A 72,089-nucleotide genomic window follows, 5' to 3' on the forward strand; every position below is an offset into this window, starting at 1 on the left:
AAGGGGAAAAAAATCTAGGACGTTGCTCCTAGAAGAAAATCATCTATGGTACACATTTCTTTTAGTTTTTCTCTAACTACATTGTTCTTTATATTACACCAATCCCTTATCGTGAGTACTGATTAGCTTTTTAAATGTGATACGTAGAAGATATATTGATGCTACATTAAATACGCCATTAAGTTTGTATTTACAACGGTAATACCGAATCAAATCAACCCTTACAAAGTTGTGCATGCCCATCATATGTCTATGATGACATGACTGGATTTATACATCTATTCATTTATAAATTTTATACACATAAACTGATAAGACTAGTGCTAAGGAACATGGTAAAAACTGAGCACCAGCACACAGAGGATTCATTCTCACAGTTAGTTATAAAAATAACTACCTGGATCTCCAGCTCACGTGACAGGTTATCAAGATAGTCAATCAAATATAAATATAGAATAGAGAAAACAAGCCGAAGTTAGTTAGTCAAGATGTCTCTCTCAATCTCTCAGAAACTCTCGATCTCTCTCTGCTTTCTCTCTCACAGATAGTAGTCATCTCTTTCACGAGATCTAATGTTCTAAGATCTTGTAATTAGTAAGTAGTAAACAGTGATGTTTAAGTGTTTGTTTTCAGTATGTAAACAATTGAATCAGATGTTGAAATATGAAGTAAGTACTCTGGTGTTTATTCAAGTCAATTGAGTAATCAGAAAGCTTTGTTGATGGATTCTAAGATGGTATCAGAGCGCCGAGTTACGATTCTGTAACGAGTAAGTGTTCTTGTTTGTGATTCCGTTGCGATTGTGCTCATTTCTTGAAGTATTGATTACAGATTGTTATCTGCACATTTTTCGTTGATTTTGATTACAGAGTGTTATATCTGTATATTAGTTGTTTGTTATTGATAATTTCTTGTTGATGATATTTGAGATTGTTGATAATTTGATTGGACAATAGTTGGTCAATCTTTCTAAATTCTTGTTAATCTCAACAATTGTTCTTTATTGAGATTCTGATCGTTATAACGATAAAGCCGTGCTTGTCAAAAATCGAAGATCATTCTGGTTGTTTTTATCAAAATTACTAGTTAGAAATGTGCACAAAATACTGAATTAGAGTTAGATCCTTCTCAAAATTCTAGTTCTCCTTTTTATCTTCATCCTTCGGATAATCTTGGTATGAAGCTTGTTTCCATGAAGTTTGATGGAAATGGATTTGCTGATTGGAAACAATCAATGTTGATTAGTTTATCTGCTAAAAACAAAACAGGTTTTGTTGATGGTTCTATAACAAAACCTGTTACAACTGGTTCCACTTTGAGAGCCTGGGAAAGGTGCAATTCTATGATGATATCTTGGATGTTGGGAGTCTTAGATCAGAATATTGCTAGGAGTGTACTGTATTTCAAGACAGTAAGAGAAATATGGTTGAATTTAGAAGAGAGATATGGGCAAGCTTCAGGAACAATGTTGTTCTCTTTGCAACAATCTTTGTTTGAAATTAGGCAAGGCTCTGAGAACAGATCATGATACTATACTAAAATGAAGATGCTCTGGGATCAGTTGGATTCTCTGGATCCTCTACCAATCTGTGGATGTACAAATTGTACATGTGAAATCAACAAGAAGTTGGTGAAATCTCAAAAGGACAGGAGATTAGTGGAATTTCTGATGAAACTGAATGAAGGGTTTGAAATGATAAGAGGAAATATTTTAGTTATGAGTCCATTACCTTCAATTTCTCAAGAAGAAAGTCACAAGAGACTGTATCAGAATGCTAATAGTTCTCAAGCTAATTCTGAGGATACAATGGCTTTTGGTGCTAGAAGAAACTTTCAAGATAGGTTCAAGTCACAGAATACTCAGAATAGACATAACTTTGGAGACACAAGAAGAACAAATTCTTTTTTCTGTGATCATTGTAAAATGACAGGTCATACCATGCAGAGGTGTTACAAGCTACATGGATATCCACCTAATGGAAGAAATGATAAGAGACATGCAGCTGCTGTTCAACTTTCTGATGAAGAACCACATAAAGACTCACCTGATAATGTTTCATTCACAGCTGCACAATATCAGCAAATTCTTAAATTGATTGGAAAAAAAAAAATTCTGGATGATGACTCAGATGGAAGAAAATCAGCTAATATGGCAGGTAAATTTTGCTTTGTCTCATCTTCTGGAACTAATTGGATAGTAGACAGTGGAGCTACAGATCACATGTGTTGTGATCTCTCTCTTTTTAAATCTCATGAGAAAATGCATGGAGCAGATAGTTTTATTACCATTCCAAATGGTAAAAAAGTCAGAATTGATAAAAGTGGAGTTGTGGAATTGAATCATGATATAGTTTTAAAGGATGTACTCTATTTTCCAGAATTCAAATTTAATTTGGTTTCTATACCAAAAATTTGCAGATATATGAGTTGCACTGTTACATTCACTAACAATGATTGTTTCTTACAGGGCCCTTCAATGAGGCCACAACTTCTTGGTAGTTTCAAGAATGGACTTTATTATCTAGAAGATGACAAATGTCATGGCTCCAGCACTTCTGCAGTTCTCCCTTCAATCTCAGCTCCAATTTCAGCCTGCAAAGCTTCTTTTTCTTCTCATGACAGCATTGTTAATAAAACAAAACTATGGCACCTCAGACTTGGGCGCATGCTAATATCCTTGCTTCATCATGTTGGAAATATATTTTCTCAAGAATCATGTGGTCTGGATGGTACATGTCAAATTTGTCCATTGTCTAGACAAACTAGAAATTCCTTTCCTACTAGTGTTAGTAAAAGTACTGTTGCTTTTCAGCTGATTCATGTAGACACATGGGGTCCTAATAGATTTAGTGATCATAATGGATGTAAATACTTTATGACAGTTGTGGATGATTTTACAAGGATGACATGGGTATTCTTAATGAAGTTCAAATCTGAGATTGTGATTTTACTACAGAATTTCATTGCTTATATCAAGAAGCAGTTTAAGCAAGATGTTCAAATTATCAGAACTGATAATGCTATGGAACTATGTGAAGGGGAATTAAAATCCTTTTATCATAAACAGGGTATTGTACATCAGAGAACTTGTGTTTACACTCCACAACAGAATGGTGTTGTGGAGAGGAAACACAGACATTTATTAGAAACATCAAGAGCTTTATTTTTTCAATCAAAGCTACCACAACAGTTCTGGGGAGAGTGTGTACTTTGTGCAGCTCACCTGATCAATAGAATGCCACTAAAAGCACTTAACTTTGTCAGTCCTTATGAGAGATTGTTTAATGAACCACCAAATCTTTGATTACTTGAGGGTTTTTGGATGTTTGTGCTTTGTTTGTACACCAAAAGCTAGTAGGTCCAAATTTGATGCAAGGGCTCAGCCTCATGTTGTGGCCTCATCCAAATTTGATGCAAGGGCTCAGCCTCATGTTTTTATTGGCTATCCACCTAATCAGAAAGGGTACAAGGTACTTAACTTAGACACTCTAGTTATATCTGTATCTAGAGATGTTATTTTTCATGAGCAGCACATTCCTTTTCATTTAAAATCTACTGCACCACCACCTATAATTTTCTTGCCTGTGCAAACAAATTATTCTCCTTTTATTCATGATGAACTCCCATCTATTTTCATCCACACAAATTATTTTCATGATTCTTCTTCTCCATCTGATAACATTCCATCTTACTCCCCTAATCCATCTGATGACATATCTCAGTCTGATAGTACTTCTTCTACTTCTGCAACTCTACATACTGATAATGTGTTAAGAAGAAGTACTAGAATAGTTAAACCACCTGACATCTATAAAGATTATATTTGCAACATTAGTCATGTACCAGACACTTCTCCAGTTGATCATTGGTGCAATCTGGTTTTCTATCATCATTTACCAACTTCAATTTTTAGTTTTGTTGCACAAACTGATACTTTAGTTGAACCCAGAACTTATTTAGAAGCGTCCAACGACCCTAGATGGGTTGATGCCATGCACAAGGAACTTGATGCCTTGCATAAAAATCATACCTGGAACCTTGTTCCATTACTAGTTGGCAAGAAGGCCATAGGGTGTAAGTGGGTTTATAAAATTAAACTGAAGGCCAATGAGACTGTTGAAAGGTTTAAGGCACGTTTAGTAGCGAAAGGGTATAATCAAAAATGGAGTATAGACTTCTTAGAGACTTTTTCTCCAGTTGTGAAAATGGCCATAATTAGATGTCTCATTGTTGTTGCTGCACATAACAATTGGTCATTATCTCAGTTGGACGTCAATAACGCGTTTCTCCACGGTGACCTTTGTGAAGAAGTTTACATGCTGGTACCAGATGGATTGCCAAATCCTTTAAATCTAGTATGCAAACTTGTCAAATCCTTGTACGGTTTGAAACAGGCTTCCCGTCAATGGTTTGCCAAGTTGGTCGGGGCACTCAAGCATAAGGGATTTTTACAGTCTAAGAATGATTACTCTTTGTTCCTGAGATATAATGTTCTTGGTCAGGTTGTTATAGTCGCTGTCTACGTCGATGACATAATCATAACAGGTAGTGATGCTATTGGAATACAAGATTTAAAGCAACATTTAGATGATATTTTCAGCATCAAGGATCTGGGACAACTTAGTTTTTTTCTTGGCATTGAAGTCGGATACAGGAGCGATGGAATAACATTATCTCAAACAAAGTTTGCTAAGAAATTATTGTTAGAAGCTGGTATTGTTGAATACAAGACTGTAGTGACACCATTGCCTCTAAACTTGAAGTTACAGGCTGATGAAGGCGAATTATTTGCTGATCCAACTCTGTATAGATGTCTAGTTGGGAAGTTAAATTTTCTAATTCATACTCGTCCTGATTTAGCTTTTACAGTACAACACCTCAGTCAGTTTTTACAGACACCTAGAGAAGCACATTTTAAGGCTTTACAACATGTTTTAAAGTATGTGGCTTCTACTGTTCATCAAGGTATATTACTTAATGCTGGAGCTACTCTTACATTGCAAGGGTATTCAGACTCGGACTGGGGAGCGTGTGTCAACACAAGACGGTCAATTACGGGGTACATAATGTTACTTGGCAAATCGCTAATAAGCTGTAAATCTAAAAAGCAAAGCACTGTTTCTAGGAGTTCTTCCGAGGCTGAATATCGAGCCATGTCCAGTGCAGCAGCAGAAATCACTTGGCTAGTGCGTTTATTAGAAGAGCTGGGAATCAAGAATCTTGCACCAATAACATTGAACTGTGATAACCAGAGTGCTATTTGTATAGCTAAGAATCCAGTTCAACATGAACGTACTAAGCATATAGAAATAGACATTCACTTTACTAGAGATAAAGTGATGGAAGGTCTGTTACAATTGGCCTACATTCCTACTGAATTGCAGATTGCTGATACTCTTACCAAGGTGCTTCCATCTGCCCAGTTCAACACACTTCTCACCAAACTTGGCATGACTGATTGCCAGCCAGGTTTGAGGGGGGGGGGGGTGATAAGACTAGTGCTAAGGAACATGGTAAAAACTGAGCACCAGCACACAGAGGATTCATTCTCACAGTTAGTTATAATAATAACTACCTGGATCTCCAGCTCACGTGACAGGTTATCAAGATAGTCAATCAAATATAAATATAGAATAGAGAAAACAAGCTGAAGTTAGTTAGTCAAGATGTCTCTCTCAATCTCTCAGAAACTCTCGATCTCTCTCTGCTTTCTCTCTCACAGATAGTAGTCATCTCTTTCACGAGATCTAATGTTCTAAGATCTTGTAATTAGTAAGTAGTAAACAGTGATGTTTAAGTGTTTGTTTTCAGTATGTAAACGATTGAATCAGATGTTGAAATATGAAGTAAGTACTCTGGTGTTTATTCAAGTCAATTGAGTAATCAGAAAGCTTTGTTGATGAATTCTAAGATAAACCTACCTGGTTTGGAAGTTGAGAGTTCTTAAGCACAAGGCATACATGCATGCGAAAAAGACTGTGAACCCAACTATTATTGTACCCACTGGCACCATGAATTCAGGATCATAGCCAAATTGCGCTTCTATATAAGACTTGATTGTTGGGTCAGGCGTTACCCCTGGAACTTTGATGGTGTCTTCGACATTGCCAAATTGAGATACTATTAATCCGTATACAGTCCATGCCACTGGGCATATATAGTAGTACCACAGCCACCATCCTGGAATTCGCTGACATTTTCAAATAGAAAGACAAAATATTTTGTTAGTTTGCGAGATAAAGTTTTAAGGTTCTGCTGATAAGCGGTGATGGATACTTATTGTTTAAGTATAAGAAGGAAATAAGACTAATAGCTTACTGGTTTGGGAATGTAGAAACCAGAAAATAAGTTGAAGAGTCCGTAGAAGGCACCCGATAGTATTGCTGCTATCTGGTGATTAGGTGTCAAGGATACAGTCATCATCCCGTAGTATGTGAAGTAAAGAAATGTAAAGAAGTGGATGAAGATGAACCACAAGAACTTAGAGGTTGTCCATTCGAATCCCAACATGGAGTAAGATATTAAGGAGTAAGTTATTGCTTGGAGAAGCGTGTATGGTATTTCAACAAAGACCTGTATCAATGTCAAATGACCATAGCTGTGTTAATAAGGTGTATATACCTATAGAATGCAGAACCAATATGAACAATAAAGCTCGAATTGATTCCTTATCACGTGTATGAATAACTGCTAACCTGTGCCATAGCATATGGTAATGCAGAGTACATCCCTGCAGATCTTTCTCGATAAAAAACCGTTCTCTCAATGTCTATTATTGGCTGTACTGTCATGCAGTTGTTGATCCCAACAAACATCACAGAATTAACCATGGCTCCAATAATAGTGTTCAGCTCAGTGCTTTTTTTCCTGAACCAAGAATAGAGAAATTAGCAAAACATCTTGTAGAGTTGTCTGTAAGCATAATGTAAACGAAAGAAATTAAGCAGACATGCTGTACAGACCTCTGAGCACCAATCTTCCAGAAAACAGCCCCAAGAATGAGTGCTACTGTTCCCGTGAAAACGTATCTAACAAGGTTATATTCAGGGGTTCGCCAATAACTAAGCCTTTGTTTCCATAAGCAAGAATTGAACTGCTCCCATGTGGACCGAGAATATTTTGTAGGAAAATATAGGTCCTCATGCCCTGGACTAGGTGTGCTTAACTCCTTCACTAATACGTTGTTTCTTCTGCTTGTAACCAACATTACTAGTTTAAACATATTTCGCTATATCAATAAAATTCATAGTTGTAAGTTACTTAGAAAATGGCCTTACTGATACAACTTCGATGATTTGTAGTACTCTGCAAAATCCATTCCAAGTCGGAATTCTGCACCAACTGAGCTTACTTCAAGCATCCATGTCGCAGGGTTGTATCTTTCTTTAATTTTCGGGACCCCATTGATCTCCTGCAATAATTGTAGAATTTGTACCTTATCTCTGTGAAATTGGGATGCTCAATCTCTAGATAATGTATTCTCTTATGGTAAATGCAAAATTACCTCAAAATATTCAACAAGTAAATGAGAATTCCGTCCAAGTGGTCCTGAGTAGATAACTTGTCCACCGCTTTTAAGGAGTAGCAACTGATGAACAATCAAATATTATTAAAGAGAGATAGATTTATCTATAGTCTATAGATAAAGATAACTCTGTGCACTACCTCGTCAAACGCTTCAAAAATGTCGATGCTAGGCTGATGGATTGTGCAAACAACAGTTCTCCCCGTGTCCACTGTGTTTCTGATAGTTCTCATGACAATCGCTGCAGCTCTAGCATCAAGACCTGAAGTAGGTTCATCCATGAATATGATTGAGGGATTTGCGACAAGCTCAACAGCTATTGTCAGTCTCTTTCTTTGTTCTGTTGACAAACCAGTAACTCCCGGAAGTCCCACAATAGCATCTTTAAGATTGTCTAGTTCAACCAGCCTAATTACTTCATCTACAAATGTCTTTGGACGAAATTGATACGCAATTACTTTAAATTATCTCACTCGTTTGGAATTTTGATATGTAATGACTATATTCTTACCATCTTGTCTTCTGTATTTATGTCTTTAGAGAGACGGAGAAATGCTGAGTAAATTAATGATTCTCGAACAGTGACTTGAGGTGAGTGAATATCATTTTGCTCACAGTATCCAGTTACTCGAGCAAATGTTTCTTGTTTCTTTGGATATCCTGAAATTCTGATGTCACCTTCTATATGACCTCCAGTTTTTCTCCCCGATAAAACATCCATCAGTGTTGTCTTTCCGGCCCCACTTACTCCCATCAGGGCAGTCAGAATTCCAGGCTTAAATGCACCAGATACTTGTGTAAGTAACTGGAGCTTGTCATCGTTCACTTGTTCCTTCATATGCTGTCCAAGACGAATTATAAATTAAAAAGGAAATTCCTAAGTATAATATATATAGAATTTATTCATGGAGATAGAGTTCAACCGGAGGCACATCCACGTAGTAATTTACGGCATCAAATGACATTGCTAGTTGAGTGAATGGAAGAACCATTCCTCTCTTAAGGCCAATCCCAGCTGCTGCAGTCGTGAGGCTTGAATCATCTATAATGTTAGGTTTATTGTAGTTTGACCGATTACTTTGTTGTTGGATTTCCATTTCTCCTGAAAGTACTAAACTCAGTTAAATAAAGAATTGAATTTCATATTACTTGATTAGATCTGACTAATGTTACTTATTAATATCTCTCACTTGGATTGCCTCCATCGGAACTGAATATGAATCCTGTGAGTGAGTCGAGTGACTCTATCCTTGAATTTTTGGTTCCAAGACTTTTAGTTTTTGAATTCTCTGTCTCTTTAGATCCTGTTGCTTGTCTATTTCCTGGTGCTAATGTATCGAAGATAATGGAAAAGGATAAGCTACCGGAAGAGATCATCAATCTTTATGTCACAGAGAAAAGGGAAGAACTTACAACTCAAGTATGTAAGAGCAAAGGTGAAAAGAATGTTAAAGAGAACTATAAAGCCAAAAAGAGCAGCTGCGCATATCCAAACCCAATTTGGGTTGACATGGAAATTAAAGCTCTTTAAAACTGCAACGCCTAAGCTTGATTTGTTGTCAGAAGCCTGTGTTTAGCCAAATGCTTAGACAGTTGTAGTATTTATGATATTATGTTGGATTAAAAAAAATGGTCTGAATTTCATACCAACTTGCTCATCCACCTTGGAGCAAGCATCTCATTTACAGCTAGGGAACTTGTTGTGTAAGGTATTGGTGAAAGCCAGTAAGCCCACTCTAACCAATTTGGGACATCATCTGTCACAATTGATAGAATTTTATGTGAGCTGAATTTAAAAATATGCATTATTGTCTTGCCAAAACTTATGATGAGGTTACCTCATATTTTATTTTCTTGCATAATTAGTGTATAAAATATGTTAAGTTCCCAGTTTTCCTAAAACCTGAAGGTGTTAGGAGAAAGACGTACTATGATCTTAGATTATATTCTAACACGCCCCCTCGACTCTGCCAACATTGAGCTATGATACCATATTGAGTAACCGATTCATCTAAAACCTAAAACTTCAAGGTGTTCGGAAAGAACTCTAATTTATATTCTGACAAAATATACAGAACACGGACAGGTTCTTATGTTCTGGTGTGTTTGTGGATAGATTGATTTTCTGCTTTTAGAAATCAAAGAATTCAGAACAAGAGATAACTGCCAAAATATGTAGTCTGACACAGTTAACAATTTAAGATATCAAGTTCTAGGACTTATATTTATTGTCTGAAAATGTAAGTGAATTCTTTTGTTTATACACTTTTATTCATCTTCCTGTTGTAATTGAATATTTTTCCTTGCTATATGACATATTAAAAATGTTTTATTGCAGTGAGTTGCACTAATTACTGACCTTTTGGAAGAACAAACCCAAAAAGAATTAAAACGAGAAGAGTGAGTCCTCCACCAGTATTTGAAATGAATTTGGTTCTGCATAGTCCACAGATTAACCTAAAAAGGCTGGTAGCCATTTGCTGTATCAGAAATATCAGCAGCAGCTGCTTGAAGAACCTGAAAATGCAAATATGGTACAAAAGTACTTACATACAAATGAGTTACAATAACCAAGGTGAAATAAACTGCGAGCTATTCTTTTAAATGTAGAAGTTAGAATTACCTACTAGCTTCCGGAGCATATCCAATACTATAATAAGTTATGGCTGTGTAAATTGTAGATTCTACGACAGATATCGGTATCGTGAGTAGAAATATTGGAAGTGTGAAAGCCCATGGCGGGTGGAAGAGAAGGTCCCTTTGCTTGTAAAATACAGGAAGTCGTTGAATGATAAGAGCAAGTTCAGCAAAACCATTGAAGATATTAGTTAGCACGGCAAATGAAAGGGAACCAATAAAAACTGCCCCATCGGCTTCATTATCAGTCTTCATTCTTTTACTCAAAAACACAGTTGCTGTGATGATTGCCATAATGATTATCTGGACCATCTTGAACACATAAAAGAAAGAATTTCTCTTTACCAGCAACCATTCTTTATCGTATGTGGTCTTCAGCATCTCAATTTTAGAGGCCAGATATTTCTTGAAAACTAGAGCAGCTCCATGGCTTCTTGACTTGTCGTATGGAATAGAAAGATCGTTCTCAAGCCTTAGGCCCGCATGAAAACGTTTGAATTGTCTTTTGAACTCTGAAACAGATATGTATTTGTAAGGTTGAGTTCTGTCTGCCCAGTACTGCTCTTGGTCCTTCCTTGAAGTAACCTGCTTGCGCTGATAATGTTAAGACCTGCACTAGATATCATTTTGTATATTACAAAACATTGCATTACGCCATTACCAACCTCTTGTAAGAAGTCAGCGATACCCTTACGCTCTGGGCATTTGAAACCACATTTCTCGAAGAATTCGACAATGTGATCCCGTGGGCCTTGGTAAACAATCTGTCCCTCGGATAGTAAAATGACATCATCAAAGAGATTGAACGTCTCAGGATCCGGTTGAAGAAGGGACATCAACACGGTAGCCTCAGTTAAATGGACTATCTGCTGCAAGCACTTGACTATCTGAAATGTTGTGGAGCTATCCAAGCCTGTTGATATTTCATCCATAAATAGGGTTTTGGTCGGCCCGACTATCATTTCTCCTGTAAGTACTTGCATTAATATCCCTTCTAAACCATTTATTTACTTATAATTCTTAGTAAATAACTGAGCAAAATTATATAACCTGTTGTTACTCTCTTTTTCTGGCCACCTGATATTCCTCGTAGCATTTCATCCCCGATTATTGTGTCTTGGCATATGTCAAGTCCTAATATCTGGTATTTGTAAGAAATAACAATCAAATGTCTTCAAATTCCAAATTTGCAGGAAACTATAATGTGTAAATTGATATTGGAGTTTAAAATTTTGTGTTCAGCTTACCCTTAATGTGTAATCAGTAATTAAACTGCTCTGAATTCCTCGAATTGCTGTTTGCTTTAATCATCAAGGAGCAAAACAGATAAGATTAGGATATATTTCGTCGCATGTGTTTGTTGTTGATTTGTTACTGTACACTACTTTGTGAGTTCTTTACCTTCATGAAAAGATCGAGCTCAGCGTTAGGATATATCCCCTCTTCCTTTTCTTTCCTTGCAAGCTCAGTTAAGAGTTCTACAATATTTTTTAGAAAATCAGACTCAACAGGAAACAATGAACCTCAGATAAATGTCAAAAAATGGTTATTGCAATGTTTGCTGCATGTTTGGTTAAGTAGTACCATATCTTGATCCAACACCCTGGCACCTTGCAGAGAAATCCAGGGTTTCTTTAACAGTCATTTGTCCAACATGAACATCGTTTTGGCTAATGTATGCAGATGTCTTTGGCGCCACAAACTCTTCAAGTCTATGTCCATTATAAGTAATTTCTCCTTCAATCTGCAGTTAACCATGTGTAACTAATTAAACAATAGAATACAAAAAAATTAACATCTTACTTGCTGAGAATGTGTATAAATATAGCATGTAACTTTAGGATATAAATAGCGAACATAAAGTAATACTCAAAAACACTATATAGTTAGTAACCTTCAAGTTTGATTCAAGTTTTCCAGCCAGAGCCAACAAAAAGGTTGTCTTTCCAGAAGAAGGTGGGCCTAATAGCAGGGCCATTCTATACCAACAACAAGAATTTCAGTAAATTTAGTAGCAGTGTTAGCAACTGGCAGCTTTCAGGATGTTAAAAGTATTTTGTTACATCATTGCAGATAGATATGTACCTTGCTGGTTTAATTATCCCAGTTGCATCTTTCAGAATTGTAATTTTTGTTTTATTTCCGGATTTAATGCCAAACCAACTCAAAGCTGATTCGGCTGTGTTCAGTGCAGCATTTGATAAGGTGGGAAGCGTTCTATTTCCAATGAAGCAGTGAGCATCCACAGTTAAATTCTCAAACCTAACCTCTACTCTTGGAAGTTCAATTCCTACGCTGCAACCAGAAAAGCAAAAAATTGAAGCATATAACTTTAATAATAAAACTGTTATGTTATAAAAGTGTAATAGTCCTCATATATGTCTAGCTAAAATGCATATACATATTTAGGAATATCATTAGATGCTTACTTGTCGATGCGTCTCCTGAAATTTCTTAAGAATTTGTCATTATCGTCCTGGGGAACCTTAAACAGCCTATCAATGAATTGTTTCCTGTCATTACTGTCTAGCTCTCGGACATCAATCTCCTTGTGTGCAACCTTTCCGTTATTATTGTCATCACTGCCATTGGTGATAGATGTAACTATAGCTCTTCTTACCCTTCTGTAAGTAGGCAGTTTGTCTAGAACAGCCAATCTCAGAGCAACTTCATCCTCATTTGCTCTATTCCATGTTCTGGAACTCCCAAATGCATTTTCCATATTACGACTGACCATTCTGCTCAGCTTCCCAGTCCCTTCTGCAAAAGTCTCCCCGTCCCCCATCTAATTCGATGAATATAAATTCTTGAGTTTGTATCTGTTTAACTTTAATGCGACTCTTCTTTTGCGTTGCTCCTGATATTATTGCCAAAATAGTAAGGAAGCCAGTTTAAAAACCTTTTGGTTCAAGTAGAGTAATTCACCATGTTTTGCAATCTGCAAAAGCATAATATATGTGTGTTTGTGCAGGTATCCAATTAAGTCTGTTTTTGTTTTCTTTTGTTGATTTTTGTGAATGGCAAGAATAGACTAGATCTTTCAGTTGAAAACTATCCCGGATAACCTAGGACTGCAGCTTAACTTGATCTCGTGGACTTGTGTTTTTTCAGTACCTTTATTCTATTAATAAATTAATTCAAGTCATAGATTATGCCAAAATAGGGAGCTGCACTGGTTTTCTGTATCCATGTCTTATTTAACATATAAAGAACAGATATGTTAGATATTATTTGGAGTTTACAGCCAATTGCTGTGGAATATGACCAAGTGACTAGTTATAAGACTACTAAACCTTGTTAAACTTCACCTAATAGAAACAAATTCTATGTCCTACAGAGCTGTAGGACAAAGAGTGCTTGCCATTTGTACGCAATCCGGGTGATGCAGAAACAGGTACAGTGAAGTTACTATTGATTCTGTTATTAAACTATGAATTTGCGAAGCTCTTGCGTATGTTTGTATCGTAACAGATGAACCAGACGAAACCTCAAGTTCATATTTTATATAAGATTTCAAAAGATTTTGGTTTGGCTGGTAAATATTTTACAAAGTAAAGAAGCAGGCCGGCATATAATCAGTTCAAATGCTGTATTTTATTTTATATGATCCGGACATCTAAAACTAAAGTATGACCATATCTTCATAGAATTATGTTAGCAATGGTTTCAAAAGAGACAAATTTACCCCAGTCTAATGTCTTATTCAGCACAGTCTAATAATGTGGGGTTATACTCGGAAGATAAATGCTAGTAGGGGAGAGAAAAAATCGAATTAAAATCGAAACGGAACCGAAATCGAGAAAAACCGGAGAAAACCGATCCGAGCAAAACCGATCCGAAATCAAAACCGAAAAATTAAAAATCGACCGATTTAAATGATTGGGTTCCGGTTACACGTCACAATCGAACCGAATAAAACCGAACCGAACTCGTTACTAAAATAATAATTAAGTAATAAATATTATATATAATTTATATACATTTTAAAAGTATATATATATATATATATATGAATAACTGAAGAATACTAAATTGTAATACACATCAGGGAATAATATATGTTTCACATAGTTCATAGTACATACTATTATCTACAATTCAAAATGTGCATTACTAAATTTAATGCACCCAATATGATCATGGTATAAAGAATTTTCATCTTGTAAAAAGGTCGATAAAATCCTCCCAGTAAAATAGTTACTTTGTATCTAGTTTTGTTCCAATCATACCAGGGTCCCGGATCCATTCTATACCAGTGTATCATGCTCTTTGAATCTATCCGGGTAGACAGTAGGTTGAAAGTGAAAAACTAATTTATTTTGCTTTTTTATATTACTTTTCATTTTTATATTTGTCGATTTTGTAACCGAAACCGTTCCGATTATAATTGAACCGGTATTTTTTAAACCGAACCCAAAACCAAATTTGAACCGGAGGCTGTGGTTTTCAATTTTAGAAACCGAAAATATATGGTTCCGGTTCCGGTTTTATCCAGAAACCGAACCGAACCGGCGCATACTCTCCCCTAAATGCTAGGTACTCAAAAATCATTCCTAAATGATGAATTGTCATCTTAGTATTTGATGTTTACTAAAAATGAGGTGGACCATTTTATATTAATATGAAGTCCATAAATGAAAAGACGACACATGTCATTTTGTTAAAGTTTTTGAGATTCTTTTTGAATATGTAATATTGCTCTACTCGAAACATTTAAATGAATTTTCTTTCACGGTGATGAAAGACCCAAAGAGTATAATAATTTAGGTTATGGTTAGAATTACCATATTTTTTGAAATTGGTGAACAAAATGTTAAATTTGAGAAATGTAGCTAAAAATATCAGTGTGATACGTTTTTTTTTATTTGGGTATTTGAAATATGTTATTGTGGACCGGGTATCCGACCTAATTTTTATTTTTTTAAAAACTAAAATACGTTTTCTGGAATTGAGTTTTTTAAATATTATTTATAAGACCGAGTATATATGCGAATGCCCCATTCCCAAACCTGATATTTCACCCGAAATATTCTTTATGTCATTTAGTCTAAATAAATTGTTATTTATGTCATTTTCAAGGTTCTAAAAGTGAGTTTAATTACATTATAAATTTTATGAAAAAAATAAGTATCTATGATATAACATTAAATTCAAATTCAATTTTTGGCAAATAAATTTACCCACGCTCAAGTTATATCCTTATATGTATGTAACTATAATAATTGAAATAAGGTAAAATTTGGTTTAATCTCGTGAGGTATCTCCAACAGTTAGATCCGTTAGCATAATATTCTACATGACACGATTTTTTGTAATTGATGTATTACAATAGAAAGAACATCTTCAATCATATTAACTATAATGGTTTGTAAATAATATAAAAAAATAATTAGCAATAATATAGAAAATAAAAAAGTATTTTGTCTTTGATGATGTTATTCATAATTGTTGATTATTACATTGTATCATTATTAATAAGAGGTAAGGGGTAAGGTGACAATGTAAAAAAGCTAACATTTTAATAAAAAACAATAATACGATGGGGCGGATAAATACAAAAATTTGTAGTGATTCTACAAATCTAGACAACCAAGTTAGGTTATGGAAAAAAAGCATGTTCAATGCTAAAACGTAAAATGGTTATGGAAAAAAAGCATGTCCAATGCTAAAACGTAAAATGGTTTGCTATAATGATTGACTATCATGATATTAAAAAATTTAGTTAAAGGTTTTGATATATACTCGAATGGGCAATGAGGTTGTCTTTAATTATAATTACGTAAAATTATACCTAAATGCAATAGTGTTGGCTAAACTGATTGACTATATTGATTAAGCTAGGGGAATGACAAATGCTTCAATGGTGTTATTGATGTTGTTAGATATTGAGTGCAGTGAAATATAACACAGGGAGTGAATATTGATTAAGCTAGGGGAATGACAAATGCTTCAATGATGTTATTGATGTTGTTAGATATTGAGTGCAGTGAAATATAACACAAGGAGTGAATGTGTTTCGTTGGATTTTAATTAGCTTTGAAAGTGTTTGACTTATAATTGAACAAAGAAGATATAAACTTGTAGAGATAAATTGTTTAACTGTAAGCATAGAAATAAAATATCAAAAACTCACTTGATTGTATTAATCAAATTTGTTTTGCTACGAATCCGTGTTCTTAAAAATAAGAACTCAGCTACAAATGTTGAGAGAGAATACAAGATTTTTTTAGATTTGTTTTTCTACATCTAAACTAAGGACCCCTGCATGCTGTATAGACCAACAACACGTGTTTACAAAACTTGCACTAAAATGTACTAACACATTTTTAAAGCTTTCTTGTCTATTTCCATTTCCGGTGTTAGCAAATCTGTGCAGAATCTTGTAGGCCTGTGACCATCCTTTGTTCAATGAATCTTGACCCTTGATCTTGTATTCTTCAAGCTATTTTTGTAGACTTTCCAATTCAGTGAATGAATTGTTTGTCGACTGATAATTTTGAATCTTGAACTTGTTTGTATTCTGAATTTTGAGATAGTTTGTCGAGATCTCTTTTGTTCTATAGAGATGTTACATATCGATAAGTATAATGACTTATCGATATCTTGAGTTCTCTACATGTGTCTTTGACTCTTCGAGGTCTCCAGTTCTCTAAATGTAGAATGGCCTGTCGATATCTCCAGTTCTCTACATGAGCTTTTAACTTGTCGGCATCTCTAGTTCTCTACATGCAGATTTGATTTGTCGATAGATCTCTGCATGAAGAAATTACTTGTCGATATCTCCAGTTCTCTACATATACTTTTTGACTTGTCGATATCTGAGATCTCTACATGCATGTTCACTTGTCGATATCTCTTGGGACTTTTCTACAAATCATTTTGGACTTTTCGACAGACTTCTCGATATCCCTTGATCTGTGACTTGTCGATATCTGACTTAGAATATTTTTCCTAAAACAATATTATTCAAATCCAAACTGCTACACTTCTCTCTGAGGCATGATTATGATTTGATCTTCTTCCAGAGTTCATTTCTTAGCTTGAAGACTGTTCACAGAAAAATCCTGAATCTTGCAAATTTATTTGTCTTAATATTCAGAAAATGACCATCTTTAGATACCCTGCTCAACCCCCTTGCCTTCAGCCTTTCCCCTTGCATGCCTTATATTCCCCTCTCTTAACCTCTTAGCCAGCACAACCTTCTTCATTCTTGTACATGAATCCCTTGCATTCATCAAACTTATTACTCTCTCCAATTCTGCAGTTGAAAATGTTTCAATAACTTCTCTTTTCAGCAAAATGAAGGTGTCATCTTTGTAGTAGATCCCGAATTCTCCTAAAGTAACAACACAGACTTTGACTATCTCCTCAGCGAATTGTTTGTGATAATCATTATCTGATATGCTCTCAGAAATTGGTAGAAAGTCATCTTGATTAAAGCAATTCCAAAGAGCACCAGCTTCAGCTTGAATTTTTCTTGATTTTCTTCCCGCGGTCTTCAAGTGAATTCTAGTTGGAGGTTTGAATAAAGGTGGTTTGGATATTTGTTTTAGTGAGGTTTGTCTAGCAGTGATAGGAATTTTGAGTAGAGAATTAGCATTTGGCTTGTATATATACTTGAGCTTATGGGTTTGTATTGATTGAGATTGTGTGTGGATAGGCTTTTGTGTTTGGGTTGGCAGAGTTTTTGATGTTTGGATTTCTGGAGTTTTCTAAGTCTTCTTCTTGTCTTCCCCATCCTTCTTCCTTTTCCCTTCATCCTTCCCCTTCTTCACTTCCTTTTTCTTCTTTTTATCATCCACCTTGCTACTACTAGTTTTGACAGAGTGACTTCGATTTGATCCAGAAGATTTATGCTTATCTTTCTTCTGCTCATCATCATCCAAATCATCTTTTGTATTGATTTGAGTTCTAGGTAGCATGGCTTCAACATTTTTCAATTATTTGGCAATAATCTTCAACATCTCCAAATCTTCAAATATCTTGATTTCCTCTGTCTTCAAATCAGTTTCCAATATCATCAATAATTTCTTGTTCCCCATGACACAGCACTTTGAAATATGAAAATATTTGCACCTTTTGGTGTTAGGACAGATGTAGGCCACTCCCTTACTTGGCTGTAGGCATGCTTGAGGAAATGCACATATTTGACCCTTTTTGAGCTCATTAAGCAGGAGAGTGTCCTCTGGAATCACCACATTCTCTTTGTTGATGAAGATATCCAGCTTAGATGCTCTTCTTGATTATAAGAAAGACATAGACACTTGCATACACTTGTCCACACATGAGTCATTTACATTTATAATCACCCTCTTCTCCCTGCAGTTTTGTCTGGTCACCAACACTACCCTCAGGAAATTAATGTTTTTATTCACAACCTTCTTATATGTAAAATGGTTGAAATTTAGAGAGACTCTCAGGACTTCTAGAAGTTCACCAAATTCCTTGTCAATACAAGGTCCTTCAGCTGCCATGTTGAGTCTGTCCAAACCAACATTATCTTTATTTTGACTTGAAAATTGGTTAGATTTTAGCTTGGATTTCATCTCCCCCTTAGTCTTAGTTACATGGATGTTTGAAGGTTGAGGAAGTTGGCTCCTGACTTGTTGATAAGTTTTCTGAATGGGTATTTTCAAAGCTCCCATAATAGCTCCCAATGACACTGATGTCTGTATTTACAAGTATTTCTGGGAGTCTACTAGGGACTTGATGTCCCGTTGCTGACTTTGCACTAGAGAGGTGAGTTGGGTGACTTGAGTTGATAGAGAAGCATTTGAAGTTTGAAGATCTAAAACTTGAGCTTGAAGATTTTGGATTTGGATATTTGTTGATGTAGAAGGTATGGACCGTGAACTGGATGCTAAGAAGGTATCAAGAGAATTCTGGACAGCATTTATGATCTCTTACATTACCAAGGCTGATGGTTCATATCTAGCAGAGTACAACTGATCCAGCTTGACCTTGGTGTCATTATTTTTGGTTATTTGAGTTTGGATCACATTGTGCAATGTTATGAAAGAATCCCTCAATTTGAAGACATTTTCTTCAACATGTGTAAGAGAGAGAGTTTGAAGCTTGTATGAGAATATGTTGAATTTGGATTTTATCTCAGTGAAAATTGGCATTAGTTCATCAATCCTTTTATTGACCATTTTCTTGACTTCAGTCTGATGTCCATCCAGAGTTTTCTCTATTGCTCTTCCAATGTGATGAAAGACTTTCAATTGTGCTTTATAAACTTCTGTAATGGCATCATAGATTTTTTGAGGAGTGAGGAGCTTGACATTGCTTCCCAAGATTGTGACATATTCTTCTAGATTTGGCCAAGGCCTCCTCCATAATCACACTGAAATCCTTTGACAGCCATGCATCCACATTGTCATCCTGCTCAGCTTCATCTGTAATTTTGGCTTGCTGGTCTTCAACATCTTCTTTGTATGATAGCAAAATTTCCTGATAGTCTTGGTTAGACATATCAGTTGTGAGTAGTTGTTGAGTGATATTTTCCAGGCCTGCAAGCTGATCAGCTAGTAAATTATTCACTGTTGTGGGTTGAGCTTGAGCATCATGTAACCATTGTGAGATGGGGTGTGAAGGTTGTGTGGAAATTGAAGGTTGGTTTGGATCTGTTGAGGTTGATGGTTGGTGAAAAGTGTTTGAGGTGGATGTGATAGATGGTGAAATTGTTCCTGTGACAGGTGTCACAGTTGGACTCACAGTGTGAACTGTGGTTGCGATACTGTGTTGTTCACTGGTAGAGTGAACCTCCATTGGAATTGGAGGGGATCTGACCAGGTTACTATCATGTACCATGGCCTCAAACCCTTGTCCCTCTTGCAAGAGACTGGCACTTCCAATGAACTGGCACTTCCATGTTCTTGATTACTTGCCTCCCCAATAACTGGATCATTGAAAATTGAACTCCTATCTTCAATTGACAAAGCAATTTCAGGCAGGATTGTGAGGGGATTTGTTTCCGCATGAGAAACCTCCAATTGAATTGGTGAGGATTTGAGTAGCTCCCCCTAAAGAGTACTACCCTCAAACCTTGTAGTCTTTGAAGACTGTTGTGTACATGAAGGTGCAATTGGAGCCTGCACGGTGTCTTCTGTAAAAACTGATGAAACCCTGTGTTTTATGATGGTATCATCAAGATCTACCTCAACATGTAGCCTCTCACCGTCTAGAGATTGTGTCTGAGTGGTGAGCACAGTTTCTTGAACTGTGTTACATGATTTTGGCAGGGATTGAGAAAAAGATTCAAGCCCCTCATTATATGATGAAGAAATTTGAGAAAGGAGATGAGTGAGCTCATGAGTGATTATTGGCAACTCCCCCTGAATGGATGAGGGAGTTTCAAATGATGTGCTCTCAGTGTGTGTGTTCCAACCACATGACTTCTTTCACCCTGTCGAGAGTGCTCAAGAGGGGGTGCAGACTCTTTACAGGGTGCATTGGGGAGAATGCTTGATTCAATAGTGACACCTTGTTAAGAAGGTGCCACTAGAGTCTATTGTTGCCCCTTTGTTAGAACTACATCTTTTTTGAGAAGATGCAGTGTTGGTTATCTGAATGGTTAACTCATTTTTCTTAGCCTTCTTTGGTTTTCTGACCAAGGGTGACTCAATTAGCGTTTTGTCCTTACCACTCTCGCTAACAACTACCAAGGGTGTTTTCTTTCTCTTCTTTTTACTAACTCCATCCTTTTGAGAGGATGAAGTAGTTGGCTTCCTAGCATCTAATGGTTGTGAAGGAAAGGTCTCAGCTGTGGTAGACCCCTGTGTGATATCCTGTTTGTGTTCTTCTATAGGTGCAAGAGCCATAGTTGTGCTAGAAGTTATATTGATTCTCATGTCAGGCATAGGGTAATGATAAGTTCTAAATTTCTCCAACATAAAGTTAATGACATTTAGCCTAACCCGAACCTGGTTCTTTGTAAGTAGTGATCCAAATAGAATTTTGGACACCTGTTTACAAATGCCTACTTGATTTCTATCTATACCATCAAGCATGTGAATGTTAACTACTTTATAATTTAAAGTGGACTTATAAATCTAGGGAATACAATTTCTTTACCTCTACTTACCAAAGGCATTGTCAGCCTTGTGCTCAGTTCTTCCAGGATCAAACTTCCAACATTGAGCTATCTGTTGTAAGCCATGGAGTACACCAACTTCTGCACTACACTGGAGATGTTGTCATAGCCAGTCTTCCTGTATGTGAATGTTCTTATGATAGAGTCAAACACAAAAGACCATTCTCTCTTTAGGTTCTTTTTGTTCAACCTGGACATGTCAATCTTCTCACTGTAATTGATGAAGTCCATAAACTTAGCTAATTCCTGTGTTGGTGGAACCTCCACTATGTTGTCTGTAGGAATACCCAAAGCTTTGTTGACATCATTAACATTGATTCCACAACTACACCTTGAATTGTGCAGTTTACTGATATATGATCATTTTATAGATATTTTATGCCATGTCATACTTCTTTTAACCTTGTTTTGTGATGCTTTAGTCCTAAATAATAAGTACTAGTTTTATTTAACTTGGATGAATGCTAAGTCTTAATTTTTTATGTTTATAGGAAATTATGGAAGAACAAGGTGCAAAAGAGAAGAGTATATGATAAAAGAAGAGTTTAGAGGAGTTTAGGACCTGAGCTGGGAGGCTCAGGGCCTGAAGGAATCAGTGGAGAAAATGCACTTACCTCAGGGCCTGAGCTTGTGAGTTCAGGGCCTGAGAGAAGCAGATTTGAAAAATAAGGAGTTCAGGGCCTGAGCTCTTCTGAAGAGGCTTGAGGACATCATTCAGAACCTGAGGTTAAGGTTCAGGGCCTGAACCTGACGAAAATTGTAATCAAATAGCTTTCCCAACTTGTTTTGAATTCTCTTTTAGTTACCTTGTATGACCTTTAAAAGCCCATCCAAGTATATATAAACATATGTAATAGGGTTTTAATAAGAATAGAAGATAGATAACCATTCTGGAGAGAAGGGAGAGAAGCATCTTGAGAGGGAGATTGGAAGAAGGAGTGAAGGGATTCATCCATATTCCAAAGGAACTTTAAAGTTGTATTTTTTGTACATCAATTCATAAACTCATGGTTTGCATCTTTAATATATATTTTGTTTATCTTATCATGAGTAGCTAATTTCTTTATCCAAGAGTTGGGTAGTATTCATTGGCTTAATATATTTGTTTGATTGTATTATGATTTTCTTGTTATTGTTAATCTTTCATTGAGAGCTTTATAAAATTAGAGGAGTAGCTAACTTCTAATTGAATCTTTAGGAGTTATAACGAATCGGGAGAGGATTTGTAATTCTAGTACATGATATGATAGACACAATTTAAGTATTAGATCGAGAGATTGATATGCAAATTGTGAGACTAAAAATCCTTGGTTTTTAATAGTTTATAATTATACTTTGTATGACCATGGGAGTAGAGTTCAAGGGATAATTTTAGGCACTATAATCTACCTTGGGAGAGGATTTTAGAAATATTAGAAGGATTGTCTTTAACAAAATAAGAGACACAAATTAGACATTCATGATAGCCATTGAAGAACCCTGATTCTTGGATTGTTTTCTCTCATAGTTATTATATAGTTTTATTTATTTATTAGATTAATTAGTTGTTAATTACACACATCCACAAATTATTCTCCACACTTCTAAATTGTAAGGAATAGGAGACTTGAGATTGGTATTGATATTAGTCCTTCTTTGCGAACGATACTCTAAAAATACACAATAACATTTACCACCAGAGATATAACTTGATTTCAATGGACAATAGTATTGATAACTACAGAGTTCCAGAATTCATTCAACACTTCCCGGTAAAGCACATGGTTAACAGTCAAGACCCTTGAGAGATAAGAATTATCAATGAATTTCATAAAATAATTAAAATTGTCAGGGGCTTGGTTTGCATCAACAAATGCCAAGCAGTTGGTTCCCTCTTTGGGGATAAACACTCTAACGTTATTGGCAGCCATTGAAAGAGTTTGAGTGGATAAATGTTTAGAGGAAGAAAGAGCTTGAAATGGTTAAGAATGGTGAAGATTTGCAGAAATTTGGTCAATTGAGATCTCGAAAGCGTAAAGGGGGGTTATGTTGAGATGTCTGGGTATTTATAGGCTAGAGATGTGACTTGTCGAGAAGTAAGGAATAAATGATTGATATTTGATTGTAGAGAAGTCACACGACCTAAGAACTCATGTCGAGATGTCACTATCCTAACTCTTATTGAGAACTAGATAATAATTTACCGAGATATTGTACAAATACCCAATTTTTCCTTATTCGACTGAATTATTCCAATTTATATTAAGTAAATCAACATAAAATTAGAATGTATTTTATATCAAAAGTATTTTACTGAAATAATTTATTAAATTAAATTATTCCAGTTCTGAGTTATCGAGAAGTCTAAAATTTGAACTTGTAGAGAACTCCATATAGGTAAGTATATCGAGATCTCTACAATACTTATCGAGAAGTCATGGAAAAAACTTATTGAGAATTCTTTCGAGAAGTCTTAAAATAACTTTTCGAGAAGTCATTTAGACTTATCGAGAACTAATTTCTCTACATACTTTTGTTCATTCTCAATTATGTCTTATATTAATTTCACATACTGAAATTGTGAATTACATTTATACAACTTTACTTAGAATCAGAGAAATTACAAGTTAAATTTGAATTTTGAAAAATAAATATAGAGATAATCCTGAAATATTTATAAACCATATTTCAGTTAATTTTTAAGTAAATCAAATTAATTTTGATTTATCAGACATTAATCTACTGCAACACATTAACTGAGTTCTTGCCTTTAGGATGAAGAATTTAGCATACCAATTTTACCTACAAGTCTAGTGAAAGTTGCTTCATCCAAAGATTTAGTGAAAATATCATCTAATTATTTTTCTGTTGGAATAAAAATAAGCTCAATAGTATCATTTGCAACATGTTTTCTAATAAAATGGTACCTTACATCAATGTGCTTAGTTATAGAATGATTAACTGGATTAAAAATAATAGATATGATACTAGTATTGTCACACATGATTGAAATCTTATGTATCATTAGGTCATAGTCCATTAATGGATTTCTAATCCAAAGCACTCGAGCACAACAACTTCTAGTAGCTATGTATTCAACCTCAGTTTTGGAAGTTGACACATATTAATGTTTCTTATTGTACCAAGATACAAGTCTTTAACCAAGAAATTGACAGCTTCCACTTATACTCTTCCTGTCTACCCCGCATCCAGCAAAATTTGCATATGTATATCCAACAACTTCAAAACAAGTTCCCTTAGGATACCACAATCCCAAGTTTGTTGTTCCCTTCAAATATCTGAAAATCCTCTTGACAACCATCAAATGTGATTATTTAGAATTTGCTTGAAATCTAGCACACGGACAAGTTACAAACATGATGTCTAGTCTACTAGCATTTAAGTACAACAAATATCCAATCATTCCACTATAACCTGAAATGTCTACACTTTTTCCTTTCTTATCTTCAACCAACTTTTGTTATAAATACTTTTAATTTTTGTTAAAAATTATATGTATTTATTAATTTTTAAAACATATATATATTAAATATATTTTATTTATTTATTTTGTTTTAATTTTCGGTTCAGATCGGGTTTTTTTGGTTCAGTTTTCTTCTACAATCGAATCCAAATAATCGGTTTCGGTTTCGTTTAATTTTGCAGTTTCAGTTTCAGATCGGATTTTCGCGGTTCGGTTTTTAACGATTTTTAGCGGTTTCGGTTTCGGATTTGGATTTTTTCGATTTTCTGCTCAGCCCTAGCTGTAGAGATAAATGTTGATGCAGGTGAACAGTCAACCATTCCAAATTTCTTCAACAAATCTTTGACATACTTGGTTTGAATGATAAAGATGCCATCACTTATTTGACTAACTTGAAGGCCAAGGAAGTAACTTAGCTTTCCCATCATGCTCATCTCACATTCACTCTGCATGAGTCTTGAGAACCTTTAACATAGCTTTTTCATTAGTAGAACCAAACATGATATCATCCACATAGATTTGAACTAGAATAATGTCATCACCATGTTGTTTGAAGAATAGAGTCTTATCAATTTTTCCTCTAGTGAATCCATGTTTGAGTAGAAATTCTGACAATGTGTCATACCATGCTTTAGGTGCTTGCTTCAACCCATAAAGAGCCTTTAACATTTTATAAAAAAAGTATAGAAATTATGGATCTTCAAAGTCAGGTGGCTCCTGCACATAAACTTCCTATTCCAATTCACCATTAAGGAATGCACTTTTCACATCCATTTGATACATCTTGAAATTGGAATGTGTAGCAAATGTAAGAAAAATTCTTATTGCTTCAAGTCTTTTTACTGGAGCAAAAGTTTCATCATAGTCAATTTCTTCTTCTTGTGAGTAGCATTTGGCAACCAGTCTTGCTTTGTGTCTTGTCACAATTCCATTTTTATCTATTTTGTTCCTATACACCCATTTTGTTCCAATAATACTTCTATTCTTTGGTGCATGGACCAATTTTCAAACTTTATTTCTTTTAAATTGATTTTGCTCTTCTTGCATAGCAGTTATCCAGCCAAGAACATGCTGAGCTTCCTTAGTTTTCTTAGGCTTAATTTGAGACAGAAAGCATGCATGCAAGCATTCATTTACAGTGGCACTCCTAGTCCTCACTCCAGCATTTGGATCACCAATTATAGCATTACTTGTGTGACTCCTATCCCATTTTCTGGTGTGATCTTGTTGACTAGAGTTATCTGCATTTTCTTCATTGTTGGCATAACTTGCAAAACTATCATCTCCTTCTCCCCCTGAGTTTCTGCCACCAAATTCAGTTGTGCTTCTTTTATGATATGAATTTTTATTTTCACAGTTCACTGGTTCACTTGATTCTGGCTCCATTCTATTATTTGTATTGTTCTCAGCTTCATCTTCAGAATCACTATCAATATTTAGATTTTCAAATTTTAGGGCTTCAATGTCATTTTCATCAAGGCATTCCAAGCCTAGACACTTGTCATCATCAAATGTCACATTTGTACTTTCCATAATTTTCTTTTGCTCTAAAACATAAACTTTATAAGCAGTTCTTTCCAATGAATATCCCATAAAAATAGCTTCAAATACTTTAGAGTCAAATTTTCCAATATATTCAGAGTTATCTTTGAGCACAAAGCATTTACTTTCAAACACATGCAGATGCTTTATATTAGGCTTTCTTTTTGAAAAAAATTGAGTAGGGTGACTTGCAAAGGTTTTTGTTGATTAGATATCTATTTTGAGTGTAACATGCAATATTGACAGCTTCTTCCAAAAAAACTTGTTGGCAAATTGACATCTTGCAGCATTGTTCTTACAGCCTCAACTAGAGTTCTATTTTCCTTTCAACCATACCATTTTGTTGAGGTGTTCTTGCAGCTGAGAACTCTTGAAAAATGCCCTTGTCTTTGCAGAATTCACTTAAAGCTGCATTCCTGAATTATGTACCATTATCACTGCTCAATCTTTTGATACAATTTTGATCTTCGGCATGTTTCTCAAATTTCTTTATGTGTTCAATGATGATGTGTGGAGTTTCATCCATTGGATACATAAATTCCACCCAAGTGTATCTTGAGTAGTCATCCACCATCACCAATGCATATTTCTTTATGGATATAGATAAGACATTAACTGGTCCAAAGAGGTCCATGTGAATAAGTTACAATGGAGCGCTTATTGAATTTACAGTTTTACTCTTGTGACTAGACCTCTTCATTTTTCCTTTTTGACAAGCGTCACAGACTTCTTCTTGAGCAAATTCCAGAGCTGGCATGTCTCTACTAATTCCTTTTTCACCAAGGTGTTGATTTATTCGTAATTCAGGTGAGAGAGTTTCTTGTGCTAAAGTTTGCTTTGCTCACTGGATGCCTTGGTGTAGAAGTAACATATTCCATCCTTGTTTGCAGAATTCATGTCTGCAATAAACATGCTTCATTTCCTTTCTCCTTTCAGAACAACTTTACCAGTTTTCTTGCTAGTAATTGAACAATCTTCTTTGTCAAATATTACCTTGAAACCTTTTTCTGTAAATTTGCTGACACCGAGAAGATTTACTTCAAGACCAACAACTAGTGCTACATCATCAATGACAACACTATCAGAAATTAGCTTGCCATATCCCATTGTGAATCCTTTGCTTTTGTCCCCAAAAGTCGTAATGGGCCAGCCATCTCTTCAAACTGTGATAGCAGGGCTTTATCACCAGTCATATTCCTGGAACATCCACTGTCAATGATCCATATGACTTTATTCTTCTTGCCCTGCACACAATAAGGATTAAGTATATTTAGCTACCCAAGCAGTGTTGGGCACTTTCTTCTTTTTCACAGAAGTTGCAGAAGTAGAATTTGAACATTTAAAAAGAACAACATTCATAGTTTGATCAACATTATCCCTTTTAATTGCAAATCCATGATTGACTTCCTTGAGATCTTTCCTCAATTTATGACAGCTTTTCATAACCTTCATATCGGAAGGGATGCAATAAAACTTATCACAAAAGGAATATGGATCTTCAGTTATGCCTTATTGTACTTGCATGCCTCAAATTTTGGCTCACTAATAGCCTTTTTACAAAGGTGAGTTAGGTGATTTATTGAGCCATATTTCAGACATTGATTCCTTGGAGCATCTGCAATATAGGCATAATTGTTGCTCTTGTTTACACCTATTTTTCCATTTCTGTTCTTTTTCTTTTTTCAGTCTTGATCTCCTTTGTTGGTGTCTTAGTAGCTTGACTCACTACAGGCTTCTTTTCACATTCAGTGATGGGAGTAGATTCTGCATCTTTCTTCTATTTGTCTTCATTTGCAATTTCTTGCTTGATTTCCAAATCCACTTCACTGAAATTCACTTCACATGCTTTAAACAAAGGTGCATTTACTCTTTTTAGCATCATAGGAACATCTTGGTTCACAATTTCTTTCCCTTTATCAACTTTATTTTTCTTTTGAGTGTTCAAGGCCTCATAATCCAAACCAATAGCTATGTTAGCACATGGTTTATTTTTCTCATGGTACTGCCCAATCAACTGAGATGCATTGTTGAATGACTTAAGCTTCAAATCGTTTTTCTCTATTCTATCTCTCAACGCTGCCTCTACTTCTCCAGCACACTTAAGCTTTTTCTTGAGGTATTCATTTTCTTGCTTGACTGTTTCAAGACCAACAAGCTGCAGTTCTAGCTCTTGTTTCTCAATCTAAAGTTTTTCATTAATTTTTATAGCCTACTCACTTCCACTAGTTGCCATCATGCTTGTGTGAATATAAAACATCTCTACACTCATTTTCTCAACAGTTTCTTTATATTGAGTGGCATTTAAATCAATTATAGTTAGAATAGGTACCTCTGATTTGGATGCAGATGATTCTCCATGTTGTAGAGCCATGGGAGCATAATTCCCATATTCTTCACAATCATCCTCATCATCTATATCATCCCAACTTTTGCCTTCAGTAATGTAAGCCTTTTCTTGTTGTTTTCTCAAGAGTGCTTCATATTTTGCTTCATATTTCCTTGCAATATTAGCCATTGACTGATCCATTTCATCAAGTGTGTAAAATTCATCCTCTTCCAGCTCTAAAATGACTTGTTTTGTGGCTCCTTGTTTTACTGCTCAACAGCTTGAAGAACTTGAGTTTGGGGTTCTAGTTCATCTTCAAACATTTTGTTGTCATTTGATATCAAGGCACTTGATCCATCAACATGCCCTTGACTAGCTTTCAATGACTTCCTCTGTAACATCTCCAGGTCATAGGTCTTCAAAATACCATACAAGACCTCCAAAGTCATTCTGCTTAATTCTCTTCCTTCTCTGATTGCAGATATCTTTTGTTCCAGGTGATCAGGAAGGGTGAGCAAGAATTTAAGGTTGACCACTTCAGCTTCATAATATTTGTCATGAAGCAGCAAATCATTTATTAACTTATTGAACCTCTCAAAAACTTCTGTTATGCCTTCCTTTGGTTTAGCCATAAAACCATCATACTGTGAAACCAAAATCCTTCTTTGATTTGATTTAACCTTTTCTGTTCCCTCACATAGTATTTCTATTTTCTCCCATATCTGTTAAGCTGACTTATAGTTAATAATGTTATTATATATTACATTACCAAGGGACTCAATCAATATGAGTTGTAAGCCACTATCCAATGAAACCTTTTTTTTTAGGCTCTGTGTAGGTTGAGGGATCTTTATGTGCAAAATTTGCAGGTATGACCATGTCTCCATCTTTAGATTCAGGAACCCTTTCCATAGGAATGAAGGGTCCATTTTTGAGAATCTGAATGTACATAGGGTTGGCCATCCTTATGAACAACATCATTTTCTTCTTTCATAATGTGTAGTTGGTCTTGTCAAATAAATGTATCTTGTTACTGCTTATTTTCTGAGCACTCATTCTTCCAAGATCTTTTTCTGTTTACTTTCAGATTTTGTTCTGATACCACTTGTAAGATATTGAGTGCAGTGAAATATAACACGGGGGGGTGAATGTGTTTTTTTGGATTTTAATTATCTTTAAAAGTGTTTGGCTTATAATTGAACAAAGCAGATATGAACTTGTAGAGATAAATTGTTTAACTGTAAGCACACAAATAAAATATCAAAAACTCAGTTGATTGTATTAATCAAATTTATTTTGCTACAAATCCGTGTTCTTGAAAATAAGAACTCAGCTACAAATCTTGAGAGAGAATACGAGATTTTTCTAGATTTGTTTTTCTACTTCTAAACTAAGGACCCGTGCATACTTTATAGACCAACATCACAGGTTTATAAAACTTGCACTAAAATGTACTAACATATTTTCTAAAGTTATCTTGTGTATTTCCATTTCCGGTGTTAGAAAATCTATGCAAAATCTTGTAGGCCTGTGACCATCCTTTGTCCAATGAATCTTGGCCCTTGATCTTGTATTCTTCAAGCTGCTTTTGTAGACTTTCCAATTCAGTGAATGAATTGTCTGTTGACTGATAATCTTGAATCTTGAACTTGTCTGTACTCTAAATTTTGAGATAGTTTGTCGAGATCTCTTTTGTTCTGTAGAGATGTTACATATCGATAAGTATAATGACTTATCGATATCTTGAGTTCTCTACATGTTTCTTTGACTTGTTGAGGTATCCAGTTCTCTACATGTAGAATGGCTTGTCGACATCTCCAGTTCTCTACATAGGCTTTTGACTTGTCGACATCTCTAGTTCTCTACATGCAGATTTGACTTGTCGATATCTCTAGATCTCTACATGAAGAAATGACTTGTCGATATCTCTAGCTCTCGACATAGACTTTTTGATTTGTCGATATCTCTTGGGACTTCTCCACAAGTCATTTTGAATTTATCGACAGACTTCTCGATATCCCTTGATCTGTGACTTGTCGATATCGACTTAGAATATTTTTACTAGAATGCCATCTAGTTTTTGTTTTGCTAAGGTCTCTCCCATAGAAGATGCTCAAAGAAAATGTGATTTGAAAGTATCTATATATATTGATCGGAAAAGATCGTTCTGTAAATTTAATGGCTATATTTGTTGCAAGTTGCCATATAGGATTTAACTAGGATCATTTGTGTGCATCGGAGATGCTCTAATTATGTAAAATAAAAAACTTAGAAAAAAATCAAATAAACTGTATGAACGGTTGTATTTGGCTAATCTATGGAACCTGGTAGCAAAAAATATAGACAATAGAATTGATCGTGTTATTCTTAAAAAAGGAAGGAATTTACTATAATTAGAATAATGTAAAAGATAATGTGTTTTTGGTAAAAATATATTTGGTTATTTATTAATAATTATGGCATTATCATTCTTTGTATTAAATAGACTTATTCATGATACTTTTTGGTATTATTTTATTGTATTAAAGGAAGTGTTAGTTAGAAAAAAATAAAGAAGAAACGTGTTATAGTGTTGAAAAGGGTAATTGAATAGTTATTAGTAATAATAATAAATTATTAAATTAAATTCTGAATAGTAATTAGTAGTAATAACAAATTTATTAAATTAAATTCCTGAAAACTAAAACTTTTAAAAATTTCAATATTCCATCTATTATATAATACTACCTTATAACCCGTGCGATACACGATTTTTTAAAATTTACTCTTATTTTATTTTATTTTTTTAATTTTGAAATGTATATATATTGTTACTCATGATGTTATTGCAATATTATTTTTTTTATAATTGTTTGTTATAACATTTTTACAACAAATATATTATAGTTTGGTATTTGAATAATAGTAGAACAATGTAATACTTTTATATCAATGATTTGTTAGATCTCTAAACAGATTTGATCTACTGCTGTATTAGAACACTGTATCATGATTGGTGTTTGAATAATAGTAAAATAACATAATTATTTTCTATTTATGTTTGTATTCAGAATATACTTACTATAAAAATATATGATATTAATTGTCTATTTTTAATTATAACAGATCAACGGGTGAGACTATTTTGGCGGTATATGAGTTTTGGATAAGGAGTGCCTTACGGTTATTATATATATATAAATATAATTTAAATATGATTACTTTAAATAATATTTTTAATTTAAGATGCTTTATTTTAATTAAATTTATATTTTAATTTTATTTTAGTCATACTTGATTTAGTTTTAAATATATAATTTAGTTGAAAAGTTTGGAACTAGGAAATTTAAAAGCGAATGGATTCAGTCGGACAACACTAGGTGAAGATTTAAACAGATTCACAACAGGGTCTTTTATTTTTAGTGTTTGTCTTTGCGTGGAGTCGTGGACTCAGTTTAATTCCTGATTAAACTGAATTGAAAGAAAGAGTTCCTTATTAATCAATAGAATCGGGACGAGGAAGGGTTAGAATGGTTAAAGAGAAACTTCTGAGTGTGAGACATTTTTTTCGGAGAATTGTGTAGAATGGTCGGGTATAAAATTAATTTTATTTTATTCTTATAATTGTTTTTAAGGATAATTAAGTAAATAAAATATATAAGGATGATTAAGTAAAATGTTGAAATATTTAACTAAGGTAAATTAAGTAATTTAATGAAGGAACATATCAATTAAATTTTTAATGTTTAGTCTATTATACTATAGTATTGTATGGATTGAAATAGAATTCTTATTCCTATTCTATAAAAAGATATAATTGTAATTATAAAAAAGTTTGAATTTAATATCAATTATAATTGGAATAGTTAAGTAAGGTAATGATGTAATTTAAGGAAGAACCGTCCCAACCAAACTTTCAATGTTTCGTGCATTATAATATAGTATAGATATATAGTAGAGATAAGAAAACCGGAGGATAATTTGGTTGATTGGTTAACACATTCCCAAAAATTTTGTTAACACCAACCTAAAAAAATAAACAAAAAAAAGATTATTAAAAAATTCATTCATGTACCAAAGATAACTACAAACTCTTTCAATTATAGCCAATTTATACTATTCACACTCAACTTCTTTCTAAACTCTTTTATTTAAAGTCAAACTTCATTTTGGTTATTCCCTCTCACGACTCTCAGGTCTTCATAATTAAATGATCAGAATTAAAAAATAAATAAAAACCGTTATATCTTAAAATGAATATATAAAACCGTTGATGCATGACATAATTATAAAAAGATCGATTTATTAAACAAAACACGATAAAAAGATCAAAGCAATGAATTATATGATTTTTAAAAATAATTAATCAATATTATTCCCAAGAAAGTATATCATCAAAACTAAGTAATATGTGGGTGGTTACAATGCTTATATAGGGAACAAAAACCCTAATAAAATAACCTAGACCAATGCCCATAAATAATTAAGCTTTATTATAAATAAAATCCTTAACTAATATACTCCTAGCCCCACATATAAACATATAAATAAAATATAATATTTATTTTTGCACTAAATAAATATAACTGCTTAGTAACATATACATTAGTTTTTTCTTCCCGGTCCTCATCATTCTCCCCTTGTTAGAGTCGTGTTGGGTGAATTGTGACCTCGTACGATCGTGTCGGGTGAGCAACAGCCGCTTCGTCACAGTACTTACTTATGGGCTAACGGGTCACACTTTGGCAAACTCGTGAGTTTTATAAAAATCAAGAATCACGCAAGGATGAGAATGAACCAAGATGAATTTCATGCTCTTCTGGAAGAACAGTTGAGGTGCAAAAAAATTTGAAAATTGACAAGCCAGTGAAGGAGGCTTAGGCACGTACTCCAAAATGATGAAGTCGATGTGCTCAACTTCAATAATATCAACTGTATTGTTAGAATATGCCTTGAATCTGGTTTTAGAGGGTTATCCGTCTTGGGCCTTTTTTTGGGCTTTTATGTAACCGCCTAGAGAGTACTATATAAACCCTCTAGGGCATAATCTAAACATGTATTATATAATCTGTAATCTCTATCGGCATAACCTAAACATATGCGATAATCTGTATCCTCAAGATCAATAATACTTTTCTCTTCTTTCTATTTGTGTTCTTTTCTTTACATTTATTATAATCTTTCTTTCTTCCGTTATAACAAACTGGTATCAGAGCCTGGTTCTAATTTTAGGGTTTAAATTTCGATTCGGGGAGAAAGATGTCTGAGTTATCTGGTTATATTATTGTGAAGGTCGACAAACTTACTGGGAGAAACAGTTTCAGTCTATGGCAGATCAAGATGTGTGTATTGTTAAAATAACAAGGGCTTTGGGCGCCGTTGAACACGAAATCGGCTGCTTCTGCAAGCGCTGAGATGACCAGTCTCGAAGAAAAGACACATTCAATAATTCTGTTATGTCTTGCAGATGATATTATTACTGAAATCACGGAGGAGGATACCGCGTCTAGTTTATCGTTGAAGCTTGAGAGTCTCTACATGACACAGTCTTTAACGAATAAGTTGATTCTGAAGCAACGTCTGTTTAGTCTGTTAATGCAGGAAGGTACGCCTCTTCGAGATCACTTAGATCGGTTAAACACAATTTTATTATAATTATGTAATATTGATGTTAAAGTTGAAGATGAGGATGCTTATAACATCCAAACCCACAACCGAATGCGTACCAGACCCAACAACCCACCACAGGTCAGTCCGAAAAACACCCCCTCTTATAGGATCAACGTCCTCGTCGATCTCACTAACACACAAATGAAACCCAGGCAGTGCCTCTGCACTTCCGGCCGGGCAGAGCTCTGATACCATTACTCGTTCATTCTAGAGCTTCTTCTATCTTTCTCCTAGTATTTCTAAGTCCATCTCGAAAAGCTTGAAGAAAATATTTCGTAACTCTCCCAAGCCAAGTAACAAGATAGCGCCTTGACAATGGCCAACAACAAAAATCATCTATTATAAGTTCATGCCTTCGAGTGCCCCTCCTTATAATTTCCAAGGCTCTCTCATCTTTCTTGCTTTCAATTTGGAAGTCTTCTATGGCTCTATCAGCTCTATCACTTGTAATTTCAAAGTCCCGGATATTTAAAAAAATAATATTTTAAAATATCCTTACGTTCCTTTCTTAACTTACTCTCGACTTCTATAATTTCGTAATTTCTGAACTTAAGTTTAAGCTTAAAAACCACATTTTCTCTTATTGTCCTCGTCAATGTATCACTTTCACGTGGATGGCTAACATTCTCAACAAAAAGGTGAGTTTTAACAGGTTCTTTACTATCATAGTCAAGCATAGGGGCATCATCATCAATATCAATGGACATTTGTGGTGATAGCTGTTCTATTTCCTCCTCGGGGTCTTCCTCCGGGTCTTCCTCCATATCCCCATCAAATATGTTAGCAATACCCCATGCATTCTTATTATCGACCATCTACAAATGTCCAAAATTAAGTGTAAATACTTATAACTAGGAGGAAATGATTCTAGAGTACTAAACCCACAAGTTTTGATGGAGCGATGGACCCGGCGGTAGTTGAGAAGTGGGTTCAAGAGATGGAGAAGGCCTTTGAGTTACTTGGCAGCAATAATGAGAAAAAAGTGACACTTGCTGTATACCAACTTCAAGGGAGTGCCTTTGACTGGTGGCTTATGGAGAAAAGGAAAAATGAGGCAAATGCAGAAGTAAATCAAGAACTATATTTGTGAGAAAGGTTTAAGAAAGCTTTAGAGGACAAGTACTTTCCAAGGACGGCGTGCTTATAGAAAGAGGGAGACTTTATCAGGCTTGAACAAGGTGGGAAGTCAGTTACCGAGTATGAAGCGGAGTTTGCGAAACTTGCTAAGTACGCACCGATATTGGTTGCGGATGAGGCAAATCGAGCAAGGAGGTTGGAGGAAGGATTGTGAAGTAATATTCAACATGGAGTGGCGCCATTTGAGCTTCAGACTTATGAGGCCGTTCCCAAAAAAGACTTGGTGATCGAGATGGGTTTAGAAGAATCCGAGAAGGCAGCATATAATTAGAAGAAGAAGAGGTTTGCTCCAACTGGTGGTCAATCGTCTCAAGGGGGACCACTCAAGAAACCAGATGCGTATGATCAAATAAGTAATCAAGGAAATCAATATAAGTGCACCAGGTGTGGAGAAAATCATGCCGATGAAGAATGTCGCTAGAACACAAGATCTCACATTTCCCAACAATCCACCACCAAGAAAGGGGGCAGACTCCAAAAAGGGAAATGGACGTGTGTTTCAGATTACCGAAAATCGTAACTAAGGTACGAATTATGTCAAGAATTTTATGCATGTCTTTATTTAGAGTAGAAATTTGGAGGACCAAAATTTTTAAGGTGGGTCGAATGAAACACCCCTATTTTGTCAATTATTATTATAATTTTTGTTGTATTTTTAAATACATTTATTTGCTTCGTTATCATTATGAGTCTTATTGGTGAATAATATTTTGGTAATATATTTTACTAGTTTGACCAAATAAATATGAATAAATTTTCTTTTTCTTTTTGAAATTTGAATTATTAGTTAAAAAATGGAAATGAGCTAATTATAATTAATAGCATATATTAAAATTTTTTAATTATGAGATAATTAAGAGCAAAGTCAGGGTTTTACATGATTATATAAGAAACCTATGACATTAGCGAGCGACTTGTACAGGCTCTCACCCCGACCGAAAGGTACAAACTTTGTACTTCTCATTCTGCCTCTTTTTATATTTCCGTAATAGTCATGCTCTGTACTTTTTTACATGTTATCTTGAAAGTAAATTGGTTTTATACAAATTATGGTTATGCGTGTTCCTGTTTGCCATTCTCTAATATAAATACCCATTGTGATAAATTGTGTTGTTCTCATTTGTGTTGGATTGGAGGCTTCCTGTATTAATTAATTGATATATGAGTCATGTGCATATAATTGAACAAGGGTACTTTTTACTTTGCAAGCCAGCTTTGAACTAGTCTGTATCATGGATGATGTTTCTTTGCACTACTTTTTTTTAGATTTGCTATAACTTGAATTATGTAATTGTAGAAATACTAGTTTTCTTTTTTAAATTTAATTGATTTTGACTCAATATACACGCAAGAATACTTTGTTAAGAAGATTATTGAAAATACCATAATATGAATTTATATGTACTACTTTATTTGTCTATATGCTATCATAATTTATTTTAATTCTTTTATAAAAGTTTTTAATTTTAAAAAATACCGTATCATAAACTAGTTGTTTTAATGTATGAATTTTTATGGAAAAAGGTTATAGATTTATTAAATTCATGGGTATAAAACTTTTAGTTCAAGAATTAACTTAAAATATTTTTCTGTAATAATCGGATAAGTCCATGCGTATTTTATTAGGCACAAATGTGTTTGTTTTGTTGGTTCATTATCAATTAATATGTGAACATGCATAGTCTCTGTTATGTGTCAGATTTATGTCAATTATATTTTAAGATTTTGGAAACCATGGTGACCTTGCTGGCTTGCCCAACTTTATACATTAGCCTTATTAGTACTTCGTATATTTCTTTTAAGGGCATGTTTAATTTCTTTACGTAAATTCTAAAATGAAAGTTTAGGTTCAACGGTTATCTACTTGTTTAATATAGAATTTGTTTGCAAATTTAGACATTTATTAAGTTTTACTTATTAAATTTTAGGATTTGTTCATGTTTTCAAATTCAGATTTTAAGTGTCGACTTTGAGGTAAGTGGCTTTTCGTTCCTCACTAGTGTTTAAATTGATTCATTTTATTCGACTCTTTTTCTGTATCATAAATATTTAATTAATTTTGTTTATCGAAAATTGAGATATTGAAAATAGAAAATACTTTTAATATTCCCAATTTTAGTTACAAATCGATTTATAGAATCTGGTCACTGCATAATGTGGCGCATAGAACTAGTTTACGCACGTTCCGAAACACATAGATACATTGTGTAAGGCATATGTCATAGCCTATTTGTTTATTCGAGGATTTAACTCAACTCAAATAAGAATGTAACAAGTAAATAGTGGATCTACCGTCAAAGAGATCTCATAAAGTAACATTTGTCAAAGGATTCAGAAACAAGGTTCATCTACAGACTTGAGGAATTAATTCACTGGAAGAAGTTCAAGAAATTGTTCAAGCCTCAGTGATATAAATCAAGATTGTGGATTTAATCAAGTGACAGAGATCTCGTCAGGGTATCAATTAATTACAGGGATTTAATCTGAAATCAAAGTCAAGACATGAAGAAAAGTCACGGAAGTTAGTCACTCATGAACCAGACAGTACATCGAGTGTCAACATTGAAGTGGTAGAATTGATTCATAATTCTCAGAGATTTTCAGAAGATTTTCAGAAGAATGGTTGCTGCTCAGGATTAGTCTTAATTCTCTATTAATTAATTAAGTCATATAATTTAATTAAGAAAATAAATTATATCTGCAAAGATTAATTTATTTATTAATTGAATTAATTGATTAATTAATTCAGAATTAATATTAAGAATTTTCAGAAGTTTAATTGGATTAAAAACAGTCTTAAAATCAGCAAGACAATTGAAAATGAACTAGCATGACAATCTGGATTGTCATGCCAAGTCATTTCAATAGTCATACCGAAAGTTCTACTGGGAAGGAGATTGTCTTGCTAGTTCAACTGATTGTCATACCGAAAGTCATTGTAGTTCAATCAGATTGTCTTGCTAGTACAATCAATAGTCCTACCGATTGTCTTGCTGAGCTCATGATTGTCTTGCCAGTTCAATGAGAGTCTGTTGATTGATTTAAAAAGAACAGAAGCAGCATACATTCATTATCATCCAACAACCAAGAACACAGAAAGAAAAGCAGCCGCAGAAAACATTTTATTTTTCATCTGCTAAATTCAAGATCACATTTCTAGTTTGTAAAGTTAAATCCAATCAACTAGAAATCATTCTCTTGTTTGTGTAACTATCTAGCGGATCAAAATCCCTAGAACTTAATCTCAAATTGCGTTTAGCATTTGAATCTTTTTATTGCAAAAATAGAAAAAGTTCATGTCGAATTTATTCTAGATTTGTGATAATTAATTTGAGATTAATTCCTTGTAATCGATATCGTTGTTGTAACACCTCTCAAGTTTAATAATATTCTTATTTAACTTGAATTTTGTTTCATATTTTTATTCCGCATTTAATTCGATTATTCGGTATTGTTTGTATTCAACCCCCTTCTACAAACACATTGGGACCTAACAATTGGTATCCGAGCCTTCTGATTAACGAACAAATCAAGATCCTAGACTTTTGTGATTTTTCAACTCCTTGAATTTTTATTTATTCAAAAATTCATAATGACTTTACAAAAAGTTGGAACCGTTAAAATTCCACTATTTGATAAAGAAAATTATATCATGTGGAAGAAGAAGATGCTCTTGTTTTTACAAGTTGCAAATCCCAAATATCTGAACTTGTTAAAGAAGGGTCCAACAACTCCAATGGTTATTGAACCAGAGGTGATAGTAGATGATGTTGTGATTACCAAAGCTAGAACCTATCCAAAAGAGCCTAAGGATTTTTCTCCTGCTGAAAAAGAAGAAGCCTCCTTGGATGCCAGCCTTCAATTAATATTAATTGATTCCCTTGATCCCTTGATGACCATACATGTGATGAACTGTAAAAATTCCAAACACATGTGGGAAACTATTGAGGTGATTAATGAAGGCACAGAAGAAGTTAGGGAGAACAAGTTGGATATCCTAACCTCTGAGTATGAACATTTTAAATCCAATCCAGGAGAAGGAATTACTGAAGTGTTTGAGAGGTACAATGCGTTGATCAACAACCTGAACATAAATGGAAAATATTATTCAATCAGGGAGGTCAACAAAAAGTTCCTTTTAACACTGCCAACTCATCTTGAACATAGAATCTCTGCCATTAGAGAAGCTAGAGATCTGAGTGAGATTTCTTTGGATAGACTCTATGGTGTGTTAAAAACCTATGAGTTGGAGCAGATTCAGCAAAAGGAAGTCTACGGGAAAGATAGAATGGTCAGCACATCTACTGCTCTTGTAGCTGAAGGTCAACAACAACAACAATCTCAACAGTTAGAGAGAATGGTACAGTTTTCCAAGGCTGAGGAAAATGTATTAGTAGCAGAATATGATCCTCCTACTACAAATCAATCCAGTGATGATTTTTATTCCTTGGAAGAGCTGGAGCAATTGGAATATGAGCCAATGGCCCAAATTGTTAAGAGATTCTCCAATGTCAGATTCAAGAGAAATCCCAAGTTCAAGTACAAGTCCAACTACAACAGATTTCAGACATGTGGATCTTCATCCTCTAACACCAGCAGTGGTGGATACAAAATAGGGATGGTTGATCAGAGCACCATTAGATGCTATAACTGCAATGAGTTGGGACACTTTGCCACAGAATATAGGAAGCCAAAGAAAGTAAGGAAGAACTCTTATGATTCAAATCAGAAGAGTAACTCTGAAAGGGCTTATATGGCAAAGGGAAGAAGTTGGGATGATACTGATAGTGAAGATGAAGATGAAGGGAATCTTGCTCTTATGGCTATTGATGGAAAAGTTTCATCATCAAGAAAAGAGGTAAAATATACTGATGCTGAATTAGTTTATCATCTATGAGGTAACTTAGATTGTGCTCGTCGTGATAATGAACTGTTAAGTTTACAGATCAAAGACCTTGAGAAAGAGGTCAATGAATTAAGACTTGTGCACATTAATCAAGACAAGTTAAAATAACATGTATCTTTTCTAGAGAATAGAATTGACTGTTATAGAAAACTCGAAACTATTCTCAAAGACAAGATCACCGGTCTTGAGACTAAGGTTAGAGCCTACTTCAATTCTTGTTCGAAGGCTAAAGAGTTCTACAGTAAGCAAGCTGTTAATCAAACATCTGGAATATGTTATGATTACAATGCTGCTATTGGAGAATTAGGCATAAACTCCCCTCCTCATGTCTGTGCTAAAGGGAGGGAAGTACCACATGTGCTTAAGGGTGTTGATGAACCCCTCTATAAAGCATCAATTGCTGAAACATTTGATGCAACCTCTTCTGTTATTTAAGAAGAAATACGTGCTGAAGATCATGCTAATGAGAAGGTTGTTTCCGAGTCAAGTGTGTCGAAAGTTCCAGTCAAAGTTGTGAAAGTAACTGAGACTAACTCAGACATACATGAGTTGGATAACAAAAATGCCATGTCTATCATGCATAAATTTCCTGCTGTTAATCACTCTCATAAAGCATGTGGTGTTGCTAATTGTATGTCTTGTGCTTTTAATTTGATGTATGCTTATTTTAATGGTAAGCATGTTTCTAGTGATAAGACTACTCCTCGTCAGCATGTGAATAATAAGAAGCATGATAGGTCTAAGACTGCTAGTCCTTCTAAGGCTAGAAAGGAGACATTTTTGCCTAGGCCTAAACAGAAATTTGTTAAGGCTGTTTACAAGGTCAAATGTTCAGTCATTGAGAAAGTTGAGACCATTAAAATTAAAAATATTGTTTTGCCTGACAAAGGAAAATTCTATAAGTATGCCGGGCCCAACCAAGTTTGGGTTCTGAAGAAGGTCTAATCCATTTGTAAGTGCAGGGCATTAAACAGGTGGAACCGGTAGTGTGGATTCTTGACAGTGGATCATCAAGATATATGACCGGAGATAGAGCCCTGCTATCAAATGTGGTTGAGAAAGCTGGCCCCCTGGTTACCTTTGGAGATAACAACAAAGGTTTATCTGAGGGATATGGTTGTTTGCAAGATGGGAATGTTATCATTGAAAATTTGTATATTGTGCTAGGTTATTATCAGGAAGCAGTATCTAACAAATAGCACCAGTGACAAAACTTGAGAATATTACGACATATCAGGCACCTGCTGCACATTACACTTGGAATTGGACTCTAGTAAGATGTGTACAAGTGTACTCCTGGTTGGTGAGTCAAAAGAGGAAGTCAATGCACCACAGTTCATGGACTTTGCAGCTGCAGATCTATTGGACTATGCAATCTCTTCTTCACAATATCACTTCAGGTTGGTATGAACTAGTGTACTACTCAAGCAATCGTCAATGACATGGTATGGCACTCTAACTGAAGTTATAATTTAATATGAACTAGTAGAGTCATCATATTTATAACTCTCTTATCACTAGGCACAAACATATTGTTTTATATGTGCAGTAAGTGTTAGGAGAAAATCAAACTTCTTTCTACATTAGTGATTTTTTATTTCATGTAAAATCTTTTGAAATCACTATTGTACATCATTTTCTCTCTATTACCATATGTTCTGTGATACAGGTTCAGTCTCCAATGACTTTCTTTCATTGATAGTCACGAGGTTGAAAACCCACAACATCTATCCCATACTGTAAAGACAAACACAGAAACAGAACCAACCAACACTCTCTTACCACTAAAATGTAGTATGAATGAGCGTGATGGAGATAGTGCCTTAGTGCACCACATAAGGAAGGTTCTGTAGTCAACCCAGTAGCTCTGTCTCCTACATAGATCAGTAGTATTTAAACCGAGACAACTGCTAGCCCCCATACATCTTCTCAAAAAGATGTAATGGATGAAAAGGCACAAAAACAGTTACTAGATTCATTCTCTCAATAGGGTGTGTCTATTGAAATTTGCATGTCGGCTAGGGTATCTGATGTAGTGTCACCACTTCAAACATAAACAATTCTTGATGCACAAGGAAAGGTCACACACACAAAGGATGAGTTGGCGGAAACAAGAGTTTCGACCATTTTAAGGTCAGATTCGATTGTTCAAGGTTTGTTAATGGACCAATTGCCTTTACAGGTGTTAGGAGAGGATACTGATCCAAAAGCCATATGCCAGTGGTCAGTGTCTACCTCCCCAGGCTTAAATCCCCTGGATGCATCTGCGGATAGTGGATCTGACATAGGCGCAGATTGGTAACTTATTGACAATGATTCAGATATTACCCGATGAGTCACAAGGAAATGTCTTCACAGACATTAGAAGGGAACTTTGATCTTTATGCTAAATTCGTTGGATCATTGTTTACCTTCCCAGAATTCAAATCTGGAACCCTAAAAGGGAAACTAGCAACTTGTAGATTATGACTCAGATTCATCTGACGAGTTTAACAAGGATGGGGATTTGTGAACTCCCATTGCACCACCTATGACCTCCTTAAGGATGGCTAAGGTGATTTTCCTTGCAGGTACAACAGAATGTTGGAGCTATGAGAGGAGTGATACACTTGTGAGAATGAGTGTAAACACGAGTGGAGAGAAGAGTGAAACACATGTGAGGTACACTAAACAGAATCACACACTCACAGTGAGGAAGAAAGAGAAACTACTTATTATTTCTTTTCCAACCAAGTGAAATATGAGAACTCCTTCAGACGACGGCATACATTCCTTCTTTAAGGGGGAGATAAAAGCTTAAGTAATAGTTTGGAGGATTCCTCAACTAAGGGGGAGAAATAGTAGTGAGGAAGAAAAAGATCCTACACATGTACACTACACCACACCATTGTTGTTTGTAACTACGGATCCTATTGTACGGGAGAGGTGGTAAACACAAGGTGATTTTCTAGTAAGGGAAGAAGCTGTTTTCAAAAGGGGAGTACCATTGGTTTTTATCTGCGGATCCTATTGTACGGGAGATGTGGTAAACGAATGTGATCTTCTTTAATCAGTTGATTCTCATAGGGGGAGAAGCAAGAGAGACATGTGCTTCTCAACAGGAAATGTGGTTGTACAAAAGAAGATGAAACTACTTGAAGATATGTTCAGTCTAGAGGAACATTTATTTGGAATCTGGAAAAGGTTAAATGTTATCCAGAACTTTTTCTGCTATTTACATTGCATTTCTGTTTATATATTTTTCTTATTTGTTAGTTGAGTTATCCTCTAGAAATTTGTATGTTATTGTTTAACAAACAAATAGGGGGAGATTATAAGGCATATGTCATAGCCTATTTGTTTATTCGAGAATTTAACTCAACTAAAATTAGAATGTAACAAGTAAATAGTGGATCTATCGTCAAAGAGATCTCATAAAGTAACATCTGCCAAAGGATTCAGAAACAAGGTTCATCTACAGACTTGAGGAATTAATTCACTGGAAGAATTTCAAGAAATTGTTCAAGTCTCAGTGATATAAATCAAGATTGTGGATTTAATCAAGTGACAGAGATCTCGTCAGGGTCTCAATTAATTACAGGGATTTAATCTGAAATCAAAGTCAAGACATGAAGAAAAGTCATGGAAGTTAGTCACTCATGAACCAGACAGTACATCGAGTGTCAACATTAAAGTGGTGAAATTGATTCATAATTCTCAGAGATTTTCAGAAGATTTTCAGAAGAATGGTTGCTGCTCAGGATTAGTCTTAATTCTCTATTAATTAATTAAGTCATATAATTTAATTAAGAAAATAAATTATATCTACAAAGATTAATTTATTTATTAATTGAATTAATTGATTAATTAATTCAGAATTAATATTAAGAATTTTCAGAAGTTTAATTGGATTAAAAACAGTCTTAAAATCAGCAAGACAATTGAAAATGAACTAGCATGACAATCTGGATTGTCATGCCAAGTCATTTCAATAGTCATACCGAAAGTTCTACTGGGAAGGAGATTATCTTGCTAGTTCAACTGATTGTCATACCGAAAGTCATTGTAGTTCAATAAGATTGTCTTGCTAGTACAATCAATAGTCCTACCGATTGTCTTGTTGAGCTCAGGATTGTCTTGCCAGTTCAGTGAGAGTCTGTTGATTGATTTAAAAAGAACAGAAGCAACATACATTCATTATCATCCAACAACCAAGAACACAGAAAGAAAAGCAGCCGCAGAAAACATTTTATTTTTCATCTGCTAAATTCAAGATCACTTTTCTAGTTTGTAAAGTTAAATCCAATCAACTAGAAATCATTCTCTTGTTCTTGTGTAACTATCTAGCCGATCAAAATCCCTAGAACTTAATCTCAAATTGCGTTTAGCATTTGAATCTTTTTATTGTAAAAATAGAAAAAGTTCATGTCGAATTTATTCTAGATTTGTGATAATTAATTTGAGATTAATTCCTTGTAATCGATATCGTTGTTGTAACACCTCTCAAGTTTAATAATATTCTTATTTAACTTGAATTTTGTTTCACATTTTTATTCCGCATTTAATTCAATTATTCGGTATTATTTGTATTCAACCCCCCTTCTACAAACACATTGGGACCTAACACATTGTTAGGCCTTGTCTTAGCGAGGGACGTAAACTAGCCCTTATCGAATTATAAAAGCCGTGTCACTGACATAGTGTGACCGAAATTTATAACTTTGGAATAGATATGACTGCGATAATTTGTAATTGTAATTGATTTAAAGTCTGAAAATTGTTTTAGAAAATATTTTGCGAGTCGTTTAACGATAGTTACTTGCTGGGCTTCATAGCTCATTTTTGTGTATACATTTCAGGTTTGGACTTTCAAAAAGAATAAGGATGACTTGGATATGCTGTTTGGATTTTTATTTGTTTCATATTGAACTTTATTATAGAATTATTGTTCGAGCTGTGCCTCAAATTTTAGTACTTTTAATTATGTGTTGACTTTTGATATTCGGGTTTGAGACACTTGATCATTTTGGTTTAGAAATTGAATTATCGTATTTCCGCTTATTAGTTTTTGTTTAGAATTAATATCCCAAAAAGTCGGGATATTACAATGTTGGTTTAATTCTCTTAGTTTCTTTATCATAATCATATAAAAATTTTGTGCAATTGTTTATTGTTGGTAAATATACTATTTCTCTAGAGGAGCTTAGATCTTCTCTTCATTCCAGAGAGCGTCTCCATAAGGCGGCTGGTACAGGTGCAGATAATCAGGCTGTTGGGTTGGTAGCCAGCGGGAGTATATGACATGGAAAGTCGGGGAAAAATAAATCCTATAAACCAGCACTTAAAGGTTCAAAATCTAATGATTTCTGCAACTACTGTAAAGAGAAGGGGCACTGGAATTTTGACTGTTCCAAGAAAAATAAGCAACATGATAAATTGGCGGGCACTACCACAGGTACTGCTGTTGTAGCTGGTGATAATTCTAAAGAAGATATTGCTCTAGTTGCTTTTAATCACATGCATCACTCTGATGTGTGGATTTTTGACTCCGGAGCTTCTTACCATATATTTCTACGCAGGGAGTTGTTCACAACCTACGAGCAAGTAGACGATGGAAAAGTTTCTATGGCTAATAGTGTTATTTGTGAGACAATTAGAATGGGCTCGGTTAAACTTTAAACACATGATTGTAATTTCTGCACATTAAATGATGTTAGACATGTCCTAATGATGACGAATAATCTGATATCTCTGAGTATGTTAGACAACCAGGGTTTCAGTTTTAAAGGTGAAGGTGGAAATCTACATGTCTGCAAGGGTTCTGATGTGATTCTGAAAGGTGTTAAACATGGTACCTTGTATCTTCTTCAAGGTTCTATGTTAACAGGTTCTGTTGCTGTTGCTTCCTCTAGGATTGAAAAGGAAAATATGACCAGGTTGTGGCACATGAGGATCGGTCACATGAGTGAAAGAGTGATGCAAATTTTGTCAAAAACTGATCTTTTTTGTGGTCATAAGGTCACAGGTCTTTAGTTTTGTGAACATTGTATTTTTGGAAAGTTACAACAACAAGTTTCCTAAAGTAACACACAGAACAAAAGGCACACTTGATTACATCTATTATGATTATTGGGGTCCTTCCCAGGTGAAGTCTGTAGGGGGTCACATATATTTTATGTCAATGATTGATAATTTCTCAAGAATGACTTGGGTGTTCATCATAAAGCATAAAAGTGAAGCCTTTAAGATTTTCAAGCAATGGAAGGCGTTGGTGGAGAATCAAACAAGGAAGAAGATTAAGAGGCTGCGAACTAATAATGGCCTGAAATTTTGTTGTTCTGAGTTTAATGAATTCTGCAAGAATGAGGGGATTTCTAGGCATCATACAATCAAAGATACACCACAACAAAATGGTGTAGTAGAATGTATGAATCAGACACTTCTAGAGAAAGCTAGGTGGATGATCTCTAATGCTGGACTAACTCAAAGATTCTGGGCAGAAGTAGTTAGTACATCGTGTAATCTGATAAATCATGGACCTCATTCAAAAAGTGGTGGTGTTGAGAAACAGGTGGAGCATGGAGTCACTTAAGATGAAAGTGAAGCACAACAGGAAGTTCAACAACCACATTCAGAGTCAGAATCATCAGTATCATCATTACCAGTAGTGAATTAACACAGTTTGACTCTTGATCGATCGAGAAGAGCTAATTATGGGGTGCCTCTAAAGAAATATGGTTTTGAAGATATGATGACATATGCACTATAGGTTGCTCAATAGGTGGATCCTAGCTCTCATGAGCCATCTACCTACAAAGGAGCTGTTTCAGGTGGCGAGTCTACTCAATGGCTCGCTGTAATGGGGAATGAGAAGAGGATTAAGGTGAGTAAAGTGGGTAATGCTGATAACTTAGCTGATATGCTCACCAATCCGGTTCCACATAGCAAGTTTCAACATTGTTTGAACTTTCTAAATGTTCGGAGTTGTTGATTGTCCTTTTGGGGCAAAATCTAAGGCACAAGAGTTTTTCCGGTACATCTGGCATTATTATGGTGCATATTTTTAGAGGGTTATATATTTTAGGCCTATTTTTCTGGGCTTTTCTGTAACCACCTAGTGAGTACTATATAAACCCTCTAGGGAATAATCTAAACATGTATTATGTATCTGTAATTTGTATCGCCATAACCTAAACATATATTGTAATATGTATCCTCAAGATCTATAAAACTTTTCTATTCTGCCTATTTGTGTTCTTTTCTTTACGTTTATTATAATATTTCTTGCTTCCGTTATAACATGTATTATGATCTTCAACAGTTTGAAAGCAGTCAGGCTTGGTTTCTTCCACTTGCTTACTAGCAACCTCAATATGCTCAACTTGTTTAACCTCCTTAGGTAGATCTTCCATAACTTGTTTAACCCCCTCAACTGAATCTTTCGTAACAGCTTCTTCAATATGCTCAACTTCCATTTCCCCTTTGACCATTTTCTCAGTTTCCAAATGCATAAGAAGTTTTATTTGGGATTTGAGAGTCTAAAAAATACTCTTTGCATCATCTACTGCTTGGTTTAGTTCCTCATTTGTACGTTTGCGCCTATCTTTACTCAACTCAATTTCATAAGTTGATCAAGTTAATTATTTAACTTAAGGGTATACGCAGTTAGGTTTGGTGCGGTTGGGAGGTCAAAATCACACCAAATCACATATAGCGGTTTTTTCAAATCTCCAACCTCGGTCGCAACTGCGGTTGCAGTTAATCGCGATTTTTTCACCTGCGTCTTTACGGTTAGTGCGGATCAACTTGCGATTCAACCACCGACTTGTACGCTAAATGGTAAATAAAATAGTTCATTAGAATATAACTACCAAATCTTAGAATTTCGTAAAATTAAAACGTTCTACATGTGTTTAATGTAAATTATAAAACACATCCAGTAGTATACTACAACAAAATAAAAATATAGCACCACAAACCCAACACCCCAAAGGCCCAATTTTTTTTATTCTCTCTCTCTCTGTATATATATTTGATATATATATATATAGCAATTTATGGTTGTGGATCAATTTTTGTGATTATTTAAAAATCAAATCAGCATTCAATCCACGAATTTGCGATTCATGTACTTTCAATTCACATTTGATCTGCATTTTGCGATTATCCGCAATAAGCGGTGCGATTACGAGCGGTGCGAGCGATTGGTGCGATTGAGCATATTATCTGTACAGTCCTAATTTAACTCCTTCATCTTAAGCTTATATTGAAGTAACCAACGTTCAGGATGACTAACATAGACTTCGTAGTAAAACTCATCATGTTCACACTCAAGACAATATATATTAACTTTCACAATATCAATTTGATACTTAATATAACCAAGCATCCTTAAAGAAGGATTAAGAGGGTTGATCTTGATGAATTATGGAGCTTAAAAGGTTAAAACATTGAAATTTAGAAATAGCAAGGACTGAAATATAAAAAATCAGAAGTTATAGGGGCTGAACTGGGTAATTTTTAAATTTGAAGGATTGGTTTTAGTTTTTTCAGGAAGCCATAGAGGATTAAGTCACAATATCTTGACTCTCAATAATGGATACATAGATATATGTATATAACATATGTGTATATTAAAGAGACAGACTATATAGGTTATCCCTTTCGTTTCTCACGCCAAAATAATAAGAAGATGCACCGACATATATTTGAAGAAGACAGTGACACACTCGTCAAACCGTAATAGTGGTACCAACAGCAGTGTAAAACTATATATAGGGGCTCTGACGAGATTCCGGTTGACAGCAACAGTGTAGATTTCCGTCGAATAGCTTCTAGGTGCAATTTTTTTTCTTTAATCTGATTCTTCCCTTTCATTTTGGTAATGGGTGATTCGGGCTGATTAGGCAGTAGTTGGTGTGCTTGCGGGTTTGGGTCGGGTTATTAGGGTTTGCTTATGCTGATTTGGGAACTAGGATTTAAATCTTGTCGGTCGATTATGTAATTAGGTTTAGAATATAGGAATTTCAGAGAAATTGACAATTAGGGTAGCATCGGTAAGTTGCTGGGAAAACAGTGGCTATGTATGGTGGTTGTGAATTGGTTATTGACCGGTGCTAAGGTTGATGAAAAGTAAAATGTTGTGAATAGTAAACACGTGATGAACAGTGACCCGATTTTCTTTAACCACAATTGTAGAAAGATTGATTAATTAAACAAAACACGATAAAAAGATCAAAGTAATGAATTATACGATTCCCGAGAATAATTAATTAATATTATTCCCAAGAAAGTGTATAATCAAAGTTAAGTAATATATGTGGGGGATTACAATGCTTATATAGGATACAAAACCCCCAATAAAATAATCTAGACCAATGCCCATAAATAGTTGGACTTTATTATAAATAAAATACTTAACTAATATACTCCTAACCCCACATATAAAACATATAGATACATATAATATTATTTTTGCACTAAATAAATATAAACTATTTAATAATATATACATTAGTTCTTTATTATCGTTCCTCACCACCCGTTGGATTTAATTTAAACAATAATTTTATATTTTAATGATCTTAAGTAAGTATAAGTAGATATTCAAAATTGAATTTAATATTAAATTCCATATGGTCTTTTCTTTTATGTTTGTGAAATATTTTAGTTTGATTATAATATCAAACCATCAACAAATTAAAGATTATAACAAATTCAGCTTCATAATTAAAACACTAATACAGTTTTAAAAATTAATATATCTTAGCTCACTCTACCACACCAGTTATTTAGCCAATCAGAAATTTTCATATTGTGATTTATGAGGGCCTTCGGGCATAAGCCAAATCATACTTGTTATGGTTTTCTTATCATTGTTGATGATCGCATGTAAATGGACCTTCCTTTTATTCATTGAAACTTAAGTTTGTTCTATTTTTTAAAAGTATTTTGCCTACGTAAGTACTAATATATACTCATTTTAGTGCTCAAGTCAATACAGTGAGGGGTGGAAATGGAACTGAGTTCTTTAATAGAGAACTATCTTCTTTCTTTCAAGCTATTGGTGTTGTACAATCAGAGTTCATGTCTAGAGACCCCACTATAAAATGGCATGATTGAAAGAAAACACAAATAATTACTTTTTGTTGTCCGGACTCTCAAATTTTAGTCAAATGTTTCGATTCAATTATGAGAAATTGTCTTCTCTGAACAACCTATTTTATAAACAGAACTTCCCCATCAGTTCTTAGGAATAATCACTTTATGAGGTTCTTCTTCATAAACCACCATCTTATGATCATCTTCAAGTGTTTGGATGTTTGTCATTGCATCTACTATAGCTTATTGAAAAGACAAGTTTGCCACTAGATCAGTTAAGGTATATTCTTTGGATATCCTCATAGTCAAAAGTGCTACAAGTTAATGAATAAAAAAGGCTACAAGTTCAAGAATCTGGGGACTGATTACATGTTTGTTTCCAGAGATGTTTTCTTTTATGAGTTAGTTTTTTCATACAAAATATCTATTTATGATTCTTCTTCTCATATATTTTCACTATATTCTTATTTCATCGATGATATCAATGCTCTTTTTTTAAATGTTGATACTTCTAATACACATGTTTCTTCCTATACACATTATTTGTCCCCTTCTGATATTTCATCAGATACATCTCTTCTCTCAAATACTTCTCCACAGTCAAATTCTTCTATATATTCATTTTTATTCTTCCATCTTCTTTTTCTCGTACATCCATTTGTTAGGCCTATTAGACAAAAGGTCTTACCTGCCACTTCTTTAGAACGAAAGCAGTGTACTGAAATTGTTCTTTCTGCTATTTAATATCCCACTTCACTCCAACATATCAAGCATTTATTACAAATTATATGACTATTTTTGAACCTTTATTTTACTCACAAGCTATTAAAATTTCAAAATAGTACAAAACTATGTAAATTGTGTTTAATGCACTTTAGGCCAACAATACTTGGCAAATAACTAGCCTACCATTAGATAAAAAAGTTGGTTAAATACAATTCCGATAGTTCACTTGAAAGATATAAGGCTAGGTTGGTTGCACATGGTTTTACATAGTTGCTAAAATGGCAACTGTGAAACTTATTCCGTCCATTGCAGCTATTTATAACTGGCATATAAATCAACTAGATATTACAAATATATTTCTTAATGGTGATTTTCATGAAGAAATGTACATGAGGATTCCATTAGGTGTTCTTATTATTGATTCTTTTAAAGGAAAAAATCCAGGGTATGAAGAGACTAAATTAATTTATGGTCTTAAACAATCTCCAAGAGAGTGCTTTGACAAGTTTTCTATTGCTTTACTTGCATTTGATTTTTTTCTATCTAAAAATGGCTTTTCTCTGTTCTATCTGAAAATTTTCATCTCTTATATTATGATGGCATATGTGAATGATATTATTCCTACGCTCTTATGTATTAAACACATTGCTAAAGTTAAGGAGTTTTTGGCTTCTCAGTTTAAACTCAATGATTTGGGACATCTGAGTTACTTTCTTGGCCTTGAGATTTCCAAATCATCCGAGAAAATTTATTTACATCAAAGAAAATATGTTTTAAACTTACTAGTAAGTATTGATATGTTGGGTGGTAAAACCCAGTTTTGTCACTATGAAATCTTAACACAATTTTAAAGATACAACTAGCAATGTACTTCCTGATGCTTTAGTTTACAGAAGATTGGTAGGTCAACTAATTTACTTGATAATAACAAAGCCTGATATTACATGTCAAGTTTATATCTTAAGTCAGTTTATGGTTGCTCTTACTAATGTTCACTGGAAGAAAGCAAATTGCTAAGATATATCAAAAGTGCACCAGGGCAGAGTCTGTTTTTTTTCTGCATCCAGTTCATTAAATCTTAGAGCCTTTTGTAATGCTGATTAAACTACATGTACAATGATTTTATCAGGTTATTGTGTAATGTTGGATAATTCCCTGATTTCCTGGAAATTTAGGAAGCAATCTACATTTGCTAGATGCTCAGCTGAAGCTGAGTACACCACATTATGTGAATTTCTTGTATGTTCAATCTCATGGCTGAGCTGAAGTTTCACATTCCTAGACCTATTCCTATGGTAATACCTGTTTCAATTGCTGAAAATTGAGTTCTACGTGAACAATAAAACATATTGAGCTGAATTGTCAATCATTCGTGATATTGTCAAATAAGGTTTAGTTCAACCTATGTGTTTATCAACACATCAACCACTTTTTGCTGCTCGACTGCAATTCTTGGCAAATTGGGAGTGCGAAATTTGTTTGGCCCTTCCTGGGTTCTCAATGGGGCGGGTTCGGTGTGGGATCGCCATTCCCGTACCCGTCCCGTGTAAAAAAAATATCCTTTACCTACCCTGTCGGACCACGAGAATTTATAATGTATCCCTGTCCCGTCTTACGGGGCAAAATTTAATTACTATCCCACCCCATCACCCATTTAATAATTATTTTTTTAAAAAAATATATTTTTATTACATATTATATAATGTTAAAAGAAATGCATGGATGATTTAAAATACTATATGCAATATGTTTATTATATTATGTACATAACTGAAATAATTAAATTATAATTTATTTTATAATATAAATTTATTTTGCTACAAAATATAAAATATTATTTTATTTTATATTAAGGCTATCAATAAGATATTAGATAGTGGCTAGAGTTAGTCGGGATATATAAGGGCTTTTAATTTATAAAATGATAAATTCAGAGTTATTTTTAAGTTTTAGAACAAATAAGCTGTAAAAAGGCTAAACTGCCCTTCCTGTACATCAACAAACCTAAAAAAAAAGTAATTCGAGGATAATATAATATTTTCATAATATGTTTGCTCTGTAAATTAAAAAACAGCTAAGAATTTAACATTTTTCTTTATTTTATGCCATTTCATTTCATTTCTTTCAAGATAGTGTAAAATAGATAGAAGGTACCTAATTAGTACTCCCTGTCTATATCTTACAAGGGCTTATGATTTTTAAGTCACAATAATTTTTTTACCGTAACCATGAAATATTTAGAAGTCACAACAATTATTTTTTTTACTGTGCTCCCTGTCTATATAAACCATCTGCTGTACATTTCTATAATCAATTCAATAAAATGAGTTCAATTTCTCTGTACAACAGACGATGGAAATAGAACAAAATCGCCTCTTTCTCTGGTACGCTCTACATCTTTTAGTTTCCACTAATTACATCGTTCTTTATATGACACCAATCCCTTATCGTGATTACTGATTTTCTAATTAGCTTTCTTATTTGACACTTCGGAGATATATGGATGCTACATTATAAAAACGCCATTAAGTTTGTATTTACAATGGTAAATAAAACTGAATCAAACCTTACAAAGTTGTACATGCCCATCATATGTCTATTACATGGCTGGTGTTATACATCTATTCATGTACAAATTTGGTACACATAAATTTACCTGGTTTGAAAGTTGAGAGTTCTTAAGCAGAAAGCATACATGCATGCAAAAAAGACTGTGAACCCAACTATTATCGTAGCCACCGGCACCATGAAATCAGGATCATAGCCAAATTGCGCTTCCATATAGGACTTAATTGTCGGGTCAGGCGTCACCCCTGGAACTTTGATGGTGTCTTCCACGTTTCCAAATTGCGATACTATTAATCCGTTTACAGTCCATGCCACTGGGCATATATAATAGTACCACAGCCACCATCCTGGAATTCGCTGGCATTTTCAAATAGAAAGAAAATAAAATTTGTTAGTTTGCGGGATAAAGCTTTAGTGTTCTGCTGATAAGCAGTGATGGATAGTTATTGTTTAAGTTTAAGAAAGAAATAAGACTAATTAGCTTACTGGTTTGGGAATGTAGAAACCGGAAAATAAGTTGAAGAGCCCGTAAAAGGCACTCCCTAGTATTGATGCTGTCTGGTGATTATGTGTCAAGGATACAGTCATCATCCCGTAGTATGTGAAGTAAAGAAGTGTGAAGAAGTGGATGAAGATGAACCACAAGAACTTAGAGGCTGTCCATTCGAATCCCAACATGGAGTAAGATATTAGGGAGTAAGTTATTGCTTGGAGAAGCGTGTATGGTATTTCAACAAATACCTGTATCAATGTCAAAAGACCACAGCTGTGTTAATAAGGTGTCAAATTCCGAAGATAAAAGATGCTCTCATTCACTTGGCTGAAACAAGAGATGAACCTAAGGCATGTAGCAAAACTCATGCCTTACTCCGAGAGAAAGGAATTCTAACTTTAGAGTTTTTGTTTAGTTTAATTATTTGGCACAATATCTTGTTCTCTATGAATTCTGTCAGCAAGCTTTTACAACCTGAAGATATGGACATTGGAGTTGATCTTTTTTGTTTGAAACTAAAAGAAGATGCCTGCTTTTATTGCAGGGACATCCTTTTTTGTGACTGCATAGGGCATCTTGTAACTCAGGGCCGGCCCTGTACTTATAGAATGTAGAACCAATATGATCGATAAAGCTCTAATTGATTCCTTAACGTGTATAAATATCTTCTAACCTGTGCCATGGCAAATGGTAATACAGAGTACATCCCTGCAGATCTTTCTCGATAAAAAACCGTTCTCTCAATGTCTATTATTGGCTGTATGGTCATGCAGTTGTTGATCCCAACAAACATAACAGAATTAACCATGGCTCCAATAATAGTGTTCAGCTCAGTGCTTTTTTCCCTGAACCAAGAATAGAGGAATTAGCCAAAGATCTTGCTTGCGGAGTTATCTGCAAGCAAACTGTAAAACGAAAGAAATTAAGCAGGCGTATAGTACAGACCTGTGAGCACCAATCTTCCAGAAAACAGCCCCAAGAATGAGTGCTACTGTCCCCGTGAAAAAGTATCTAAGAAGGTTATACTCAGGGGTTCGCCAATAACTAAGCCTTTGTCTCCATAAGCAAGAGTTGAACTGCTCCCATGTGGACCGAGAATGTTCTGTAGGAAAATATAGGTCCTCAAGCCCTGGAGTAGGTGAGCTTAACTCCTTCACTAATGCCTTGTTTCTTCTGCTTGTAACCAACATTATTAGTTTTAACATATTTCTCTATATCAATAAAATTCATAGTTGTAAGTTACATAGAAAATGCCCTTACTCATACAACTTCGATGATTTGTAGTACTCTGCAAAATCCATTTCCAGTCGGAATTCTGCGCCAACTGAGCTTATTTCCAGCATCCATGTCGCAGGGTTGTATTTTTCTTTAATTTTCGGTACCCCATCGATCTCCTGCAATAATTGTGGAATTTGTACTTTATCTGTGTGAAATCAGGATCCTCAGTTTCTATATAATGTATTCTCTTAGAGTAAATGCAAAAATACCTCAAAATATTCAACAAGTAAATGAGAATTCCGTCCCAGTGGTCCCGAGTAGATGACTTGTCCCCCGGTTTTAAGGAGTAGCAACTGACGAACAATCCAATATTATTACGGGGGGGGGGAGAGAGAGATTTATCTAGATAAAGATAACTTTTTGCACTACCTCGTCAAATGCTTCAAAAATGTCGATGCTAGGCTGATGAATTGTGCAAACAACAGTTCGCCCCGTGTCCACTGTGTTTCTGATGGTCCTCATAACAATTGCTGCAGCTCTAGCATCAAGACCTGAAGTTGGTTCATCCATGAATATGATTGAGGGATTTGAGACAAGCTCAACAGCTATTGTCAATCTCTTTCTTTGTTCTGTTGACAAACCAGTAACTCCCGGAAGTCCCACAATAGCATCTTTAAGATTGTCTAGTTCAACCAGCCTAATAACTTCATCTACAAATGTCTTTGGACAAAATAGATTTGTAATAACTTTAAATAATATGACTCAGGCTTGGAATTTTGAAATATATTGAATATGTTCTTACCATCTTGTCTTCTGTGTTTATGTCTTTAGAGAGACGGAGAAATGCTGAGTAAATTAGTGATTCTCGAACAGTGACTTGAGGTGAGTGAATATCATTCTGCTCACAGTATCCACTTACTCGAGTAAATGTTTCTTGTTTCTTCGGATATCCTGAAATTCTGATGTCACCTTCTATATAACCTCCAGTTTTTCTCCCCGATAAAACATCCATCAGTGTCGTCTTTCCAGCCCCACTTACTCCCATCAGGGCAGTCAGAATTCCAGGCTTAAATGCACCAGATACTTGTGTAAGTAACTGGAGCTTGTCACCATTCACTTGTTCCTTCATATGCTGTCCATGATAAATTATATAAATTAAAAAGGAAATTCTCAACTATAATATATAGAGAAGTTATTCATGGAGGTAGAGTTCAACCGGTGGCACATCCACGTAGTAATTTACGGCATCAAATGACATTGCAAGTTGAGTGAATGGAAGAACCATTCCTCTCTTAAGGCCAATTCCAGCTGTTGTAGTCTTGAGGCTTGAATCAGCAATAATGTTAGGTTTATTGTGGTTTGATTGATTACTTTGTTGTTGGATTTCCATTTCTCCTGAAAGCACTAAACTCAGTTAAATAAAGAATTGAATTTCATATTACTTGATTAGATCTGACTAAAGTTACTTATTCATATCTCTCACTTGGACTGGCTCCATCAGAACTGAATATGAATCCTGTAAGTGAGTCGAGTGACTCTATCATTGAACTTTTGGTTCCAAGACTTATTGTTTTTGTATTTTCTGTCTCTTTAGATGCTGTTGCTTGTCTATTTCCTGGTGCTATTGTATCAAGAGAATGGAAAAGGATAAGGTAACAATCTATATATCAATCTTTATGTCATAGAGAAAGGGAAGAACTTACCACTCAAGTATGTAAGAGCAAAGGTGAAAAGAATGTTAAAGAGAACTATAAAGCCAAAAAGAGCAGCTGCGCATATCCAAACCCAATTTGGGTTGACATGGAAATGAAAGCTCTTTAAAACGGCAACGCCTAAGCTGGTATTGTTGTCAGAAGCCTGTATTTAGCAAAATGCTTAGACAGTTGTAGTATTATGATATTATGTTATGTAAAAAAAGGAATGGTCTGAATTTCATACCAACTTGTTCATCCACCTTGGAGCAAGCATCTCATTTACAGCTAGGGAACTTGTAGTGTAAGGTATTGGTGAAAGCCAGTAAGCCCACTCTAACCAATTTGGGATATCATCTGTCACCATTGATAGAATTGTTTGTAAGGCGAATTTGAATATATGCATTATTGTCTTGCAAAACCTTATGACGGGGTTATCTCATCTTTTTGATTCTCTTGCATAATTAGTGTATAAAATATGTTAAGTTACCAGTTCTCCTAAATTCTCAAAGTTTTAGGAGAAGGACTTACTATGATTCTTATATTTTTATATCCTAACACTTCCCCTCGCTAGAGTCTGCCAAAATTGAGCTCTAATACCATGTAAATCAACCAACTCATCTAAAACCTAAAAACTTAAAGTATACTGAACACGGATAGGTTTTTATATTCTTGTGTGTGTTGGGGTGGGGGGGATAGATTGATTTCCTGCTTTGGAAAAATATACTGACCTTTTGGAAGTATAAACCCAAAAAGAATTAAAAGGAGAACAGTGAGTCCTCCACCAGTATCTGAAACGAATTTGGTTCTGCATAGTCCACAGATTAACCTAACAAGGCTGTTAGCCATTTGCTGTATCAGAAATATCAGCAGCAGCTGCTCGAAGAACCTGAAAATTCAAGTATGGTACAAAAGTTCTTATTTACGCGGATTATGATCTTAGCAGAATTAATAATTTTAAGTGTCCCATGAAATGATTTAGCAATAACCAAGGTGAAATTAAAATTACCTACTAGCTTCCGGGGCATATCCAATAGTATAATAAGTTATGGCTGTATAAATTGTAGATTCTAAGACAGATACCGGTATCGCGAGAAGAAATATTGGAAATGTGAAAGCCCATGGTGGGTGGAAGAGAAGGTCCCTTTGCTTGTAAAATACAGGAAGTCGTTGAATGATGATAGCAAGTTCAACAAAAGCATTGAAGATATTAATTAGCACGGAAAATGAAAGGGAACCAATGAAAACTGCCCCATCGGCCTCATTATTAGTCATCATTCTTTTACTCAAAAACACAGTTGATGTGATGATTGCTATGATGATTATCTGGACCATCTTGAACACATAAAGGAAGGAATTTCTCTTAACCAGCAACCATTCTCTATCAAATGTGATCTTCAGCATCTCAATTTTAGAGGCCGGATATTTCTTGAAAACTATAGCAGCTCCATGGCTTCTTGACTTGTCATACGGGATAGAAAGATCGTTCTCAAGACTTAGGCCCACATGAAAACGTTTGAATTGCCTCGTGAATTCTGAAACAGATATGTAGTTGTAAGGTTGACTTCTGTCTGCCCAGTACTGCTCTTGGTCCTTCCTTGAAGTAACCTGCTTGCACTGATACCGTTAAGACCTGCAATAGATATCATCTTAAAAAGATGCGTCTGCATTTTGAAAAAAATTGCATTACTTACCTCTTGCAAGAAGTCAGCAATACCCTTACGCTCTGGGCATTCGAATCCACATTTCTCGAAGAATTCAACAATGTGATCCCGTGGGCCTTGGTAAACAATCTGTCCCTCGGATAGTAAAATGACATCATCAAAGAGATTGAACGTCTCAGGATCCGGTTGAAGAAGGGACATCAACACAGTAGCCTCAGTTAAATGGACTATCTGCTGCAAGCACTTGACTATCTGAAATGTTGTGAAGCTGTCCAAGCCTGTTGATATTTCATCCATAAAGAGGGTTTTGGTCGGCCCAACAATCATTTCTCCTGCAGGTACTTACACATCAATATTCCTATAAACCATTTAGTCACGTCTGGATCTTAGTGAATAACTGAGAAAAAATATCTAACCTGTTGTTACTCTCTTTTTCTGGCCACCTGATATTCCTCGTAGCATTTCATCCCCGATTATTGTGTCTTGGCATATGTCAAGTCCTAATATCTGTATTTGTAAGAAATAACAATCAAATGTCTTCAATTCCAAATTTGCAGGAAACTATAATATGTGTATTGACATAGGATTTAAAATTTTGTCTTTAGCTTACCCTTAAAGTGTAATCAGTAATTAAACTGCTCTGAATTCCTTGAATTGCTGTTTGCTTAAATCATCAAGGAACAAAACAGATAAGATTGGGAAATATTGCATCACATGTGTTTGTTGTTGATTTGTTAGGTACACTACTCTGTGATTGCTTTACCTTCATGAAAAGATCGAGCTCAGCAGTAGGATAAATCCCTGCTTCTTTTTCCTTCCTTGCAAGCTCAGTTAAGAGTTCTACAATATATTTAGAAAATGAGACTCAGCAGAAAATAGTGAACATCAGATAAGTGTCAAAAATTGTTTATTTCAATGTTTCCTGCATGTTCAGTTAAGTAGTACCATATCTTGATCCAACGCCCTGGCACCTTGCAGAGAAATCCAGGGTTTCTTTAACAGTCATTTGTCCAATATGAACATCATTTTGGCTAACGTATGCAGATGTCTTGGGAGCCACAAACTCTTCAAGTCTATGTCCATTATAAGTAATTTCTCCTTCAACCTGCAGTTACTCATGCGTAACTAATTAAAAAATAGCTTATGAAAAAAATTTAACATCGTACTTGATGAGAATGAGTAAAATGATAGCATGTAACATAAAGGATATTAATAGTGAACATAGAGTAATACTCAAAAACATTATATAGTTAGTAACCTTCAAGTTTGATTCTAGTTTTCCAGCCAGAGCCAACAAAAAGGTTGTCTTTCCAGAAGAAGGTGGGCCTAATAGCAGGGCCATTCTATACCAACAACAAGAATTTCAGTAAATTTAGTAGCAGTGTTAGCAACTGGCAGCTTTCAGGATGTCAAAAGTATTTTGTTACATCATTGCAGATAGATATGTACCTTGCTGGTTTAATTATCCCAGTTGCGTCTTTCAGAATTGTAATTTTTGTTTTATTTTTGGATTTAATTCCAAAACAACTCAAAGCTGATTCCGCTATGTTCAGTGCAGTATTTGATAAGGTGGGAAGTGTTCTATTTCCAGTGAAGTACTTAGCGTCCACTGTTAAATTCTCAAACCTAACCTCTACTCTTGGAAGTTCAATCCCTACCCTGAAACCAGAAAAGCCAAAAAAAAATTGAAGCATATAATTTAATTATAAAACTGTTATGTTATATAAGTGTAACAGTACTCATATTGGTACTGAGCAAAAACAGTCACTCTTTACCTTATGTGGAATGTTAGTTATGTCTAAATAAAATGCATGTACATTTATAGTATATACATTAGATGCTTACTTGTCGATGCGTCTCCTGAAATTTCTTAAGAATTTGTCATTATCGTCCTGGGGAACTTTAAACAGCCTATCAATGAACTGTTTCCGATCATTACTGTCTAGCTTTCGGACATCAATCTCCTTGTGTGCAACCTTTCCATTTTTATCGTCGTCACTGTCATTAGTAATAGATGTAAGTATAGCTCTTCTTACCCTTCTGTAAGTAGGCAGTTTCTCTAGAACAGCCAATCTCAGATTAACTTCATCGTCATTCGCTCTATTCCACGTTCTGGAACTCCCAAATGCATTTTCTGTTTCACGACTGATCATTCTACTCAGATTCCCAGTCCCTTTTGCAAAAGTCTCCACGTCCCCCATAGAATGATCAAGTATGAGCCTTGCTAGTAAATTCTTGAGTTTGTATCTGTTTTTACTTTAGTGTGACTCTTATATTGCGTTGCTTCAGATATTATTGCCAGAATATCAGTGGAGCCACTTATTAAAGAACTAAGCCTGTTTTGTTTTATTTTTTCGATTTTTGTGAATGGGGGGAGTTGACTAGATCTCTCAGTTGAAGAACCATCCCGGATAACCTATGACTGCAGCTTAACTTGATCTTCTGACTTATGTTTTGCAGTCCCTTTCTTCTATTGATAAATTTATAGCCATAACTTATGCAAAATAGGAAACTACACTGCTCTTTCCTATCCATGCCTTATTTACATATTAAGAACAAATATATTTCTTTACGCTTTTTTGTTAGAACATTAATAAAGATCATGAAAGGGCCTTTCTGTAACGCATTTGAGATTTTAGAGCGACTTAATATTTTTAGACAAATTGCTGTGGAACAAACCTCGTTAAACTTCACCTAATAGTAACAAATTCTATATCCTAGAGGACAAAAAGTGCAGATTTTTAGACAAATTACGGTGGGACAAACCTTGTTAAAGAAACAAATTCTATGTCCTACAGAGCTAGACGACAAAACGTGGTTGCCGTTTGTGCACAATCCAGGTGATGCAGAAACAGGTAAAGTTACTATTATAGAATTAGTCCTATCATTAATTCTGTTAAACTATGGATTTGCGAAGCTGTTGCATGTGTTTTTATCTTAAAGATGAGTCAGCTGAATCCTTAAATTAATTTCTTGTATAGGATTTGAAAAGTTTTTATCTTAGCTAGTTAATATTCTACAAGGTAAAGATGCAGGCCGGCATATAAGATCAGTTCAAACGCTGCATCTTATTCATATTATCCCGACATTTAAAAATTAATAAATGACCATGTCCGTCTTTTACATAGAATTACAGGCATAATGTTAGAAATGATATAAAGAGAGACAAATTTAGCTCAATCCAATGTCTTATTCCTTGCTCAGTCTAATATCTGCTTCTACTCAGACGATTCAACTGTAAAAAGGAAATTCTGTTTCACATTATGAAGAGACATAGGAAAATACATATATAAAAATGCCAGCCAGAGTTTCCCAGTTTTTTTCAGAATGCTGCTGATATGTCAAGTAGGTAACTACTAGTAAATATGGATGGGCCTCCAAATCAAAACTAGCCGTATGTTATGACACATCATTTAGCCATGTGTTATTTCATATAATTTGATGAATATATTTGGAAACCCCTCAACTAAATGTTTAGCTTTTCAAGGTAAGTTGAGGTTCAAATAATCTTAGGCATACAACTCTACAAATGGTCCCGGAAAGTTTTAAATTTATTGCAATTAATAACTACAATAAATTATTAATGTAAATTTCCAAATTTTTACAAAATTGAAAAAATAAAGTTGGAACAAATTTATAAAAACTGATTTCTATTCATTGAATTTCATTTTTAAATTAAAAAATATTTTGGTTTCACTTGTTTCAAATTTATTTGTTTACAAATATATAAATAATAAAACTAAGGATGTATAAAAGAGGACTTATCGAGCTCCCAAGGTTTTTGATTAGATTGGAGAATAAGAAAAGGTTTTTCGAGTTTCAGAAAAAAAAAAGGTTTTTCTTTAACATGAAGTGACAATGTAGGGAAATATTTTTATCATGTGTGCAAAAGCAAAAGTTTGCCTCTCAATTATCTCAATCTTTGGAACAAAATTTTGGAGAGAAAGTGTTTTTAAATTATCGTTCTCATTATTTTCTCTTTTATTCTAAAAAATTTGGGAGAACAATTTCGAAAGAATATTCTCAAAAAAAATTTCTTCCTCCAAATTTGAACTTAGGAAGTATCATTTACCTTCCATCTGTAAAATATTATTTACCTTCCGCTAAAATTTACTGCACAGGCTTTTAAGGTATTGTTGTATTCACTAGCTCCATGAAAATTTATACATGATAGGTAGATTTTTTTTCCCATCCTGATAGTTTAATATTATCCCAACAGTCGGGAACGATTGTTGGATAAATGGTAACTCAAAATTAAGACCACGACCCTTAGATTAGAGCTGTATCCCTCGTTAGAATAAAATCTAATTAATGTCAGCGAGTAATTTCTGAATGCAGATATCAACAAAATAATAATCTATACTATTTACTATATACTATAAACATATACTCCTTTATATTTCATTCATTTATATACACTTTCCTTTTTCAGATATTTATTTAATTCAATACATTTCAAAAGTTGCCAAAAATAATAAAAATTTATTGATATAAAAATTAATTATATCCACTATTTTCTCCTTCTACACTCACTTTATATATATTAAATATTAATAGTTTCCACCACTTTACCCAACTTTGATATTTTTTATCACTAAATTATAATTTTTCTTTATCTTTCATCACAACACTTTAATAAAAATAATATTTTTAAATATCTTTCTTGTCCTCCGTACCAAACCATTTATATACACTTGCCTATGCCTGGGACGGAAAGAGTAGCAAACAAAATGATTATTCGCTTTATTGGCATAAACTTATCTGCGTTCCAGTTTTTTCATTGGCGTGATAAGGCAAAAGTGATGGAAGAAAGGCCCTGAATGAGGAAATTGGAGACGAACAACCAGAGAAGATAACTCTTACTCACTCTCCTTTCTGGGTTCAAATATTCCATCTCCCTTTTATCTAAAGCTATCACATCGAATTTCGGGAAGGTCTTGGAAATTGATAATGATAATTTAGGATTAGAAAAATTTCGTATAGTTAAGTTGTTGTTGAATGTGGTTATCCTTTGTGTCGTTTTCAGAAAATAAAAAAAAAACAAAATAGGGGAGGTGATCACAATTGGTTATAAGTGTGAACGACTGCCTTTCTTTTGTTATTTATTTGGGCGAATGGGACATAGTGAAAAAGATTGGTTTATGTAGCTGAGGAAAACCGGGATAGTAAAATGGGTTGGGGAGGTTTTCTAAAAGCAAGTATGCGGAGAGGAAGAATGCGTCACAAAGAAGAGGTTGATAATTTGAAATCTATGTGTGTAAAGAGGGTCCAGATGAAATAGAAAAAAGCAAGGCAATGGTCTGCGAATATACCAAAAATAGTGAAAACGTGGTTTCAGCTGTTCCTTATGCAGGTCTGGAGGTTACAAAGAGTACGGATAAAATTGAAGCTAACTTGGAACTGGATGCTACAATAAAAAGTCCATAGAAAACAAAAGACGAATCCACAATAAAAAAGCATATTTGGAAGAGAAAGGAGAAAACTAACAGCCAAGCAGATTGTAGTAAAAAGGAAGTAAATGTTCTGCATTTGACAAATAAATGTACTGTTGATGAGGAAGATTTGGACGTAGAAATGGGAGAAGATGCTGAGTGGAAGAAAAGTAAGCTAGTATTGCCAGGCATAATTCCTACTATTCAGGCGGAGGTTGGTCACAACCAACCCCGCCAAGCACCATGAGTTACTTGTGCTGGAACTGCCGGGGACTTGCCAAACCCGACCAATTCGTGCACTTTGGAGATGGAGTGCGTCGTTGGCTCCGGATATGATTTTTGTGTCAGAATCAATGATTAGCAGAGTAGATGGTGAAGGTTCAAGTAAAAAACTAGGATTTTCAAATTCTTTTGGAGTAAGTAGTAGAGGTAGATCAGGTGGTTTATGTTTATATTAAAAAGACAACACTATTGATTTTACTCTAGTCTCTTTCTCTAATAACCATATTTGTGGGGATATTTCGCGAGAAGGGAGAGGCACCTGGATGGCCGGATTCGGGTTCTAAACATCTCACATGGGAACTTCTAAGAAGATTTTGCGAAGTTAGTGACATTCCTGTTATGATTGGAGGGGATGAATGAGGGAGGGGCAGAAAACGGAAGAAGGTCCATTACTGATTTTTAAAATTGTGTACAAGATTGTGGCTTACGGGATCTTGGTAATAAGGGTAATTGGCGGACCTGGGAGAGAGGAAAAACTCCTGCAAGCAGAATAAAAGAACGCCTTGACCGTTTTTTGGCCACTACAGATTGGATCACAAACCATCCTCATGCTACCGTAGAACACCTAATTCGTATCAAATCAGATCATGCTCAAATCATTGTCAGAAGAGAACAGATGCACCAGCAACGAAGGAGATATAAAGGTAAAAAAGGTTTCAAATTTGAGTCCAGTTGGTTATTGGATGAATCTTGTGAAGCGGTTGTTAAAAGTACATGGGAAAGATCAGAAGGATTTCGGCTCACAAATAAGTTAAAGGCTGTTGCAGGAGAACTAATTTTTTGGAGCAGGGACACACGGGATGATTTAGGGAAAAAGGTGGAAGATGTTGAAAAGATATTGAAAGAATTATAGGTCAGAGCAATAACACCCTGCAAAGCACCGGGGCCTGACGGTATGCATGCAATTTTTTATGAGAGATTTTGGCGTAATTGTTAAGGATATCACTAAATTTGTTCAGAATATTTTACACGGAAAGTTATCTCCGAGTCTGGTGAACAATATAAATATAATTCTGATTCCAAAAGTAAAGAACCCAAAACAAGTCTCTCATTTCACGCCCATAAGCCTATGCAATGTTTTGTATAAACTTGTGACAAAAACGATGGTTACGAGACTAAAGAAGTACCTTCCAAATCTGGTCACTGAAAATCATAGTGCATTTTTCCCAGGCAGGTTAATAATAGATAACGCCATAATTTTCATGGAATTTTTTCACTCAATAAAGACAACGTGCAAGGGCCGAAAGGGAGTGGTTGCTTTAAAATTAGATATGAGTAACTCTTATGATGGAGTGGAATGATTTTTTGTGGAGAAGTCGTTGCGCAAGATGGGGTTTGAAGGTAGATGGATTAAATTAGTAATGGATTGTATCTCTTCAGTGACTTATTCTTTTGTTATAAATGGTAAGATATGTGGCAATGTTTTTCCTACTCGAGGACTTAGACAGGGAGATTCATTATCCCCGTATTTGTTTATATTGGTAGCTGATGCTTTCTCACGTATGATAGAAAAGGCTGCAGAAGGTAAGCTCATTCACGGAGCCAAAGCTAGCCGAAACGGACCTCCAATCACTCATCGGCTATTTGCAGATGAATAGTCTTCTTTTTGAAAGAGCCAATCGACAAGAATGCTCAATAATATTTGACATGCTCAACAAATATGAAGCAGCGTCCGAGCAGAAAATCAATATTGAAAAGTTGAAAGTCTCTTTAGTAAAGGGGCTAGTGAGGAGAAAAAAGAGAAGTTACTTGGTCTTTCGTTAAGTGGCATTTATGACACTTTATAACGCTCCATTAAACTTTGAATTGGTATTTTTGTATTCAAGTTATTGGTATTTTAATGTGTTTTCTAGTATTTTTGCATTTCAGGCATTAATCCGGAATTCAGGTGAATTAACATTGATTTGATGCTAATATGGTGTTAGGATGGTGTCCAAGGAATAAAACTCGTGAAGACCAACTCATTGCAGCAAGAAAAGAAGAAAAAAAAGGAATTTTCTCCAGAAGGTCGGCGCGCCCGCACCCGAAAAACAGAGACACAGCGCGCCCACGCTGATCAAGCGCGCGGCCGCGCCGAGTCGGGATTTTTGAATCCTGATTCTTATGGGCTTTTGATTGGAGGACTTCTACTACGCATGGACTGCTATATATACCTAAATAAAGGTCGTTTTTCATAAGAAGACGTACCAGAGCACAATGAAAAGGCGTAAGAAGACCGTTTTAGCACAATTCAATGAAAGCGAAGAAGATCTAGTTTATACTTGTGATTCTTTGTTCTAAGTTGTAACTTTGGATGCTAGTTTTCTTTGTTAGGTCACACAACACTGTAGAAGGGGGTTGAATACAGTATTATTACAATCAAATCGATTTTGAACATAAGTGACAGTAAACAGATATATTCAATAAGATAAACTCTGTTACAATAGAACTGTTCTCTCTCAGTGATTAACAAATATCACTAAAAGCTGATAGGTTACAATGTATAATCTTCTCGATAATGATAACACATATAGTGTAAAACCTAAGTCTGTGTTTATATAGTACACAGTTACAAGATGACTTCTAATTGATATGGAATATAATTCTGTCTCCTAAAATATATCAATCAGATATCTTCTACAAGTCTTCCAGTCTTTTAACTCTTTCCATGCATATCTTCTTTTGTTTTAGTCTCGATCTTCTACTATAAATCAGCTTCCTTCCTTATATGAAAGTCTTTCCGCACTTAAGTTCTGATATGACCTTAAGTTTTGATATTAAGTTCTGACTTCCAGTAAATCCTGATTTCAGTAAGTCCTGATATGACCTGTTGGTTAAGATCTGAAAATTAAACATGAATCATATTAGACATGACATCTCAAATATATCTTACAATCTCCCCCAACTTGTAAATTATGCAAAATATACAAGTTAATAGATTTGATGATGTCAAAAACATTTAAGTACAAATGCAATAAGAGTTTAACTAGATAACTAACTATAACTTACAGTCCTTGTAGCTTTTACCAATCTCACTGAGTCAATCTGAATCCATATTGATTCTTGACAAAGCTTGATATCAGCTTTTCTTTTTTAATTCTCAGAATTTGAGACATTGTAGTCTTGACTTGCTTCATCTCTTCATTCTGACTTCCAATCTGATAGATTGCAGTCCTTAAAGCAGAGATATGGTTTCTTTCTAAACCATCATTTAGTCTTATTACCCTAGGATGAGAAGAATCTTCATTGTAGCATAAACATTTCTCATTCAGTAACACTTCAAGCTTAGCAGAATTCTTCTTCATTGGAGTTTCACTTCCATCATTTTCAACAATACTAGGAATGAATTTTATAACTCTTGAACCAGAAATTCTAGCTTTATCTCTGATGGTCTTCAATATGAAGTTTGACCATCTCCTGGTAATATCAGATTTTACCTCTAAAAGGTAATAAAAGAATTGAAGTTCTTTCAGTGATTTGTTTAACACATCTGATTCCGACATTTGATATGTCCTTCCGTCTTCAAGAAATAGAATCAGATTTTCCTTGACATTGTGCTTGTCATGAGCATCCAGTACCACTTGAACAGAGATAACCTTATCAAGGTGTTTCTGTGTAACATCTTCAAGAGGTTTGTCAGTTAATAAAAATGGATCTCTAATAGCAACTTCAGCTCCTGTTTTGATCTTAGCTTCATCAGAATCTAGCCCAGCCCTGTCTCTTGGTTCTCTAGCATTTAACCCAATAGTCATGAATGTAGACAACAATTGGCTTTTCTTTGGATCTGATGGTTTGACATTTTTCCACAGAAGTTTCTTTTTGTCAGCTACTTTCATTTTGTCTAAATCAACTTGAGCACTGTCAGAGGTTGATATCTTGATGACTTTATCAGAACTTGCTGGTTCTGTTGTGGCTTGCAGTTCTTGACTCTGAACAACTTGAGCCTTGTCAGAGGTTGTCTTTGATTCTTCAGAAATCTTCTTTCTTTTCAGAGTTTGAACATCTTTATCTTCAGCAAGATTATCATCAGTAACTTGAACAATTTTGCACACTGGCTTTATCAAAATTTGAGGAATTTTCATCTCCAGTGGCTTGGTTGGTTCATCAAACACAAAGTAATAAAAACACAAGTCTTTAAAACTTTCTGGTGGATTTGAATGTATCCACCATATATATATATATAAGCTTGAATAGCTCACAACTGCTTACAAATATGAACAACTAAACTTACAGAGAAATGCTAAAGGATACAGCTTACAATTGTTTCTCTGAGAAAAATATTGCTTAGTCTTGTTGTTGTTTTAATTGCTACGCTTGGTTTATATATATCACCAAGATTACACAGTAATAAGACAAGATAATAAAACAAAACATATCAAGTCTAATACTATGCTTCTTCATTACTCTATTTCAGCATCTTTGAATATCTTCATAATAGCATGGAAATAGAAATGCTTCTTTGTTCTTAAAAACCCAGTTGAATAGGCTGCCACATTCCTTTTGCAAACACTCGAAGCATGTGACTGTGTTGTCACTGTCAACAGATGTTTGAATTGATCATCCGTCGGGTAGCCTTGTTGATCATCCATCGGGTAGCTTTGTCAATCATCCGTCGGGTATCCATTTAACACTTGACTCTATTTCATTTGTGCAGAATTACAAGATATCATCTATTTACATTTAATTAACCTATTCTGCACATCTACTAGCAGTCTACATGGTTCATAAGCTACTACAGAATCTATACAAAGGTGTTTGCAAAAATGTGCTACATGACTTATTGTTACATAAGCTACTCACTCGATGGATATAAAATCATCATCCGTCGGGACTATATTGAGTCATCCGTCGGGACTATATTCCTTATCCGTCGAGTGCTACATAATTCACTAAGTTGAATCTACTAAGGTGGTTTGTTAATAAAATCATCAAGTTCACAACATATTCCCAAAAATCTCCCCCAATTTATGTCTACTAGAATTGTAGCCATAAATTAAGAGAAACTTGATGATAACAAAACACTCTAAGAATATAAATTTAAATGAAAGTAGATAAAACTGTAAAGTGCTGCAAATAACAAAATGTACAAAGATTTGCTCACAGTTATTTTCAAGGTGCTCCTCTAGCCTGAGCAGATTGATCTATTTTCTTGATGATCTGGATCTCTTTCCAAGCTTTTTGTTGTTTTCTTCTATCTGATTTTGGAGCTGTCTGTGGAATTCCAGTTCATCAGATTCTGAGAGATTTAGCATTCCTTGCATTTCCAAAACAGTCTCATTGCTAGAGATGCTCAACTGGTCTTCTAATCTGAAGAATCTTCTAAGTCCCTTATCATCAATGAATTCCATCAGCCAGTAGGGCCTTAGATGCACTCTACTTCCAGTGTAAGGAATAGTTAGAGTCTTTGGGAGTGTATCTTTGGCTCTAATACTCCTAAGTTCTTCAATCTTCTTTAGAACCCGTCTTCTAGCTATCACATTGAATCTAAAGTTCTTCTTAAATGATGAATAAACCTTTATCAGCACAGATTGACTTTCTTGAAGGATCCTGTGAAGTGGCCATTGTATCTCTTTTCCTCCATTGTACTTGAATACTAACCTTTCAGGTAGATTCCTGTAAGCATCAATCCCTCTAACTTCTTCCAGTTCATCTAGATAGAGGTTTAAATATGAGAATTCCTTGATGTCACAGATGTACATAATGTCTCCCTTATTGACTTTGGTTTGAGCTTTGGTTAGGGACTTGGATCTGAGAGTTGAGGGCTTCACTTTCTTGACTGCTCTGGTCTTTGTCTTCTTTGGCTTCATGAAGTGAGGTAGATTGAGTTCAGGTATTGGTAGACTATCCCAGTCTATTGGCTCATCCTTTGGAATGATAGGTTCACCATGAAAATTCTTGGATGGATCTATCTTGAATTCTCCATGTGCCACATAGGGCATGGATGTTTGAGTTGTTGTAAATGTAGACTTTTTGGAAAACTGATCTTCCAACTCCTTTTTATCAAAGTCCACTTTTCTCTTTGCATGAAGTTTGTATCTAAAACTTTTTCTCTGCTGTGATTCTTCTTGCATTTTCAGTTCCTTATATTCAGTGGTTTCAGGTGATTGTTCAGGAATTTGTTTTGTAGGTTTCACAACATGTAGCTTGGCCAAGATAGCAGCTTGCTCCTTCTTTTGTTTAACCTTTTTATCATCTAGAGTAGCTTGCTTCTTTTCTTGCTTCAATCTTTCCTTTTCTTCTCTTTTTGCTTCAGAAAATTGAGGGTGTCCAGCCACCACACAAATTTACTTACCATTCCTGAAAACCTTGACAATTCTTCTTTTCAATGCTGAATCAGCTGGATCCTTGTAGAATGCAATAGATCTTGACAGCAGTTTTTTTTCATTAGGCTTTGGTGTCTCATATACTGTATCCAAAGGGTTCTTTAGAGAATGTTTAGGATAGTTCACCTTTGGCTTCAAAATTAGCTCAGCCTTTGGAAATTTGATGCAGGATGGTTGTCCTCTTTCTAGATTATTCATGCTCATATCATTCACAGAGATTTTCCTAACTTGAGAGTGATGAATGGTTGATTTTTCTGGCTTCTTTGCTAGCCTAAACCTATTTTGAATATCCTCTTCAATTTTCTCCCAGTTGATTGGGCTCAACTGCTTCTTTTCAGCTGCTCTCAATGTGGCAGCTGCTTCATTAATCAGATCAATGCTGTCTTTAGTTGGTGGCTTGGTGAAAGAAATTGCAGGCACAATTACTTTACTGACTTGAATATTAAGCTGTTTTCCCCCTCACTTGAGCCTTTCTCCCCCTTTTTGTTATCATCAAGTTGTGTGAGAGGGAGTTGAGCAGCCACCAACTGTTGGAGTAGTGCAGTTTGATTTTCTTGATTGTTAAGTATCTTGGCCATTGACTTCTCTATAGCAGATATTCTTGAGTCCATGGCCTCAACTTTCCTATTGAGATCAGCCTCCTTCCTTAGCTTTTGAACAATTTCAGTCATGGTGGTTGCAGGAAGTCTAGCATCCAACCTTTCTATGACATCCTGCTTTACTTCAGAAATTTCTTGCTTGATTGCATCCACACTCTGACTGTGTTGGAGGGCTTGAATTTTATGCAGCTGGAGTGCTTCAAGATGTTTTGTGAGTAGCTTCTTTGTGTTGGCATTTGAAGATGCCTGAATGGCTGCTTGGGTGTCATGAATTAGCTTGAATAGTGTTGATTGGAGATGTGAGTAGGAGCATTCTTTTGTTAGCATCCAGGCAGGAACATCTGCATCTTCCCCTATGCTTATGCTATCTTCCTCATCATCCCCAAAAGAGTTTTCATCCAGTTCAAAATCACTGCCAATGTTGGAAGACATAGCAGTGATTGCATCCTTTGCTCTCGGTAAAGATTGTGTAGTATGCACCAAGTTCAGCAATCTTTCAGCCTCCTCATTTCCCTGTACAACTAGAGTTTGGTAAGCTGTCACAGGGTGAGTAAATGTCTCAGCATCTAGGGAGATTGAATCTTTAACAGCTTGATATTCTTGCTGAAATAGCCTTTCCCTTTCTGCATCATTGACATTTATTGACTCACTTGCAATGGTTTCCATCCTTATCACTCCTGTACCTGCATTTCTCTTATGATCTCTCTTTTGTTGCATCAAGGTCTAACCTTGGCTCCCCACCCTCACACCCTCA

At 34.8% G+C, this 72,089-nt stretch overlaps 3 protein-coding genes across 3 annotated transcripts; 1 reads left to right on the top strand and 2 right to left on the bottom strand.

Moving 5' to 3' along the window:
- Positions 1-5,644: 5,644 nt before the first annotated feature.
- LOC141665227 (ABC transporter G family member 29-like) lies at positions 5,645-12,947 on the bottom strand. The gene is made up of 21 exons (XM_074471205.1): positions 12,592-12,947; positions 12,248-12,457; positions 12,057-12,141; positions 11,747-11,906; positions 11,564-11,640; positions 11,410-11,463; positions 11,213-11,303; positions 10,828-11,075; positions 10,149-10,756; positions 9,885-10,042; positions 9,173-9,282; positions 8,942-9,092; positions 8,449-8,627; positions 8,037-8,366; positions 7,666-7,956; positions 7,505-7,588; positions 7,278-7,411; positions 6,963-7,190; positions 6,696-6,867; positions 6,319-6,573; positions 5,645-6,190 (listed from the first exon to the last, which is right to left on the bottom strand). The coding sequence occupies exons 1-21, from the start codon at positions 12,945-12,947 to the stop codon at positions 5,918-5,920; spliced, it is 4,254 nt and encodes a 1,417-aa protein (XP_074327306.1). The 3' UTR covers positions 5,645-5,917.
- Positions 12,948-53,557: 40,610 nt separating this feature from the next.
- On the bottom strand, positions 53,558-60,921 carry LOC141665228 (ABC transporter G family member 29-like). The gene is made up of 21 exons (XM_074471206.1): positions 60,566-60,921; positions 60,170-60,379; positions 59,979-60,063; positions 59,666-59,825; positions 59,484-59,560; positions 59,331-59,384; positions 59,137-59,227; positions 58,751-59,052; positions 58,066-58,664; positions 57,788-57,945; positions 57,304-57,413; positions 57,069-57,222; positions 56,582-56,760; positions 56,168-56,497; positions 55,795-56,085; positions 55,635-55,718; positions 55,408-55,541; positions 55,093-55,320; positions 54,821-54,992; positions 54,141-54,395; positions 53,558-54,011 (listed from the first exon to the last, which is right to left on the bottom strand). The coding sequence occupies exons 1-21, from the start codon at positions 60,919-60,921 to the stop codon at positions 53,739-53,741; spliced, it is 4,302 nt and encodes a 1,433-aa protein (XP_074327307.1). The 3' UTR covers positions 53,558-53,738.
- Positions 60,922-64,294: 3,373 nt separating this feature from the next.
- On the top strand, positions 64,295-65,287 carry LOC141665230 (uncharacterized). The gene is made up of 3 exons (XM_074471207.1): positions 64,295-64,366; positions 64,639-64,711; positions 64,851-65,287. The coding sequence occupies exons 1-3, from the start codon at positions 64,295-64,297 to the stop codon at positions 65,285-65,287; spliced, it is 582 nt and encodes a 193-aa protein (XP_074327308.1).
- Positions 65,288-72,089: the final 6,802 nt, after the last annotated feature.

Source organism: Apium graveolens, chromosome 6 (genome assembly GCF_009905375.1).
Source record: "Apium graveolens cultivar Ventura chromosome 6, ASM990537v1, whole genome shotgun sequence".
Taxonomy (NCBI): domain Eukaryota; kingdom Viridiplantae; phylum Streptophyta; class Magnoliopsida; order Apiales; family Apiaceae; genus Apium; species Apium graveolens.

What these genes read in the sequence shown, in the direction of transcription:
- LOC141665227 (XM_074471205.1), bottom strand. Translation starts at nt 12,947, where the DNA reads ATGGGGGACGGGGAGACTTTTGCAGAAGGGACTGGGAAGCTGAGCAGA. An exon ending in TTCAGGAGACGCATCGACAA is followed by an intron (nt 12,458 to 12,591) that starts GTAAGCATCTAA and finishes TTCTGGTTGCAG; the next exon opens with CGTAGGAATTGAACTTCCAA. An exon ending in GGGTGTTGGATCAAGATATG is followed by an intron (nt 11,641 to 11,746) that starts GTACTACTTAAC and finishes AAAATATTGTAG; the next exon opens with AACTCTTAACTGAGCTTGCA.
- LOC141665228 (XM_074471206.1), bottom strand. Translation starts at nt 60,921, where the DNA reads ATGGGGGACGTGGAGACTTTTGCAAAAGGGACTGGGAATCTGAGTAGA. An exon ending in TATGCCCCGGAAGCTAGTAG is followed by an intron (nt 57,946 to 58,065) that starts GTAATTTTAATT and finishes TTGAATTTTCAG; the next exon opens with GTTCTTCGAGCAGCTGCTGC. An exon ending in ACTACGTGGATGTGCCACCG is followed by an intron (nt 56,498 to 56,581) that starts GTTGAACTCTAC and finishes TATCATGGACAG; the next exon opens with CATATGAAGGAACAAGTGAA.
- LOC141665230 (XM_074471207.1), top strand. Translation starts at nt 64,295, where the DNA reads ATGGGAGAAGATGCTGAGTGGAAGAAAAGTAAGCTAGTATTGCCAGGC. An exon ending in TTCCTACTATTCAGGCGGAG is followed by an intron (nt 64,367 to 64,638) that starts GTTGGTCACAAC and finishes ATTTTACTCTAG; the next exon opens with TCTCTTTCTCTAATAACCAT. An exon ending in ACCTGGATGGCCGGATTCGG is followed by an intron (nt 64,712 to 64,850) that starts GTTCTAAACATC and finishes ATTGTGTACAAG; the next exon opens with ATTGTGGCTTACGGGATCTT.